At 37.6% G+C, this 72,089-nt stretch overlaps 1 protein-coding gene across 3 annotated transcripts; it reads left to right on the forward strand.

Annotated features, from left to right (window-relative positions):
- Positions 1-20,326: 20,326 nt before the first annotated feature.
- SNX16 (sorting nexin 16) lies at positions 20,327-55,756 on the forward strand. Of its 3 annotated transcripts, XM_082601747.1 has the most exons (9): positions 20,327-20,532; positions 22,263-22,510; positions 22,598-22,737; positions 28,315-28,401; positions 35,419-35,567; positions 48,170-48,239; positions 52,211-52,347; positions 52,870-52,989; positions 53,722-55,756. In XM_082601747.1, exons 2-9 carry the CDS (start codon positions 22,363-22,365, stop codon positions 53,816-53,818), a joined length of 948 nt encoding a protein of 315 aa, XP_082457873.1. In that variant the 5' UTR covers positions 20,327-20,532; positions 22,263-22,362; the 3' UTR covers positions 53,819-55,756. The 3 variants fall into 3 exon arrangements, with proteins under 3 accessions (XP_082457873.1, XP_082457871.1, XP_082457872.1); XM_082601745.1 differs by having other exon boundaries at positions 20,328-20,532; positions 22,263-22,737; XM_082601746.1 differs by lacking the exon at positions 20,327-20,532 and adding an exon at positions 20,703-20,755 and having other exon boundaries at positions 22,263-22,737.
- Positions 55,757-72,089: the final 16,333 nt, after the last annotated feature.

Raw genomic sequence — 72,089 nt, forward strand, 5'->3', positions numbered from 1 at the left:
GCCAAGAGGTGGTTCCAGTCACAGCCTTCAAGCCACCCTAGGTGTGGCTGGGTAGAGCAAAGCTGAGTTGTCTCTCCCAAGCCATGTTCCCATTGCAGAGGCATGAGCAAAATAAATGTTATTGCTTTAAGCCACTAGGTTTTGCCAAGTTTAGTCACTCATTAATAACCAGGACAGGCACTGAACCCATAAATAAGAAGACCCAGCTTCTTCCTTCAAAGAATAGTATAGTCGAGTACACAGGGACAGTATGATCTACTAAGAAAATTTATGGACTTTGGAGTCAGATAATCCAGAGTCCTAATCCTCTCTGTTTACTGCCAAACACCTCCCTAAGCTCTGCTTCTGCATCTGAAAAATCAAGGTAGTAATACCTGCCCTCAAGGATTTCTATATACCCTAGCAAATCACCTCCCTGCCTTGAGATTTGCCTCTCTATTTCTTCTGGACACCAGAGACAGAATAATCTGTCTGAAATGCAAATCTGATCCTGGGTTCTTTCCTCTGTCTTCCCATTGCCCATTCCCGAGAGGAAACTTCTATGCTCCTCAACCTTGCTTTCAAGGTCCTCTGTGACCTGGTCTTCCACCTCCTTGGCCTCATCCTGAGCCTTCCCAATTCTATGATTTGAGGTATTTGCTCTGTGGACTTCCTCTATTTCTCTTCTTGCATTTCCTTCTAAAATCCAAAGAATTCCCAGTCAATTCTCTATGTAGTGTTCCAGCCACAGAAACATGAGCTTGTCTGAAAGCTTGAAGGACAGGGTAGATCTTAAGTATGATGTTCTTAAAGAGGTGAACCAGGAGTTTCATGCAGAATTTCAAAGAAAGCTCCTAAGCATTACCTTTATACACCTTTCCTTCCCCTGAAGGTTTTCCATTCTGAGCAGCTGGCAAAAATCTTTTTCCTCACATGGCTTATAGTCAGGTAGCTCCACCCTCCATTCTATCCCACCTCCATCATGTACCACTCCTGGTCTTCAATCTTCCATCCAAGACCAATACCTAAGGTAATCCATCCTAGAATGGTTTAGAACATACTGAGAACCTAGCAGTCAGACGCCTAGACTTCTCTCATGTCCTCAGAAAGGAAGCACACATGGAACTTCCTGGGAAAGGCAATCTCAGCTATCCTCTTGCTTGCTTTACTTATATAAAAAAATCAGCCCATTACTACACTATGCAAAAGACCTAATAAGCAAGATTGACTCCTTTACTTTAAGGTCTGGGGTGCATGGAAAGTTGTACATATTCATATACTCTTCATGTTTTGCCCCTAATACACTTGACTCTACCATGCTGTTTTTCACCACCAGACCTTAGGAAATACTGTCCTGCCTGGAATGCCCCCCTCCCCACACTTCCAATCCCCATTCCCTTCACCTGTCTAACTTTTAATAATCCTTCAGATCTGAACCTAGATGTTATTTTCTCCAGGAAGTCATCACTGATTATCCACCCCACAGCCTGGGTTGGCCCACTTCCTTTGTATGAACACTCTCTACTTGACCGAGTTATGGTTCTTCCTGCTCTGCATTGTAATCATCTGTTTGTTCTGTTTCCTTTGAACTATACTGTAAATGCCATGAGGGCAATAACTAATTCTGATTTTATTACCACTGTGTCTCTTGGGTCGGAGTATGGCAACCATAAGTGTTCAATAAATATCTGTTGGTGAAAAGAATAAATGAGATAATACATGTAAAGTGACTACCACCGAACCTGACACTTAATCCCCAACTCCAATTAAAACTGCCTCTCTCTTCTTTATGTTGATCAGGTACCCTGTTGAGAGATCCATCCTAGTGTCTAGAACACATTCATATTTATTGATTTAAGTGCCTATCTCTACTTAACTGCTAATTGAAGTTGTTAAGTATAAAGTGTTTATCTTTAAATAACCAGCACTTGGAAGTATGCTTCACACACACAAGGTACTCAGCAAACGTGGGTTGACTGAATGAAGGGGGAGACAAATATGAAAACAATTTCAACACAGTGTGATAAAGGCCAAAGTTTACACTAAGGACAAACAGGAGCACAGAGGAAGAAATGCCAAGTAAGCTTGGGAAATGTATGGAAAAACACATGAAGGGTTTAAAATGTAAGCTTTATGAATGGACTCTTTCAAAGGAGAGAGAAGCGGCAGCATGGACCAAGGAGAGGAGGCATTTCACATTTACAACAAGTGCTTCATCCAGTATAGAGGCTAATAAGAGAGAAAAAGAAAACCAGGAATGAGGCTATTAGAGTGGTAGGCAAGGGCCAGATCATAAAGTCCTTTCTGCCAGGTGCCAGGCTAAAGAGTTTTGTGTTTTATCTCATAAATGATGCTTAATAATAAAGGATTATGATGCATGTAGATCTATGTTTCAGAATTCTCACTCTAGTAGCAAAAGTGGAGAATGAAAGTCTGGTGTCAAGGATACCAGTGTGGAGCCAATTGAATTGGTCCAGGGCAATATATTGGATGCCCAAAGGAATGTATTTGTAGTGATAAATGAAGAGAAAACAGTTTTGAAAGGTATGTTAAAAAACAATTGATAGAGACTGCTTCTGACAGGGTATAAGGAATGCAGAAATAAAAATCTGGGACAGGGCTTCCCTGGTGGCGCAGTGGGTGAGAGTCCGCCTGCCGATGCAGGGGACATGGGTTCGTGCCCCGGTCCGGGAAGATCCCACATACCACGGAGCGGCTGGGCCCATGAGCCATGGCCACTGAGCCTGCGTGTCCAGAGCCTGTGCTCTTCAACGGGAGAGGCCACAACAGTGAGAGGCCCGCATACCACAAAAAAAAAAAAAAAAAAAAAAATCTGGGACAATTCTTAAGTTTTCTGCTTCAGGTGATCTAGTAGGTAGGAATATTGTCACCAACCAAAGTAGAGAGGGGAGGGGAACATCAAGGTAGAGAGGAGGGAGACAATGAAGAAATAATGACTTTAAAGTACTGATGGGTCATTCAAGTAGGAATGTTCAACCAGCTTTTGGGACTAGGCCTAAGTGGAATGCTCCTTCCTTTTCTGTTCTCTTCACTTCTGGAAAAGGAAAAACTGGGATTGGGGGGTCAACTTTACCATTTTTCCAGCTGGACTGTTGCTGACAGGCAAACACTTCTCATCACTCAGCAGCCACAATGAAGTGGGTGCTTCTCCCTCCCTGTGGATCGCTAGAAGGGAAGATATGTGACCTCAATCTGTACTAGACACCACCTAACCTGACTTTCCATAAATCAGTAGAGATCCAGTGGAAGTATAAGGTGATCTTTTTTTTTTTTTTTTTTTAATTTTATTTTATTTTATTTTTTTGCTTTATAACAAATTTAATCAGTTATACATATACATATGTTTCCATATACCCTCCCTTTTGCGTCTCCCTCCCACCCTCCCTATCCCACCCCTCCAGGCGGTCACAAAGTACCAAGCTGATCTCCCTGTGCTATGCGGCTGCTTCCCACTAGCTATTTACCTCACGTTTGGTAGTGTATATATGTCCATGCCGCTCTTTCACTTTGTCACAGCTTACCCTTCCCCCTCCCCATATCCTCAAGTCCATTCTCTAGTAGGTCTGTGTCTTTATTCCTGTCTTACCCCTATGTTCTTCATGACATTTTTTTTTCTTAAATTCCATATATATGTGTTAGCATACAGTATTTGTCTTTCTCTTTCTGACTTACTTCACTCTGTATGACAGACTCTAGGTCTATCCACCTCATTACAAATAGCTCAATTTCATTTCTTTTTATGGCTGAGTAATATTCCATTGTATATATGTGCCACATCTTCTTTATCCATTCATCCGATGATGGACACTTAGGTTGTTTCCATCTCCGGGCTATTGTAAATAGGGCTGCTATGAACATTTTGGTACATGTCTCTTTTTGAATTATGGTTTTCTCAGGGTATATGCCCAGTAGTGGGATTGCTGGGTCATATGGTAGTTCTATTTGTAGTTTTTTAAGGAACCTCCATACCGTTCTCCATAGCGGCTGTACCAATTCACATTCCCACCAGCAGTGCAAGAGTGTTCCCTTTTTTCCACACCCTCTCCAGCATTTATTGTTTCTAGATTTTTTGATGATGGCCATTCTGACTGGTGTGAGATGATATCTCATGGTAGTTTCGATTTGCATTTCTCTAATGAGTAAAGATGTTGAGCATCCTTTCATGTGTTTGTTGGCAGTCTGTATATCTTCTGTGGAGAAATGTCTATTTAGGTCTTCTGCCCATTTTTGGATTGGGTTGTTTGTTTTTTTGTTATTGAGCTGCATGAGCTGCTTATAAATTTTGGAGATTAATCCTTTGTCAGTTGCTTCATTGGCAAATATTTTCTCCCATTCTGAGGGTTGTCTTTTGGTCTTGTTTATGATTTCCTTTGCTGTGCAAAAGCTTTTAAGTTTCATTAGGTCCCATGTGTTTATTTTTGTCTTTATTTCCATTTCTCTAGGAGGTGGGTCAAAAAGGATTTTGCTGTGATTTATGTCATAGAATGTTCTGCCTATGTTTTCCTCTAAGAGTTTGATAGTGTCTGGCCTTACATTTAGGTCTTTAATCCATTTTGAGCTTATTTTTGTGTATGGTGTTAGGGAATGATCTAATCTCATAGTTTTACATGTCCCTATCCAGTTTTCCCAGCACCACTTATTGAAGAGACTGTCCTTTCTCCACTGTACATTCCTGCCTCCTTTATCAAAGATAAGGTGACCATATGTCCGTGGGTTTAACTCTGGGCTTTCTATCCTGTTCCATTGATCTATCTTTCTGTTTTTGTGCCAGTACCATACTGTCTTGATTACTGTAGCTTTGTAGTATAGTCTGAAGTCAGGGAGCCTGATTCCTCCAGCTGCATTTTTCGTTCTCAAGATTGCTTTGGCTATTCGGGATCTTTTGTGTTTCCATACAAATTGTGAAATTTTTTGCTGTAGTTCTGTGAAAAATGCCAGTGGTAGTTTGATAGGGATTGCATTGAATCTGTAGATTGCTTTGGGTAGTAGAGTCATTTTCACAATGTTGATTCTTCCAATCCAAGAACATGGTACATCTCTCCATCTATTTGTATCATCTTTAATTTCTTTCATCAGTGTCTTATAATTTTCTGCATACAGGTCTTTTGTCTCCTTAGGTAGGTTTATTCCTAGATATTTTATTCTTTTTGTTGCAATGGTAAATGGGAGTGTTTCCTTGATTTCTCTTTCAGATTTTTCATCATCAGTATATAGGAATGCCAGAGATTTCTGTGCATTAATTTTGTATCCTGCAACTTTACCAAATTCATTGATTAACTCTAGTAGTTTTCTGGTAGCATCTTTAGGATTCTCTATGTATAGTATCATGTCATCTGCAAACAGTGACAGCTTTACTTCTTCTTTTCCAATTTGGATTCCTTTTATTTCCTTTTCTTCTCTGATTGCTGTGGCTAAAACTTCCAAAACTAGGTTGAATAAGAGTGGTGAAAGTGGGCAACCTTGTCTAGTTCCTGATCTTAGTGGAAATGGTTTCAGTTTTTCACCATTGAGGACGATGCTGGCTGTGGGTTTGTCATATATGGCCTTTATTATGTTGAGGAGAGTTCCCTCTATGCCTACTTTCTGCAGGGTTTTTATCATAAATGGGTGTTGAATTTTGTCGAAAGCTTTCTCTGCATCTATTGAGATGATCATATGGTTTTTCTCCTTCAGTTTGTTAATATGGTGTATCACGTTGATTGATTTGCGTATATTGAAGAATCCTTGCATTCCTGGAATAAACCCCACTTGATCATGGTGTATGATCCTTTTAATGTGCTGTTGGATTCTGTTTGCTAGGATTTTGTTGAGGATTTTTGCATCTATGTTCATCAGTGATATTGGCCTGTAGTTTTCTTTCTTTGTGACATCCTTGCCTGGTTTTGGTATCAAGGTGATGGTGGCCTCGTAGAATGAGTTTGGGAGTGTTCCTCCCTCTGCTATATTTTGGAAGAGTTTCAGAAGGACAGGTGTTAGCTCTTCTCTAAATGCTTGATAGAATTCGCCTGTGAAGCCATCTGGTCCTGGGCTTTTGTTTGTTGGAAGATTTTTTATCACAGTTTCAATTTCAGTGCTTGTGATTGGTCTGTTCATATTTTCTATTTCTTCCTGATTCAGTCTCGGCAGGTTGTGCATTTCTAAGAATTTGTCCATTTCTTCCAGGTTGTGCATTTTATTGGCATAGAGTTGCTTATAGTAATCTCTCATGATCTTTTTTATTTCTGTAGTGTCAGTTGTTACTTCTCCTTTTTCATTTCTAATTCTATTGATTTGAGTCTTCTCCCTTTTTTTCTTGATGAGTCTGGCTAATGGTTTATCAATTTTGTTTATCTTCTCAAAGAACCAGCTTTTAGTTTTATTGATCTTTGCTATCGTTTCCTTCATTTCTTTTTCATTTATTTCTGATCTGATTTTTATGATTTCTTTCCTTCTGCTAACTTTGGGATGTTTTTGTTCTTCTTTCTCTAATTGCTTTAGGTGCAAGGTTAGGTTGTTTATTCGAGATGTTTCCTGTTTCTTAAGGTGGGATTGTATTGCTATAAACTTCCCTCTTAGCACTGCTTTTGCTGCATCCCATAGGTTTTGGGTCGTCGTGTCTCCATTGTCATTTGTTTCTAGGTATTTTTTAATTTCCTCTTTGATTTCTTCAGTGATCACTTCGTTATTAAGTAGTGTATTGTTTAGCCTCCATGTGTTTGTATTTTTTACAGCTCTTTTCCTGTAATTGATATCTAGTCTCATAGCATTGTGGTCGGAAAAGATACTTGATACAATTTCAATTTTCTTAAATTTACCAAGGCTTGATTTGTGACCCAAGATATGATCTATCCTGGAGAATGTTCCATGAGCACTTGAGAAAAATGTGTATTCTCTTGTTTTTGGATGGAATGTCCTATAAATGTCAATTAAGTCCATCTTGTTTAATGTATCATTTAAAGCTTGTGTTTCCTTATTTATTTTCATTTTGGATGATCTGTCCATTGGTGAAAGTGGGGTGTTAAAGTCCCCTACTATGAGTGTGTTACTGTCGATTTCTCCTTTTATGGCTGTTAGTATTTGCCTTATGTATTGAGGTGCTCCTATGTTGGGTGCATAAATATTTACAATTGTTATATCTTCTTCTTGGATCGATCCCTTGATCATTAGGTAGTGTCCTTCTTTGTCTCTTCTAGTAGTCCTTATTTTAAAGTCTATTTTGTCTGATATGAGAATTGCTACTCCAGCTTTCTTTTGGTTTCCATTTGCATGGAATATCTTTTTCCATCCCCTTACTTTCAGTCTGTATGTGTCTCTAGGTCTGAAGTGGGTCTCTTGTAGACAGCATATAGATGGGTCTTGTTTTTGTATCCATTCAGCCACTCTGTGTCTTTTGGTGGGAGCATTTAGTCCATTTACATTTAAGGTAATTATCGATATGTATGTTCCTATTCCCATTTTCTTAATTGTTTTGGGTTCATTATTGTAGGTCTTTTCCTTCTGTTGTGTTTCTTGCCTAGAGAAGTTCCTTTAGCATTTGTTGTAAAGCTGGTTTGGTGGTGCTGAACTCTCTCAGCTTTTGCTTGTCTGTAAACGTTTTAATTTCTCCATCAAATCTGAATGAGATCCTTGCTGGGTAGAGTAATCTTGGTTGCAGGTTTTTCTCCTTCATCACTTTAAGTATGTCCTGCCACTCCCTTCTGGCTTGTAGAGTTTCTGCTGAGAGATCAGCTGTTATCCTGATGGGGATTCCCTTGTGTGTTATTTGTTGTTTTTGCCTTGCTGCTTTTAATAGGATTTCTTTGTGTTTAATTTTTGACAGTTTGATTAATATGTGTCTTGGCGTATTTCTCCTTGGATTTATTCTGTATGGGACTCTCTGTGCCTCCTGGACTTGATTAACTATTTCCTTTCCCATATTAGGGAAGTTTTCAACTATAATCTCTTCAAATATTTTCTCAGTCCCTTTCTTTTTCTCTTCTTCTTCTGGAACCCCTATAATTCGAATGTTGGTGCGTTTAATGTTGTCCCAGAGGTCTCTGAGACTGTCCTCTGTTCTTTTCATTCTTTTTTCTTTATTTTGCTCTGCAGCAGTTATTTCCACTATTTTATCTTCCACCTCACTTATCCGTTCTTCTGCCTCAGTTATTCTGCTATTGATCCCATCTAGAGTATTTTTTATTTCATGTATTGTGTTTTTAATCGATGCTTGATTCATCTTTAGTTCTTCTAGGTCCTTGTTAACTGTTTCTTGCATTTTGTCTATTCTATTTCCAAGATTTTGTATCTGGGAAATAGAATCTTGGATCATCTTTACCATCATTATTCTGAATTCTTTTTCAGGTAGAGTGCCTATTACCTCTTCATTTGTTAGGTCTGGTGGGTTTTTATCTTGCTCCTTCTCCTGCTGTGTGTTTTTCTGTCTTCTCATTTTGCTTATGTTACTGTGTTTGGGGTCTCCTTTTTGCAGGCTGCAGGTTCGTAGTTCCTGTTGTTTTTGGTGTCTGTCCCCAGTGGCTAAGGTTGGTTTAGTGGGTTGTGTAGGCTTCCTGGTGGAGGGGACTAGTGCCTGTGTTCTGGTGGATGAGGCTGGATCTTGTCTTTCTGGTGGGCAGGTCCACGTCTGGTGGTGTGTTTTGGGGTGTCTGTGGACTTTTTATGATTTTAGGCCACCTCTCTGCTAATGGGTGGCGTTGTGTTCCTGTCTTGCTAGTTGTTTGGCTTAGGGTGTCCAGCACTGTAGCCTGCTGGTCGTTGAGTGAAGCTGGGTGCTGGTGTTGAGATGGAGATCTCTGGAAGATTTTCGCCGTTTGATATTATGTGGTGCTGGGAGGTCTCTTGTGGACCAGTGTCCTGAAGTTGGCTCTCCCACCTCAGAGGCACAGCACTGACTCCGGGCTCCTCAATTTGGGATGATGTGTTGTCTATTCATGTATTCCACAGATGCAGGGTACATCAAGTTGATTGTGGAGCTTTAATCCGCTGCTTCTGAGGCTGCTGGGAGAGGTTTCCCTTTCTCTTCTTAGTTCTCACAGCTCCTAGGTCTCAGCTTTGGATTTGGCCCCGCCTCTGCGTGTAGGTCGCCGGAGGGCGTCTGTTCTTCGCTCAGATAGGACAGGGTTAAAGGAGCAGCCTCTTCGGGGACTCTGGCTCACTCAGGCCAGGAGGGAGGGAGGGGCACGGAGTGCGGGGCGAGCCTGCAGCGGCAGAGGTCGGCGTGACGTTGCACCAGCCCGAGGCGCGCCGTGCGTTCTCCCAGGGAAGCCGCCCCTGGATCCCGGGACTCCGGCAGTGGCGGGCTGCACAGGCTCCCGGAAGGGCGGTGTGGGCAGTGACCTGCGCTCGCACACAGGCTTCTTGGCGGCGGCAGCAGCAGCCCCAGCGTCCCACGCCTGTCACTGGGCTCCGCGCTTTCAGTCGCGACTCATGCCCGTCCGTGGAGCCCCTTTAAGCAGCGCTCTTAATCCCCTCTCCTCGCGCACCAGGAAACCAAGAGGGAAGAAAAAGTCTCTTGCCTCTTCGGCAGCTCTAGAGTTTTCCCGGACTCCCTCCCGGCTAGCTGTGGCACATTAGCCCCCTTCAGGCTGAGTTCTCGCCGCCAGCCCCAGTCCTCTCCCTGCGCTCTGACCGAAGCCCGAGCCTCAGCTTCCAGCACTGCGTGCCCCGGCGGGCGAGCAGACAAGCCTCTCGGGCTGGTGAGTGCCGCTCGGCACCGATCCTCTGTGCGGGAATCTCTCCGCTTTGCCCTACCCAGGTATGTGGGGAGTTTCTTGCCTTTGGGGAGGTCTGGGGTCTTCTGCCAGCGTTCAGTAGGTGTTCTGTAGGAGTTGTTCCACGTGTAGCTGTATTTCTGGTGTATCCGTGGGGAGGAAGGTGATCTCCGCGTCTTACTCTTCCGCCATCTTACCCGGAAGTCCCAGGTGATCTTTATTGAGGAAGAATCCTTGAAAACCATCCCAACCTTTCTCTAAAGCTATACATCTTTACCCATTAATTGGGACACCATCCAAGTTCTTCTGCCTCTTATTTAGGATTTACACATATCCTCATCATTGATCACCTCTCATTATGTCATTAACTGCCCTCATAGAGAACATTTTTGATTGTTTTTCAGCATCCATGTTCCATCCTCCCCTCCCAACAGCATCCAGATTGTTACGCTGACATACACCCCCTCCCCCATGCAACCCATGTTCTTTGCATAAAGCTTATTCAAAGTCACCTACTTCAGGGCTGGACCTTGGTTGATTTAAGCCAACAAACATGTTCTATTCCCCTGGCCACAGTCACTGCTGCATTGTTGGGCATCTGACTTAAACTGTCCAATCAGGATAAATCTCAGGAATCTGCTTGGAATATTCAGATGGAAGTTATTTTTCCCACAAGAATTAACGAGGAGACATATATAGTTCATTACTACTGGCAGCCATCCTACATCGTGAGGCTTTTTAGCCTAACCCTACAGAAAACAGAACCATTAAGTCATCAGATCACCCAACTTAAAATCCATCTTACCTCTATATTTTCAGGTAATTGTGTCAATACATTTGATTATTAACGTTTCAGCAAGTGTGAGCCGTATTTTCTATTACTTATACCCCCAAGTCATACCAACCAATTTAGAACCTGGTATTAAAACGTGAAATGAGCTGAATGAGAGAAGCATGGTCCAGGCTGAGGAACTGGCCATCCTGATAATAAGGTTGAAAAATTATTGGTTAAACTGTTACCTGTTGTGATGGAAAAGAAACACTGTATTCACAAACACTGAATTCTCCAGGGCACCTCATCCTCTCTCTTCAGGCCTTCTCAAATATTACCTGGGTGATGTTGGTGGCACACCTCAATAATTCTCTGAACTAGCAGCCCTCAATAAGAATTTTGGAGAAGTTTGCTGGCTCCACCTACCTGTGTACTGCATCCTTAGAACATGGAGTACTTAGCAACTTATATCCTCATCTTTGGTACTTAGCTGCCATAGGTGATAAAACTCATATATCAGCCAGTTGCATATCTTTATGTCTGTCTATATCTACACCCATACCTATAACTATATTTATATACATGCTTATGTGTATATCTATAAAGCATATATATACATACATATATATATATATATACACACACACATATGTCTAAGCCTATATATCCAGCTGCATACATAACAGTACGTTGTTGTAACATTAGGGTGTTTATAGCAATTAAAGGAGCTCAGTGGGTATTTGTTGAATGAATAAAAAATGCCTGCAACATTTTGCATTCTCAGTAAAGGCTAGGCATTATTATCTGTATTTATTGTATAGCAGTAAAGGTAGTAACAACAGAAAATCCCAAGTTAAGCTTGCTTATCAATAAGGAAATGTATTACCTCAGATAATTTCAAGACCAGAAGCAGAGCAGACTCTAGGCACAGTAAAATCAAAGGCACCATCATGTCATCAAGATGCTTACCCCCTTCACTCTGCCATCCTCATACCAGCTCCATCCCAAAGTGATTCCCTTGCAGTTGCAAGATGACGACCAATGGCAGGACTCTTTGTGCTTCCTTATTCATAGCCAATTGTGGAGAAGAAGAGAGTATTTCCCCCCAAGAACAGAAATTAAACCCTTCCCTTTTCTTGCCCTTTCTCTTGACCCTTCTCTTCACTTGCCTATGTGGCAAGCAGCCCTAAGGTGGCTCTGTCCAATTGAAGATAAAAGAAAAATTTTAAAGATATTGACTAGCCCACAGAACCTCTAGGAAACTTGGGGACAATGCCGCCAGGAATAAAGCCTAAAATCAAACCATAAAACAAGTCTTGTGAGGATGCTTCTGTCACTGAGCTTTAGACGTTGTACCTCAGATGACCAACACAGCCGGCATGGGAAAGGATTCATCTGATTGGTAATGCTGAGGGCATGTTCTGTACCCTAGCTGCAGTGGAGGCTGAGAAAGCAAGTATACAGCAATTTAGAATTTTATAGGGGTAAATGGGCTCTGACCTCTCACCCAGATTCATAAGACTGGAATTCCCCAGACTCAGAAAGACACTCAGAGAGTTGGCATCCAATAAGGTCTGCTGCAGAACTGTTACAGGAGCTTCTGTCAACTCAGCCACCCACATGGTATGGTGCTCCCTGGGGAAAAGAGGACTAGGGGAACAAAACTCAAAAGGCTTGCTTGTCAAACTGTGTAACAATTCACTATTCAAGCAAAAGTGAAAGAAAGTTCTCCGTTTCAATTGGCAGCAGGCTGCCGTCCTGTGGGTCTCCAGTCCAGCAGGGGCAGGTAGCATTACTGGAAGATCTCCAGCTTGCATCCGTGGTGTAAGAGTTTCACTCAAGTGACACTGAATGTCTCAGTTCTGTTAGTGGAAAGGCTAGTGCAGAGCTGTCAATGCAAGCATGACTCCATCAGTGGCAAAAGCAGTGACAGCAGCTCATCCAGCAATGGTGACAGGGAGCAATGACCAAAACAGATTCCCTGGAGCACAGAAGATATCTCTTGGGGAGTTTAAGGGTATGCAGAAAAGGAAAAATTTACAAGAGACTAGAACTCCTTAAAATGAAGTGGGAGCTTGAAACTAGCAAGATTTGGGCATTCATGTTAACATCCAATGTCTCAGAGACTTATGGATCACATATACAATTGGAGAAACAGCTGGCTTCTTACTTCCTGGAGTTAGAGTGAGTTCTTGAAAAGGAAAAGGGAATGCTTTTGCTAACTGGTTTCCTTTTTCCTCCTACAGAACATATGAAGCAGCTTTCCTAGAATGCTCTGCCCCACCATGTCTACAAAGTTGTTTTCTTCTAGACATTCACATTCTCAGAGAGGTCCGATTTGATGCCTCAGTGGATAATTGCTGCACGTCCTGCTACCCCAGCCACTCTGATCATATTACTCTATTTTATTGTCTTCAAAGAATATAAACCTAGATGAATTCTTAAAACTTATTTCTTGTTATGTCTATTGTCTGTCCCCACGTTAACATTTACCAAATGTGAACTCCATGAGAAGAGTGGCTTTGCATACGTTCTTGCTGATAAATTCCTGGAGGCTTAGAACAATAACTGGAACATATGGTAGGCAGGCAACAAATATTTGTTGAATGAAGAGGAAGATCTGGCTCCTCACAGAGTTGAGGCTATTTGACACCACATAAAAACTAAAACTGTCTGCAAGTTTTTATTTCAATTCAGACAACTTTGTCTCTCATCATTAAGCAATCTCTACATAAAATCCTCTATACCTTTTCTGCCTAGGATACTCCTTTTCCCAACTATACCCCTCGCTTCCCATCCAGACACATCCTTCACCTGGTTAATTCCTTCCCAATCCTTCTGGTCCATCCAGTCTTTCAATAAGGAAGATGAGAGAAGTGAGAACTCAGAACCAATATCAAAGAGCAAACCAGAATAACAATAAAGCATCTGAGGACAGAACAGGCACAGGAGAACATCAGTGTATCAAGACAAATTATTTTAGGAGCCAAACCTAGGACGCATGAATTATACTAGAGCTAGGTAAGAGTCAAAGAGAAAAAAGAAATGAAATCATCTGAGCCAGCTATCATACTGTTAGATGAAGTGAGGACCCCAGGAGTTCCTGGAACTAAGTCCAAAGACTTTGTTTTCAATCTGTCTTGCCAAGTATGGTCCTCTGAGGGTCTAGGTTCTACCCCCTGCAATGACAGAGAAGGAATGGCAGAGGAGAAATCTGAGCTTGGGCTTCAGAAACAGACAGAACTGGGCTTGAGTCCTAACCTTTCTAAACAAGATAACTTCTCAGAGAATAACTTTTCATATATAAAGGACAAGCTATTTGGCCTTTCAGAGACTCAATCTGTAAAGGATCAATTAGTACCTGACTCGTGGGATTATTTTGAGGGTTAAATAATTTAATGTACATAAAATCGATAGTGCAGTTCTCTGCTCATAGTTCATTCATTCATTCAACAAGTATCTACATACATTACTATTAATATTGTCTATCTTCTTAAAGTAGTTGACCTACCGAGTTGACTCAAGATAATAATAATCGCTATTGTTCATTTTGCCAGGCACTGTACTAAGCACTTACCAAGCAAGATTATGTTTTATTTTTCACAACAACCCTTTGATGAAGAACTATTATTGTCGCATATTACAGATGAAAAAAGTTGGAAGTAATCCAAACAAAAGACCACAGGAAACCCAGATGATTTAAGCCCTCCCTGAAGAGGCTGATATCCCACATAGGAGATGAGCAGGAATCCTGGTATTGATGGATCAGAGACTTGCTACTTCTTCCAAGGCTATACTTTTTCCCCTGAAAACGTTTTTTTTTTTTCCTTTTTTGAAAGGATCTCTTGCACACTGGGATGTTGAAACCTGGCACTGGGACCTCAGAAACCAGAATTCCTTCTCTATGTTTATCCCAGAAGTTGCAGCATATCTCAAACTTTATTAAGACAAAGACTTAAATGTACACTAAAACCTAATCCATTGGTCTGTTTAATTTTGGTAGTTTAGCTTTTTTTGGCTTTCATTTTATTTTTGCTCTGCATAATGCCTTTTATAGATCTTAACCAGGTTGTGATACTTGTTTGGTTATCTCCTTAAGGTTTCAAACGATACATATAAACTCATAAAGCATTAGATCTGAAGTGGACCTTAGACATCATCTATCTAGTCCAGTGATTTACAAATTACTCTGAGCAAATGAAGGAATTCTTTCTCTTTAAGCAGAGTTGTTTCACTTTGTTTCACAGAGCAAATTTCCCTTTAAGTCTCTTTGAAACCAGATTCCACTGAGAATGTTTGTATGTGTGTCTGTTTCTCTTAAACCACCAAGCTGATCCAATAAGAAAACTTTAGTCACTCATTTTCATTCATTTATTCAGTCTAGCCCCAACATACGCCAGAGGTTCTGTGAGCCAGTGGAGAAGAAAAAGACATGTCCTCTGCCTTAAGGAGCACATGTTCTAGTCAGGAAGGCAGTCATGTAGGGATAACCACACCCAGTGGGGGCAAGACCACAGCAGGAGCTTGTAGAGAGGACCATGGAAACAGTGAAGAGGGATTCAGACAAGCCTTTGAAGAGCAGGTCACCTACAGCTGAGCCTCAGAAATGGGACGAGAGGAGTAGAATTCCAGGCAAAAGCTACAAGCAATATTAGCAAGAGAAAAAAATGAAAAGCTTAGACTGGGAAATAATTGATACAGCTGGACTTTGAGATTCATTGCATGTGATAGGTACTCAATAAATAGCTGGTTAATTAATTTACTAATTAATTAATCTGGAGGAAATAGACCATAAAGGAGAAAAAAGTCATTACATGAAGGGGCTCATGGGCCTACTCAAAAATTTTGGATTTTATTCTCTAAACTAGGAATTGAAAATGCAAAAGTCTAGAGGGATATTATAGGAAATGTGAATAAGTAAGATGGGCCAGGTATTAAAAAAACAGTTATTATGGAGACTTTACATGAAGTACCTGCCTTATTCAGGTATCATATAAAATGCTGTCAACACATGGATGTCCAATATATAATCCTGGCCCTTAGGCTGCACACATAACAAAGTACTCAAAAATAATGTGATGATTGTCTCCATTCATGTACCAAATACAAATACAATGGGCTCATAGAGGTGGTGCTTACTTAATTCCATCCGAGGAAATCGGGAAGGTATTACTCATGAGTTTATATTGGAGATGGACTTGAGGGATGAGTAGGAGCTCATATCTCTATTTCCAGCTACATCCAAAGACCCTACAATCCAATCAGGTTGGTCTCCTCAGTGTCCCACAGCATCCCACATTGTTATGCCCTTTCTCAAGTTTTTGACTTTGCCTAGGGTGCGCTGCCTGCTTCCTTTACTTATTCAATTCCTAGCAATCCTTAAAGCCCCAATGCAGGCCTTCCTCATGCATAAAATCCATGAAGACTTCCCAGGTATCAAATGTTAACTGAGAATGTACCAGGGGCAAGACACTGTTGGAAGGGTGAAAGATATTTAGGACACAACGAGTGCAAAAGTGCTCAGGAAAGGGCGTCTTACTATGCATGGTAAGAAGTTTACCAGTTTGGGAGTTAACAGTACACTGGCTCTGGGATTGATTACAGGCAGAACTTTTAGCTTCTGTTTTCCTCAGTAGTCTTAGCTCTAAAATGGAGGCTTATCTTCATGACCATTATGGTCCCTTTCAGTTCTAAGACTGTAACTGTGATTTGGTGAAGGAATTTGGTCTCTTTGTTGTATTTCCAGTAGGATTTCCACACATGCTTTCAAAATCTTCCTTATGTAATATGACGAGTGGAAAATCCTAATCAATGGTAGTAGTATTGAATTCTCTCCTTTGTCCCATTATAAATGTCATGTAATTCCTACCTTGGATTTAGGAAATTGCATAGGTCACAGATTCATTGTAATAAAGTTGGCTATCATGCTGCCCTGTTACAATTTTGGTCACCTCCTGTTACTCTAAGAACAGATCACTTGTGGTTCTTTTTCTGAATTCTTACAATTTCATGGCAGGGAGAAAATAAAGGGCAGGTGGAGTACAGATCCTGAATATTAAGATTACAGAAACACTGCCTATGGGAAACAACATACATGAATTAGGGAATCCATGAATATATCAAAGTAATAATTGAAAAAGTGTCATTTTATGTTTTTTAGTTATTATAAATCATTGAGAAGGACTTGCTTGCATTTTATCAGCTTTTACTTTGCACCTTCAGTTTGCTTCATTCCAACTTGCTGTATTAGTTGCACTCTTGGTTATAAGCAAAATAACCAACTCTGGCTAGATTTAAGTAAAAAGCAAATCTATTGGAAGAACACTAAGTTACTCATGAACTCTAAGGAAAAGTGGAGAACGGGGAAGAACCAGATCAACTCCAGGGATCTCAGCCGTGGGACTTCATGGACCACAGAATTTCCCTTAGTCTGACTTTAGCTTCTGTGACTTCCAGCCTGTATCCACACCACCCGCCCTCAAAAAATTCCTAGAAGAGAGCATCATTTGGACACAACTTGGGTCAAATATCCTCTTCAGATACAATCAACTCTGACAAAAAACTTTTGTTATAAAAGTATCATATTACAAACATGGCCACGAGGGCCCCAGTCTTGTAGAAGGGGGAAATGTTGGGATCTAGGAAGCTACCTCAAGAGATGTCTGCCTATTGCACATACTTTTTCTGTTGTGTTTTTTTTCTACCTTTCCTCTCCCCTGTCCCTTAAACCCACTACCACCAAGTATCACTATCTATATATCATTGTATAAAATAGTATCTTGAGTGGGCTCAATACATCCTGCTAGGTATATATCTTTTATATAAAATTACAATACTGAAAGGGCAGAAAAATGGTCTTCACAAATTAAAGACCTGTTACTTTACACATTAAAATGTATGCAATTCAGTTTGATTGTGTGCACTGTATAGAGGCATCCAAGCTTAACTATCAATAAAATATTCCATGCATAGAGATTAGCCATTAGATGTTGTCTGTGATAATACAACTTTTACTCTGACAACCACAGGATATCCTTTCTTAATTATTAAGGATGTTCCAGAGGCCAGAAATAAACCCAGGCACATGTGGTCAATTAATTTTGACAAAGGGGCCAAGAATATATTATACAATGAGGAAAAGACAGTTTCTTCAATATATGGTGTTGAGAAAACTGTACAGCCACATGCAAAAGAATGAAACTAAACTACTATCTTACACCATACACAAAATCAACTCAAAATGGATTAAAGACTTGACTGTAAGACCTGAAACCATAAAACTCCTAGAAGAACACATGAGCAGTAAGCTCCCTGATGTCAGTCTTGGCGATGATTTTTTGGATCTGACTCCAAAAGCAAAGGCAACAAAAGCAAAAATAAACTAGTAAGAACTACATAAAACTAAAAAGCTTCTATACAGCAAAAGAAACCATCAAGAAAATGAATGGGAGAAAATATTTGCAAATAATATATCTGATAAGGGGTTAATATCCAAAATATATAAAGAACTCATACAACTCAATAGCAAAAAAGCAAACAACCCAATTAAGAATGGGTAGAGGATCTAAACAGACATTTTTCCAAAGGAGACATACAGATGGCCAACAGGCACATGAAAAGATGCTCAATATCACTAATCCCCAGGGAAATGCAAATCAAAAGCACAATGAGATATCACCTCACACCTGTTAGAATGACTATTATCAAAAAGACAAGAAATAACAAGTGTTGGTAAGGATGTGGAGAAAAGGGAACCCTCTTGCACTGTTGGTGGGAATGTAAATTGGTGCAGCCACTATGGAAGACAGTATGGAGGTTCCTTAAAAACTTAAAAATAGAACTATCATATGATCCAGCAATTCCATTTCTGCATATTTATCCAACGAAAACAAAATACTAATTCAGAAAAATACAAGGCACTCCCAAGTTCATTGCAGCATTATTTACAATAGTTATTATATGGAAACAACCTAAGTGTCCATCTATAAATGAATGGATAAAGATTTGATACACACACACACACACACACACACACACACAATGGAACACTACACAGCCATAAAAAATGAAACCTTCCCATTTGGGACAATATGGATGGACCTTGAAGGCATTATGCTAAGTGAAATAAGTCAGACAGGGAAAAACAAAACCAATACCATGTAATATCACTTATATGTAGAATTTAAAACGAAACAAAACACCAAGCTCATCAATACAGAGAACAGACGGGGTTGCCAGAGGTGGGAGGTGTGGGTGAAATGAGTAAAGGGGGTCACAAGGTACAAACTTCCAGTTATAAAATAAATCAGCCATGGGGATGTAATGTACAGCATGGTAACTATAGTGAATGAAACTATATTGCACATTTAAAAGTTGGTAAGAGAGTAAGTCTTAAAAGTCTTCATCACATGAGAAAAAAATTGTAACTATCACATTAGAAAAAAATCATAGTTGTATGGTGACAGATATTAACTAGACTTACTGTGATGATCACTTCAGAACATATACAAATATTGAATCATTACACTGTACACTTGAAACTAATATAATGTTATATGTCAATTATATCTCTTTAAAAATATTTTTAAGAAATATTCAGTTCATTTTCTAAAAGTAAAATCTAGACATTAATCTATACCAGATATTCTGGAAGGTAAAAGTTACATATAGTATGTATATCCTGTATGCTCCTTTCAATAATTAGTGAAGGAAGTTCCTTTTGGACAATTCCAATGATTTTTCCTAGATCTTTTTTCTCCTCCTAACTGGGATATCTCTATGCCTTTACTTCTTAAAAGTTTAATATTCCTCAGCTTCCTTGATATTAAGATTATCAGATTTCCCACACGGACATCAAAAGTATCTTTTGCTACCACCTGCAGTCCTGACCACAAGTGAGGAAAATATTGCAAAGCTCCTTTTTCTTTTCTTTCTATACCTTTATTAACTTACAGAAATCATAGATATAACTGCCACCTCACAGCCAAGACTCCCAAGTCTGTCCTGAAAACTACCTCATGTTTTAGTCTACTGTTTCTACAGAATTCTCTTTTAATGTCTCATTCACACTGGAAGAGCAATATTATCAACCCCAAACCATTATTATGCCACAAACCAGATTACCTTCCTATGTGCATTTTGAAATTACGACTATCAATTTTTCCGAGTCTTCGTAATATTCCAAAGCCTTAGAAATCATGGAATGATTTTTATATCAAATTGCTCAATTCTAATGATAAACAGACCTGCAGACTGGTCTGAATTTCAGTATTTGACTATCAAAGAACGACTTTCCTGATCATCTTCAGCTCTTTAAATGTGCACGTCTAACAAGCCTAATACCATATTATTTGAGATAAAATTGCTCTTGAGATAGTAAAAACAAAACAAAACAAAAAACCCACCACTAACACACTGAAGAATTTCAGCAGTTCTCTGCCACTGAGGAGTTCTGAATCATGTAGGACGAATAGGCTGCAGCGGAGCATTCTATCTTCTCACTCAGAATCAACTGTCATCCCTTGAAGCGCTGTTAACTCTGTAACTAATCTGTAACCTAGTAGAACCAGCCCAAACTGGTGATGACTACAAGTCCCATGATGCAGAGCAGAAAGCCCCGTCCAATGTTGGCCGCAGTGCCTCCCGGGAATTGCAGTCTTCTCATCACCTGTTGGGCAAACTAGGTACCGTAGTCTCCATTTCTCAAAAGTTAACTTATAAAAATAAAGCTGTGGAAAAGAAGGTGAAATTCTTACCACAAAAGTAGTTTCAACCTAGGTGCCAGAGACCCCTAGCCCCGCAACTCCGGCTTGTGCCTCTGGGGGCCGGCGCCCTTGGCGTGACGTCACTTCCTGGAGCGGCGGCCCCGCCCGGCCCCGCCCTCCACCTCGCCGGGATCCTGGGCCCTGTGGCCCGGGCGGAGGCGGGCAGAGGCAGGGAGCGGCTGTTTTCTGGAAGGGGGGTCACGTGAGGCCTCTCGGTGTGGTGGGTGGAGACGGAAAGCTGCGGTTAAGGAGGGTCGGATTTAACCGTCCCAGGGAAGCGCGCCCGAGCTGGATCGCGGAACGGGCTAAGGTAGGGACTGGGCAGCGGGCGCTGTCCTGGGCGCTCGTGCAGTGACACCTGCGCTGCGGTTGGCTGGCGGCGGGCCGGCTCCCCAGGAGGGTGGGCGTACGCGGCAGGAGCTCCAGGCCAACCTCAGGCCACCGCCAACTCCGCCGGGCGTCTGGGAGGCGCTGGCTGCGCACCGGGCGGCGGAGGCGGGACCGTCTTGGGGCCCCAAGGAGACCCGGGAGCGGTGAGTCTTGCCATCCACCAAGCCGAAGACCCTTGGCCTGATCAGACACCGACCAGACACTCCTGGGGTCGAGCTGAGCCCGGGCTTCTGCACTTTGCTCTCGCCACCGACTTCTCTCGCCCACCGTGTTGCTCAGGCTCGGGACACTTCACCTGCCCTTGGTTTTTCAGAGTAGCACTGAGATGTCCGTCCTCAGAGCATGTCGATGCCAAGGCAAAAGTGGAGACACTCTTAATGAGCCCAGTACGTTTTTCTAACGTTTGGGTAGCGCTCACGTTTTTGCAAGGTCAATGACTGTATTTGTCTGAGCGCCCCCCGCGCCAGCCCTGCGGCCTCAGGTATTCATTCGAATGACTGGAGGCGGGGCGACCTTACAGGAGGTGAGGAGGTTGAGATTTCAGACTTTTATTTACTTCTTTTGGGGGAGGCCATCTGGCGGAACCGAGGAGCGGTGAATCAGCAGCTCAAGTTTCCTGAATCTTTGATGATGGGGAAGGTAGCCCAGAGCCACGTGCTGGGTTAAAATTTTTATTTCAGCATCTGTCAGTCTGAGCGGCTTGTTTCCTACCTTTCTCACCAGTAGGGTTGCGTAGATGTAATTGGATAGACAGACCTCTTGTTATGTGCCATTTCCCTGGTCTGTAGTTATCGCCATTTCTTAGTTTATTCGTTAACAACTTAGTGGTAAAGCTTTTTTCTTTGTATTATTACAAAATTATTCTGAGGCAAGATAAACTCGTCCTTTTGACAACAGAGCTTACCGAGTATAGTTTTGAAGATTGGTTACATACCTGCACTTTATGGCGTAGCAGAATTAGTGATGATCTAGAAACTGAAGAATATTTAAACTTTTATTCATTTAATCTTTTTGGATATATGTTTAATGTTCTTTGGGGTTTATTTGATTAATGTAATTTGACTAAGTTTTTTTTTTTAATCCATTTGATCCTGGGTTTAATAAACCGTTGCTTTAAGAACTGTTATTATTTATCTTACAAGGTGTCTAAGCTTCTGGCTCACTATCATTACTCAGGGTAATTGTTCAGTTTCACTAATTAAATCAGAAGGAAATATGAATAATTCTTTTCCCTTTCTTTCCTTCCCTTTACCCTTCCCTTCCTGTACTGTATTTAGTAGTGTCAGGATCATAAGCAGAGAATAAAGTTTCCGGACGGTCTTTATCACTTTTCCTCTTTGCAACTCATATAGATGAGATCAGGTTACAATGGACGTTATAGAAATCCATCACGAAGAAATAAAGTGGGTAAAAAAAGGATCAAGGTCAAGAAAAAGGGTGTGAATATTTCTGCTCTCCTTACCTTAAAAATGGGAGTTCTTAGAGATGACATTTTGGGATTAAAGGAAGAGGTTTGGGACATGTTTTCATTCCAAATAAAGTAATAGAGTGTCACGAAATTAAAAGAAATGGATATGAGCATTTTGGGTTTTTTTTGGATAATGCTCCCGATTAAAGACTAATCTTTCAATATGTTCTTCTCATTTTTAGGTAGTGAATTCCTAAGAAGAAAATAATGGATTGCATATTACTTGTTCTCTAATTGTTTGAACTCAGAAGTGTGCAGGTTTGTTGCAAAAGCCAAAAGAAGATGGCAACTCCTTATGTCCCAGTTCCCATGCCAATAGGGAACTCTGCTTCCAGTTTTGCAACCAACAGAAACCAAAGAAGTTCTTCTTTTGGGAGTATCTCAACAAGCTCAAACTCTTCCAAAGGCCAGTTAGAAGACTCAAATATGGGTAATTTTAAACAGACAAGTGTACCTGATCAAATGGAAAGCACTTCATCTGTCTGTAGCAGTCCCCTCATTAGGACTAAATTTACAGGTGCAGATTCTTCCATTGAGTATTCTGCTAGACCAAGAGAAAGTGAAGAACAAAATCCTGAAACAGTGAATTTGGAAGATAGACCTTCTACACCTATTATCCTGGGTTATGAGGTGATGGAAGAAAGAGCTAAATTTACTGTGAGTATTGACTTCTGCTGTACATCAGTAGAAGATGAAAAATTGATTAACCTGTGTTCTAAATTTGTGTTAAGTGATGTTAGCCTATACTTGTAACTTCTTGAACATAAAATTCCAATGGTTTATAACCCTTAAGTTGTCATGCCGTAGTGAACTTTTGCTTTACTTGAACGAATTTTCACAAACCAGTCACAGCTGTGAAACTAGCACACAAATCAAGAACAGACCATTACAACAGCCTAAAAGCCTCACCCCATGCTCTCTTTCAGTCAATGCCCACTCTCCTATTAGCCTAGATTAATTTTGCCTATTTTTGTACTTTATGTAAGTGGAATTTATGGAGTATGTACTCTTGGGTATGGTCTCTTCAGCATTATGTTTGTAAGATTCATCCTTGATTTTGCATGTAATTGTAGGCAGCTCATTTTTATTACTGATGTTCTTCCTTTATGTGAATATACTACAGTTTATCCATTCTACTGTTAAGGAGCATTTAGATAATTTCCAGTTTGGGACTCTTACAAATACTACTGCTGTGAACCTTTTAGTACTTATCACTCAGTAAACACATGTACTCATTTCTTTTTGATAGCTCCCTAGGAGTAAAATTGCTGGATCATCTGCCCAGCTTTAGAAGATACTGATGAACAATGTACCAGAGTGGTTGTACTAAGTTATACTCCTTTAAGTAGTGTATGAGAGTTCCAGTTACTCCACATCTTCCCAACATGTGGTATTTTTCTGTCTTTTACATTTTAGCTATTCTAGTGGGTAGAGTGATACCATATTGTGGTTTTAATTTGCATTTAATACTTTTTTTTGGCCATTTGGGTATTGTCTTCTGAAGTGTCTGTTCAAGACCTTTGTTCATTTTTCTTTTGGAAAGCCTTTTCCACTTTGATTTGTAGTTTTCTATGCATTTTGGGCATAAGTCCTTTTTGAGAACGTGTATTGTGACTATCATCTCTCACTCTGTGGTTTGCCTTTGTTAATGGTGCATTTGATAATCAAGAATTCTTAGTTTTAATATAGTCCAGTATATTAAATTTCTTTTATGGTTAGCACTTTTTAAATTCTGCCTCAGGCTTCCCTGGTGGCTCAGTGATTAAAAAAACGCCTGCCAATGCCGGGGACACGGGTTCGAGCCCTGGTCCGGGAAGATCCCACATGCAGCGGAACAGCTAAATCCGTGCACCACAACTACTGAGCCTGCGCTCTAAAGCCCACATGCCACAACTACTGAGCCTGCAAGCCACAACTACTGAAGCCCGTGCACCTAGAGCCCGTGCTCCGCAAAAAGAGAAGCCACCGCAATGAGAAGCCCACACACCGCAACGAAGAGTAGTCCCCACTCGCCACAACTAGGGAAAGCCCACACACTAGCAGCGAAGACCCAACACAGCCAAAAATAAATGAATAAAATAAATAAATTTATTAATAAAATAAAATCTGCCTCCTCTTGGGTTAAAAATATGTTGTCCTATGTTTTCTTCTAAAAGCTTTATTGTTGGACCTTTGACAGATCTGTAAACCATCTGGAATTGCTTTTTGTCCGTGGTGTGAGGTCAGGGTCAAGACACATTTTTTTTCTCCCTAAAGTCAAATTTTTATTGAAAAGACAACTCTTTCTCCTCTGCATTTACTCTGTTGCCTACGTCATAAGTCAGGTGACCATAAATGTATGGGTCTGATTCTGTGTTCCATTTTTCCCTGCTTTACCAATTCCACACTGTCTTGATTACTAAAGCCTGATGATAGTCTTGACATCTGGTAACTTAATTACTCTAACTTTGCTGTTCCTCTTCAGGATTGTCTTGGCCCTTTGCATTGGGATTGTATTGAATCTATGTAGGGAGAACTGACATATTTACTGTACTAGGTCTTTGAATCTATGAACCTAACCCATTTATTTAAGTCTTTAACTTCTTTTAATAATATTCTGTAGTTTTCAGGGAAGACGTCATACATATTTTGGTAAGATTTATTTCTGGGTATGGATGTCGTTTGAGGTTCTAGACATAATGTTTTCTATTTGTTCTTTGCGAGTTTATATATTTTGGTCTCATATGTTATTATATATTTATGCATCCAGTGACCTTGCTAAATTAAATTCATTTATAAACTTGTTCTTTCAAACTGTTTTTTCTCTTGGATTTTCTTGAAGTAATGATTTCCTATTTATTTCAACATTTCATGCTGTAAATTTATGATAGTATGGAAGGACCACCAAGAAACAAAATATCGAAATAATTTATGAAGAGGCAGTCTTTAGAGTTCAAATATTGTAAGACTGATGATATGATGGGAAATCTGCATGGACCTGGCTTTTTTGCGAGTGATTTTTGGAAGTTATAATAAATTGGTGGCTCATTTCCTTACATTGACCTACTTTCCATACGAAGGAATGAGCATTCATTGAGGTGACATGTGTGAAAAGTTCATAGGCAGATTTAAGGCAGTGATATATAAACTCTTTCAAGACAATACAGAGGAAGAAATAAGTGGCAAATATGAAATTAGTCATAGTCACTTATTTATTAATTTGACATTTTTGGAGTACCTGTTATGTGCCAGGCCCTCTTCCAGGTAATGTTGGGACAGCAACTCAACTGAGTGAATGAAAGATAGAAAAGTATTTTTTTTTTAATGCTAGTATGTCACATGGTGATAAGTGTTATAGGGAGGAAGAAAAGAGGGTAAGGAAATAGACAGGTTCTTGAAACTAGAGTTGCAATTTAAATAGTGTTGTCAGTCATGGCCTCACAGAAGAGATGTTAGCACTAAGATGTTAGCATGGGATATCTGGGGGGGAAAGCTTTCCAGACAGGTGGCATAACTGCCAAGACCCTTGTGGCTGACAGGAGAATAAGCAATGGGAAGAGATGTACGAACTGAGGTAACAGGTAAAGGCGGGCGAGTGTGACACCCAGATCAAGTAGAGTACATAGCCTTTATAAGGCCTTTAGATTTTACTCTGCATGAGATGGGAATCTTGAAAATGTTTTAAAAGGAAAAGTCAGATGATCTGACTTAGTTTTTTGAAAGGCTCATTCTGGCTGCTGAATTGAGATTAGATTTTTGTGGGGGAAGAATAGAGGCAGGAGGCAGTTAGGTTTCTACAGTAATCCGTGGGAGACATGATGGTGGCATGGACCAGGTGGTGGAAGAGGTCCTAAGAAGTGATCAGATTCTGGATATATTTTGAAGGTAGAGCCTTGGGATGTGGTAGATGGAGAAATCAAAGGTGATCCCGAAGTTTTTGGTCTAAACAATGTGAAGAACAGAGTTGCCATTTAACGAGATGGCAAATTTTGAGGGGAAGATCAAGAATTGTTTTGGGAAGTGCTAGGTTTGAGATGTTTGTTAGACATCAAAATGGGGATGTCAGGTATGTGTATGTGCATGTGAGTGTGTACACACATATATGTATTTTATATTTCTATATTCGGTATTGTGTTTAGGGTAGAAGTCTAAGCTGGAGTTACAAGCTTGGGAGTCTTAGGTTTGTAAAATAATTTTACCTTGGTATATTTCTTTAAATTGATCTATTAACTGAAGAAAGTATTAGGACAAACTGGCAAGATCTTATATAGAGAGTGTCAAGACTTTGAAAAGTGTTTAAAAACAAAAAGTGACTAGGAGGGGTGGTGAGTAGGATCGGAAAGAGTCATGAGGTGGACTTCTTTGGTAATGTTTTGTTTCTTGCTTTTAGTACTAGTTACATGGTGTGTTTACTCTGAAAATTCATTAAGTTATATACTTAAGATTTTTGCACTTTTCTGTATGTATCTTATGATTAGTGTATGCATCTACATTTGTTGTTGTTTACTTAAAACAGGGAGTACATAACAAGTTAGACAGTACAAAGTAGTATATACTAAGTTTCAAATAAAGAGTAGAGACAATAACTGCTATTAGAACATAGAGGAGGCAATGATCAATACTGTCCATAAAGTTTTCATTGAAAGCACTACTTAAACAAGTAGAAAAGAGAGCTTTCTAGAAAAGATAAAATGAAAACCTCTTTGTTTTTCCTAGAGAAACAGGAATGTTTAGGGACCACTGTAAAGAGTGACTTAGTTAGAAAAGGGCTCATTTTTTAAAACAGGAAAATAAAGCTGGTATGTATTACATATAGATAAACCTAATTATCATATGAAGTTGACTTGTATCACGCATCAGTTATTCATAGTCAAAAGTTTTGAAGTCAATTTAAATTAGTAACTCCTAAAAAGAATGTTTTCTTTGTATCCCCTTCGTGACTATTTTACATCAGGGCTGTCTGGAGACTTCACAGGGTATCCAGATAATTTTCTTCCTCACCTTTAAATGTAATAAAGATAAAGTACTTATGATTTACTTCAAAACAAAGGGATTCATCCTAACCCTTGCTGACTCCCTTCAAAGCTGAAAAAGAAGTCTGTAAGGGAGAAAAATCAAATGGTAAGGATGATCTACAGTCCCTAAATAATGAATTGTCTCTAGATCATCCAATAGGATTATGATATGAGTCATATTTGTAATTTAAATTCTCCTAGTAGCCATGTTAAGAAAATGTAAAAAGAAACTGGTGAAATTATATTTAGTAATGTATTTTGTTTAACCTAATATACTTAAAATATAATTTCAACATGCAGCCAGTATATAATCATTTGAATGACATATTTTTACATCTTTTTTCATACTAAGTCTTTGAAATCTGGTCTGTATTACACTCACAGTACGTGTCAATTTGGACTAGTCACATTTTGAGTGTTCTATAGCCACCTGTGGTTAGAGTGCAGCTCTAGAGCTACAATTGAAAGTTATTGCACAGCAGACTTTAAGAAAAAAAGTTACTCTTTTTAAGAGAGTTTCACTCATGTGATAGATAGTTACTGAGTACTTTTCATATGTCATGTATATAGTTTAGCTCAAAACACTGTACCAAAAACTACCAGGAGATGTTTCTCTGAGATTCTGTTATAAATAGTACTTCCAAAATTATACTTATGAAAAATAGGATCTAGCTTTTTCTTATATGCTTCTTAAAATATTGACTTGCTTCAACCAAGTTTTTCTATTCAATAGCCTAGATGATTGTATGTAATTATATAAATGTAAACTTTTATCTAATATGGGTATTTTTTACCTTGTATTTCAGCCTTGAAGATTAAAACATCATCAAATTTATTTGAAAACTTTGCTTGGCAGTTACTGAATTTAAAAACTAAGTCAACTATATAAGACAAGATTTTTCAAAGTTTTTTCAAGCATGATTGATTCTTTTATTAATTTTAGAATATATTAGCATAAAATATATTTTGAAGGCTGATAAGTTTATTTATTATTAGTGTTCAGCAAAAAAGCATTTTGCCTCAAATATGTCAGTCATGTTTCTTAAGAAAAAATCTTGCTTTTGGTACCTACATTTGATTATTTGAACATTTGATGGTCTTAATTTCTGATATTTTTTATATATTAATTGTTATGATCTGGGTTGTCAAATAAAAGTTTCTAAATTATTTGGTTTGAATTTTTAAATATTTTTACATAAATATATTTTAAAACTCTCTGTTTCTCGCTCTCTCTGCATAGGTATATAAAATACTAGTAAAGAAGAGTCCAGAAGAAAGCTGGGTAGTTTTTAGAAGATACACTGACTTCTCTAGACTTAATGATAAAGTAAGTACTTTAATAAATCTAAAACTGACTTATCAGTTTTGAATTATTATCTGTTCCTGGAGTTCTGTTATATTTGTGTTTTTTCTTCCTTGTTAATTATTTGAGCGAAGTCAAGTCTTTGCTATTTCCAAACAAAATTAACTTTCATTTAACTTTAATAGTTCGAAGTCTCATCTCTATGCATAACTTCCTTTTATTGGAAACAAAAAATTATTTTTAATATTAAAAACGTGAGAACCTTAAAATTGGCAACAGAGATATAAGTGATTATTTATATAATCTTGTGAGTTTGAAAAGACGTATATGTATAATAAGACCCCCTAAATCATATGACTACAAAAGAATGAACAAGAAAGAAAAATTTAGCACGTTGTGTTAGTTTTCTATTGGTGTATAACAAATTATCACAAGCTGTGACTTAAAACTTACCTGTTCATTATGTAGAGATTTGGAGTGTTCAGCTGGGTTTGCTGCTTAAGATCAAACAAGGTCAAAATCAAGCTGTTGGCTTGACTGGCCTCTTACCTGGAGGGTCTGAAAAAGAATCAGCTTCCAGTGTCATTCTGGTTGTTGGCAGAGTTTGGTTTCTTGTGGTTGTGAGACCAAAGTCCCTGTTTCCTTGCTAGTTGTCAGCCAAGTTATTCTTGGCTCATAAAGACTGTTCTTCAGCCCTTGTTCATGGCCCTTCCATCTTCAAAGTCAGGAAGAGACGGTCAAGTCCTTCTTGTGCTTTGAATATCTCTGACTTTCTCTTCTGTCACCAGCCAGGAAGAAACCTTTACCCTTACAGAGCTCATGTGATAAGATTAGGCTTACCTAGATAATTTTCCTATCTTAAGGTCAACTGAATAGTAACCCTAATTGTGTCTACAGAATCTCTTTTCCTGTGTAAAAACAAAACACAGAGGCAACACCAGGGGCAAAGGTCCTAGGGCCTTCTAGAATTCTGCCCACTGCACGTGTGAAATAGACAAAGACAATAATAATAAACCTCAGTATATTAAGTACCCTTAAAAATAAGTTAAAAAAATAGAAAATTCAGCAAATGATATGAATGGGGTAATCCACAGAAAAAATATAAATGACCAATAAATTACTATCATAAGTACTCCAAGAAAAGAAAATTAAACAATTTTTCACCTGTCAAGTTGACAGGCTTTAAATGGTATTATCCATTGTTGGAAACATGAGTCTTCCTAGAGGACACCCTAAAGCTGAGCATAATTTTGACACAATCACATTTCTGGGATTTATCCTATATAATAAATTATGGATATGAGCAAGATTTAGCCCTAAGGATACTTATCATGATGCTTTATGTATTGTTGTTTTCTTTGTTCATGTTTTATTTTGTTTTTAATAGTTAAAAAATTAGAACCAACCTAAATTTCCAACACTAGGGAATTCATTGAGTTAATTGCAGTAAGAGTTAGTAGAAAAACAGCAGCTGGGGCATTCACAGAGCTGGAGAGAAATCATGAGGGGCAGGTGGGGGTAATTGGTATTTAAGAAACCAAGAGAAAGAGCATTTTTCCAAAAGAAGCAAGTGATTTATGATACTTCTGAGAGGCCAAGTAAGCTGAACTTGGACCACATATTATTCCCTAATTTTGACATATGTTTAGTAGAGAAAACTTTACTGGTCCTATTCTTTCCCATCTGCCACCTCCCCCCACCTTCTTCCTGGATACTCAGAACTTCTCAAGTTGGTATATTCTTAAAATGTTTGGTGGTGGGAAACTCCATTTATGTGACTTTGCAACTGTCCAGATGCCAAAAAGTTTCTACCATTTCTGAAAACCTCAGTTTGAATGAAAAGGTAAAATATAAAATGCTGAACTATTTTATCCTTAATTAAGGTATTGTTAAGATGACTTTTTGCAACATGTCAAAATACTTAAAAGTATTATTTCTAATATATTTCTACCATTATATGTAAATTTTATTTTCTGTTTCTGAGTTCTTTTTGTATTCACAATTTAAAAACCTGTAATTCTTTACTTCTGTTTATTTTTTTTTAATGATTAAACAAACAAGAAGGCCAAAGTAATTCGTGAAGTTACCAGATACTAAAGTGGAATTCTTAGCTTTCTTATGAAATTGTTATAATTTTTGTTCATACAGTATCTAATAGTTTCAATTTTGAGCTATTTCATCCTTTATGACTTCTTATTTTTCTTTTCAGGACTCAACTATTATTTAGTGTTTATGTCCCTTGGTCTCTCTAGATTCATCTTTATTGCCAAAATATTTATCTTAGGTAAGCTGAGATTTAGATAGCTCTTAAGCTTTTGAAGAAAGATGTTAGTAGAAGTTTAATTTAAATCTAGTAAATATCTCCTTGATACTCTGAGTTGGACACTTAAAATTGATAAGTGTCTGTGTCAGTCTTCTAGGTACCAGAAAGAGCTCCACCCATCACCTGATTTTACTGGCAAGAATCAAAAATGTGTGTCAAGCACCAGCAGCCACACAGTTTAAATGGTAGTTATTATTTCTGTAATTGTTAAAAATAAAGTAAAATCTTAGGATCTTTATTTTATAAAACCAATCATGAAGTATTTGTGAAGTGAGTAGTTTGAGTTCAGCACTGTGCTAGGAATTTGGTATTATATAGAAACTATATAGATCTGATTCTAATGTTGAAGAGTTTATGTTTTCCATTTATCTATACTAGGAGGAAAAAAATAGTAAATTGATAATATTAAAAAAATTATTTAACATAGTTAAAATAACACTATTTAGAAAGAAAATTTTCTATAGAATGCTAGTGTTTTTTTTATCCCTCTTTTTTTAATCTCCTGGGTTATAATCTGGCTTCAGCTTCTCTAGGAGTTTTTAAGAGCCTCCTCTGGGAAAGTCAGAGGGCAAAGTCATGAGCAAGATCTGGAACACATAGAGCTTTTCAGAGTTGAGGCATCTGGCAGGGTTGTAGGGCAGGCTGGTGATGAATAATTTGCAGAAATATGGTCATGAGAGTAGGGTTTTCTCTATATTCTACTTAAAAGCTCGCAATTTTCTACTCCCAGGTTGCAGACTAGGTCAAAGCTGAGTATTTCTGTGAGGTAAAATGATTATTCTCAGTTGGTTCCACACAGCAGAGCATAGGGAGGGAGCAGAACCATTATCAGCTCACTGTCAAGACAAGCCAAGCTCATATGAAAATCTGGGCTAAGCTCAACCAAGCATTTGATCCTCTCATTAAAAAGAAATTCAGTGGTAATCCTCAACATGTCTGTCTCTTGGGTCACACTGTCCTGAACTGTCCTGAACTGATTGACATCAGGCAGTTCATAAGTAGTGTCCTAAGTTTGCCTTTTACTGTCTTTCTGGGGATTTTTTTCACTTTTTTCCTTTGTTGGATTTTATTTCCTTTATCTCATGTCTTCTTTCTTGAATTAATCTTTCCTTTTAGTAGAACTAATCCCCTAGTAGCTTCTTGAGGAAGATTACATGGGAAGTGATGTCTTTCAGACCCCACATGTCTAAAAATATTCTCATGCAGTTTTCGTATTTGATTGAAATGTGGGCTAGGTATAGAATCATAGATTGGAAGTATTTTTTTCAGAATTTTGAAGACATTAAGCTATTTTCATCTCGCTTTTAGTGTTGAGTATTACCCTTGAGAAGCCCAAAGCTATTCTTGCTCCTAATCATTTGTATGTCAGCTGTTTTTTTCTTCTTTAGAAGTCTGTTGAATCTTCTCTGTCATTAATCTGAAATTTCACACTGACTTTTTGTAAAGTTATTTTCTTCTATTATCTTGTACACTCTGTGAGCAACCTATGTGGTTCAGATCAGAAAAATGTTTTTGAACTGCTTTATTAATGAATTCCTCCCTTCTGTGTTGGCGGTTCCCTCTTTCTGTAACCTTTCTTGTAAAACAGACATTTGGGCTGGTTCCAGATCTTTTCCTCCCCTTTCTTTACTACCTTTTCTTTTTTGCTATTTCGAAGGAGATTTCCTTATTTCTTTCTAAAACCACCTTTTTATTCCCTGAATGTCCCTGTTTTTGGTCATTTTATTCTTATTTCTTGAATGTAGTATCTTAATCCATTGAGTGTATTAGTGATTGTTTTTATTTGTATTTTTATTATTTTATGGTTTTTTCTCCTTGTATTGTCTGTGTTCTCTGAGTTACTTTTTTCTGTTTGTCTTTGTCTTCCATGTTAAGTAATAGTGTGTAGTAATTCTCTCTGGTTGTCTAGTCATGATTAAAAGTTGGGTACTAAAAGCTAATTGGAATCTCTTACTCCATGGGTGAGGCTTATGTTGACTTTAAGATTCACTGTATAATGGGGAAGGAGGGCTGTGTTGGAGAACTTCTGATGTCAGGATCTTAAGATCTTTCCTATTGGATTGATCAGACTCTCCAGAGAAGTGTTTTCCAATCTCCTGCCTTGTGCTGCCACTTTGTAAGCAATTTGAGGTCTCTGTAAGTATAAACCTGGTATAAATTTTTCTGCAGTTTGGGTTTTCTTCACTCTCCTGAGTCAATTGCTACTCTCTTCTCTACTTTTTGGTTTCCAGTATGTTGTTTTATGTTTTTTTTTTCTCTTCACTGTAGTTTTAGCAGGGCTGCAGAAAGAGAGAATTAGATGAGTGTACTCAGTTCTCCAGCTTAATCCAAAACTTATGTGCATTACTTTTTTAAAGGCTTTTTATGGAAACATCAAATGCCTATTATGATGTCATTTCACAGGAAATCTATTAATGTTTAATTTAATGAAATATAAAAACTAGCCTTTACTAAAGTTATTTCAAGCTAATGTATAGTTCTCAAATTGTCCTTTGTTCAAAATAAAGTTATTGAGTAAGCACTCATAATATAAACACTTGGTGAGGGCTCAAATGTGGAGCAACTCACTCTTCTCTGAGGATTATTTTTTTAGGGGAAAAAAATCTAACCATGCATGTGGACATATGTGACATTTAAATTTTAAAGCTTGAAATTAATAAAAATACTATTTTTATTTTCTCCTTATGGCTTTTATTACTTGCATTGCATACACAGTAAACAACCAGACACCAAGGCCAAAATTATCTGTTTACATCTTGAAATCAAATCAGGGTTTTCAGGATAGAAATATAGACAGAATTTATGTTTTATATTTTTACTTAGCAATTTACCCTGTGAATTTTCTCTTTTGCTAGTCTTTTTTCTTACATTGTGATATTTTGTCTTATATTTAAGTATAGAAATTTGAACAGTACATGATTTCATTTCATTCATTTATTGAACGTAAATTGTTGGCTGCTTGTAATGTAGCAGGCATTATGCTAGACATTGGGGGTGCAACTATGAATAAGACAATCATTGCAACGTAGAATGATTCTAAGACTTAGCTGTACTTTGGGCTTCCCTGGAAAACTTTTTAAAATTACAATGCCCAGGCCATATCCCAACTAATTAAATGCAAATATATCAGAGATAGGACACAGTCATTAATACAAGATCCTCATTAATTATCCTCAGAAAAGAGGGAGCTGTTCTACAATAGAGCCCTCACAAAGTGTCTGTATTATGAGTTCTTACTCAAAGTTCCTTGGGTGATTCCAATGTGCAACCAAGGTTTAGAAGACTGGTCTGGTAGAAGAGTCCAAAATTAAATAAACGTTACTTAATTTACATCGTGATAAATGTCATTTAAAAAATAATGATTTGAGAATGTGTGGCAGATTGTCTTTTCTAAAAATGTATGCAGCAATATTCTCAGTCCCATATGCTCTTCCAGAATCTTGCCACTGACTATCAAGAAGTAGAATCTGTTTCCTCTCCCCCTTGAACGTGGGTGAGCTTGTGACTGATCTAACCAATAGAGGACAGTGGAACTGATGCTGTGGGATGATGAGGCTAGATCATAAGAAGCATACAGCTTCATCCTGGCTTTCTCTCTTGGGATGCTCCCCTTTGAAACCCAGACTTTATGCTGTGAGGAAGTCCAAGATACATGGAGAGGCCATGTTAGGCTTGTGACTGACAGCCCCAGCTAATGTCTCAGCCAACAAGCAGCATGATCCAGTATAAATATGTGGGAATGAACTTCAGTGGCTTCCAGCTCCCAACTTCAAGTTTCCAGCTGAGGTTCTAATTCATTGTGACAAAACAATGCATCCTCACCATTCCCTGTACAAATTACCAGCCCACAGAGTCCATGGCCTAATAAGTGGTTATTTTACACCACTGAGTTTTGAGATAACTTGTTATCCAGTTATAGTCACTTGACCAGAGTGTATAAAGGGAAATCTAACCTAGCTTAAAAGTTGGAAGAGTCTTTCCTAAGAATGTAAAATTTAAGCCAAATATGCAAAATTTATCGTAAGCCAAAATGTAAAAGCTAAGACTATAAACATCTTATGAAAAAACGTGAAAGAAAATTTTTGTAACCTTGGAGTGAGTAACGATTTCTTAGATAGTATCTAAAAAAGCATAAACCATAAAAGAAAAAAATGGATGAATTAGGTTACATTAAAATTTTTTAAGTGTGCTCTGTTAAGACGGTTAACATGAAAAATCAAGCCACAGTCTGAGAGAATATATTTGTCATACATATATCTGACAGAGGCCTTCTATCTAGAATATATAAAGAACTCTGACAACTTAAAAGACAAGTAACCCAGTTTTTTTAAAGCAGAGGGTTCAGAAGATTTAAATAGATAATTCGCCAAAGAAGATACGCAGATCCAAGCGCATGAGAAGATATTTAACACCATTCAAGAGAGGAATGTAAATTAAAGCCACAGTGAAATACTACTACACACCCACTGGAATGGCTGACATTAAAAAGACAGGCAGTGCCACGTGTTAGCAGGGACAGGGAGCAACTGTAACTCCTATGCATACACAACTGGTAGAAATCAAGAAATAAAACAACCAAGGCAGAAAAAGCATAGCTGAATTTAATTCTTCTATTGTAAGCTTGTTATGTGAATAGTTTCACATAGTCAACAGGATAGATTTTATAGAATTCATATAATTGAGTTGAACATTGTATCTTCTTTTTTCTTCTTTTTCAGTTAAAAGAGATGTTTCCAGGCTTTCGATTAGCACTTCCACCAAAACGCTGGTTTAAAGATAATTACAATGCCGACTTTTTAGAAGATAGACAATTAGGATTACAAGCGTTTCTTCAAAATTTAGTAGCTCACAAGGACATTGCTAACTGGTATGTAACAAATTGAATAACAGGTTATAAATGCATTCCAATAATTGGTTTAAATTAAAGAATAAATCTAGGACCATATATACTCAAGCACAAAAATATAAGGTAGCCGTGTTTATCTCTAATAAAGCACTAACTGTAATTTTCTTGCCATTTTTCAGCAAGGACTTTATTTGGTGTTTGATTTATAGTAACACCTCCAAAAAGTCAGCAAAGTTGAAAATTCAGTGTCCCATATATTCAAACCACCCAGCTATAAACTTGATTTTAGAATTTTAGTAATAATTTAAACAGAGTGGCTCACATACTGGTAGATTTTTAGTTAAATAACACTATATAATTTTGATGATAATATTTATATGTCTCCAAAGTAATGCAAAAATTTGAAAATTGTGAAGTCAGGTTAATTTATGCAGAGCTTAAAGTGAAAATACCAGAAATATTAAAAAGGGAAAGAAAGGACCTATATGGGGTTTTTGTATCTGAATATATTTACAAGAAAATTGCTATATGATTTAATATCATCTGGGTATTTAATTTTGAAACTTACATTATCAGATAAATTAGAAGCATTTTGAAAAAAATTACAGAGCATTTATAATGAAGCAATAGTATATTCTATGGACACCGTGTCTGTAACTATCTTTAGCAATTTTTCACATAAGAATGGAAAACAAATAAGAAAAGTGCCCTTACTTTTTTCTTAGTCTTTCTCTTATGTATATTACACATGTACTATGCATATACATCTTGCTTCTTTTTTTTTGAATTTTTAATTTTTTTATACAGTAGATTCTTATTAGTTACCCATTTTATACCTATTAGTGTATACATGTCAATCCCAATCTCCCAATTCATCCCGTCACCACCACCCACCCCCCGCCACTTTCCCCCCTTGGTGTCCCTACGTTTGTTCTCTACATCTGTGTCTATTTCTGCCCTGCAAACCGGTTCATCTGTACCATTTTTCTAGGTTCCACATATAAGTGTTAATATACGATATTTGTTTTTCTCTTTCTGACTTATTTCACTCTGTATGACAGTCTCTGGATCCATCCACATCTCTACAAATGACCCAATTTCGTTCCTTTTTATGGCAAGTAATATTCCATTGTATATATGTACCACATCTTCTTTATCCATTCATCTGTTGATGGTCATTTAGGTTGCTTCCATGTCCTGGCTATTGTAAATAGTGCTGCAGTGAACATTGGGGTGCATGTGTCTTTTTGAATTATGGTTTTCTCTGGGTATATGTCCAGCAGTGGGATTGCTGGGTCACATGGTAATTCTATTTTTAGATTTTTAAGGAACCCCCATACTGTTCTCCATAGTGTCTGTATCAGTTTACATTCCCACCAACAGTGCAGGAGGGTTCCCTTTTCTCCACACCCTCTCCAGCATTTGTTTTTTGTAGATTTTCTGATGATGCCCATTCTAACTGGTGTGAGGTGATACCTCATTGTAGTTTTGATTTGCATTTCTCTAATAATTAGTGCTGATGAGCAGCTTTTCATGTGCCTCTTGGCCATCTGTATGTCTTCTTTGGAGAAATGTCTGTTTAGGTCTTCTGCCCATTTTTTGATTGGATTGTTTGGTTTTTTTTAATATTGAGCTGCATGAGCTGTTTATATATTTGAAGATTAATCCTTTGTCCGTTGATTCATTTGCAAATATTTTCTCCCATTCTGCGGGTTGTTTTTTCGTCTTGTTTATAGTTTCCTTGGCTGTGCAAAAGCTTTGAAGTTTCATTAGGTCCCATTTGTTTATTTTTGTTTTTATTTCCATTACTCTAGGAGGTGGATCAAGAACGATCTTGCTGTGATTTATGTCCAAGAGTGTTCTTCCTATGTTTTCCTCTAAGAGTTTGATAGTGTCTGGTCTTATATTTAGGTCTCTAATCCATTTTGAGTTTATTTTTGTGTATGGTGTTAGGGAGTGTTCTAATTTCATTCTCTTGCATGTAGCTGTCCAGTTTTCCCAGCACCACTTTTTATTTATTTGTTTGTTTGTTTGTTTGTTTGTTTTTGTTGTACGCGGACCTCTCACTGTTGTGGCTTCTCCTGTTGCGGGGCACAGGCTCTGGACGCGCAGGCTCAGCGGCCATGGCTCATGGGCCCAGCCGCTCCGCGGCATGTGGGATCTTCCCGGACCGGGGCATGAACCTGCATCCCCTGCATCAGCAGGCGGACTCTCACCCACTGTGCCACCAGGGAAGCCCCCAGCACCACTTTTTGAAGAGACTTTCTTTTCTCCATTGTATATCCTTGACTCCTTTGTCATAGATTAGTTGATCATAGGTGCGTGGGTTTATATCTGGGCTTTCTATCCTGTTCCATTGATCTGTATTTCTGTTTTTGTGCCAGTACCATATTGTCTTGATTACTGTAGCTTTGTAATATAGTCTGAAGTCAGGAAGTCTGATTCCTCCAGCTCCGTTTTTTTCCCTCAAGACTGCTTTGGCTGTTTGGGGTCTTTTGTGACTCCATACAAATTTTAAGATTTTTTGTTCTAGTTCTGTAAAAAATGCCAGTGGTAATTTGATAGGGATTGCACTGAGTCTGTAGATTGCTTTGGGTAGTATAGTCATTTTCACAATATTGATTCTTCCAATCCAAGAACATGGTATATCTCTCTATCTGTTTGTATCATCTTTAATTTCTTTTAGCAGTGTCTTATAATTTTCTGCATACAGGTCTTTTGTCTCCCTAGGTAGGTTTATTCTTAGGTATTTTATTCTTTTTGTTGCAATGGTAAATGGGAGTGTTTCCATAATTTCTTTCAGATTTTTCATCATTAGTGTATAGAAATGCAAAAGATTTCTGTGCATTAATTTTGTATCCTGCAACTTTACCACATTCATTGATTAGCTCTAGTAGTTTTCTGGTAGCATCTTTAGGATTCTCTATGTATAGTATCATGTCATCTGCAAACAGTGACAGTTTTACTTCTTCTTTTCCAATTTGCTTTTACATCTTCTTAATGTGTGCTAAGCTCAGTGACTGCTTAAGATCTCTGCCCATCCCCCCTCACTTTCCTCTAATAAAGGAGCTATAAGCCAGACCCCTTTTCTCATCTCCAGATTCACATTTGCAGTTGCCTCCTTGACATCTCCTTCAGACAAACCTCAAACCTAGGAAAGACTTCAGTGACTTTTCCCCCAATATTCAGCATCATCCTCTACCTAAAACCCACACGTCATCTGGACACATCCCTGCCTTTATACTTTAAACACTACTCGAATCTGTCTACTTTTCTCCATTCCTGCCATCGCCACCTAGTCTAGCAGTTTTCTCTCACTTTAATTACTCCTTTCCCATCACTCATCTTCCTCATCCACTCTTATTTCTATAGCCCATTGGAGCCACAGTCATCTTTTGTAATGCAGTTTAAGTCATCCTTTCTGGTCCCTGACCCTGCTTGTCTTTCCAACTTCATGTTTTGTTATTCCTCCCTTGCCCCCATTCTCTGTACATCAGCCATATTGGTCTTGTAATTTTTTGAAGTCGCCTGCTCCTTTGTCCCTTAGGACCTTTCAATATGCTATTCCCTAGAAAGGCAACGTTTCACACTACTACCCTTGCTCCCCCAACCCTGGCCTAGATAACTCTTTCACGTTTCAACACAGACTTTTAGGTAACTGGCTCCCTGGACCAACCCATCACCTACCACCACCACCAAAAACTAGGTCAGGTCTTTCTCATAGTATCTTCTCTACTGGTTCTGAAAGTCAGCTCCTAATGCCCTAAGACACCCATTGCATGTAATGAATTAACTTCTCATTACGTACTTCTAGGATGCTACTAGCTATGTACCATTCTTAAGAGAATGAGAAAATAGTCACTCACATCATTGTCAGCAGGGTTTAATCCTGTCATGGAATCCCAGCTGAGAAAGGCTGCTTGGTACTTTACTTTCACAACATCTCAGTTTGTAACTATTTCTGTGATTATTTCATTGTGTTCTCCTATCAGGCTGTAAGGTGCATACATAGTAGTAGGTCATGTGGCTGGTTTACCCACCATTCAGTGTGCAGTGCTTAGCACAATGCAACAGAGAGTCCATGCTCGATAAGTACTTGTTGAATGAATGGCAGAACTGTTGATATTTGCTGTTGTACTATTTATAAGAAAAAGAGACTGAAACAAATATGACAAAACTTAGCAGCTGTGTGTTCCAGCCTAGGTGGTGGGAAGATGGATGCTCCCTACTTTTCTATAATTTTTTACATCTCTCCAAAGAAAAAAGAAAAAACAAAGGTTAGTGTTAATTCAGATACACAAAGCAGGAATAGAAACCAACAGTCTAAAATCATAGAGAAAGCCTTTGAAGAAAATATATTTTATACCATACCATAAAAGAAGACTTTTACAGCTAAGAAGTCAAAACATCATATCCCCTTTCTCTTATTCCTTATTCAGTAAACTCTTACGTCTCTGTATTGCAAATATGGTAAGTTAAAATCAAATTTATTCTATAAATGACTATACTCTTTCTATTTAATGAAATATTAAATAGTATGAACCACGTTGATGAACTCATCTTGTGATTTCTTGATTTTTTTAAACATTAAAAGTGTATCTTGGGCTTCCCTGGTGGCGCAGTGGTTGAGAATCCGCCTGCCGATGCAGGGGACATGGGTTCGTGCCCTGGTCCAGGATGATCCCACATGCTACGGAGCGGCTAGGCCCGTGAGCCATGGCCACTGAGCCTGCGTGTCCGGAGCCTGTGCTCCACAACGGGAGAGGCCACAACAGTGAGAGGCCTGCGTACCGCAAAAAAAGAGATATATCTTTTTTTTTTTTAATTATTGTTAATAGATCTGTATCTGTATGGTAAACATTCAAGATCCTGTTTCTAAAACTGCAGTCCTTAGAACAGTGATAATCATATTCAATTTATAGATAGGTGTTTCAGGGACAGAAAGATTTCTTGGTCAAGTAAGTTGGGGAAAGGTTTCATTTGCCATACCTAGAATATTAAAAGTTCTAAAAAGTGTTGCATGAAAACCTCTATTGTGCCTCACATTTATTGCTTACTTATTTTTGTCATATATCTCAGACATTTAAGGAATACAAGTAAGATAACTTAAATAGAACTCTAAATAAGGTTTGTATACCTTGTTTGTTCTAGGGTACTATATTTTTTGCGAGTGATGAATAACATTTTTTATTTCACAGTTTAAGCAGTTTCTTAATAAATTACTGTTTAAAACATGACTTGGCAGAGGGAAAAGTTATTAACCTGTATCCCAAGCATTTGCCCTTTGTCATACTAAGAAGGGTAAAAAGGAAGCTGAGGATATACTTACTGAACTTAATTCATTTGAAGAAATTAAGCTTCTGTTTGAACAAAATAATGGAGTTTATGAAGTCCTACTTGGCCTGATACAGATTATAAAAGTAAAGGGAATTTAGAGAAGGGGAAGATCAGTCCTGTTTGCAGTGAATCAAACAATACTGAAGCAGGGAGTGGGGTTTGAGAATCTTCAACAATAGATTAACATTATGTGTGGGAGGACAAATAATTAGAAAATATCCAGAAAATCTGAGGTTGTCAAACAGCCATTTATGAATTCTTATAAGGGAGCAAAGGATAAAGACAAAATCCCAATACTTCTTTATAAAAACATGAAACTACATATTTAAGAATCACTACTTATAATATCAGTGAGTTTACCTTACCCTTTGGTATACCTGTTAGCATCCTGTTACAGTTGGAACGGCAGCATAGAAAATTAAAATTACTATCTTTATTTGGCCAAATAATTATCTGATATTAATTCTTTATACAGTTCTTTCACTTTCCGTTTTGATTCCTTAGCACCTCATGACACAGTTATTTGTTAACCTTCATGTTGGCTAAGAGCTTGCCAGTACACAACTGGCAACTCTTAATATTACAACTTCTCTAACTATAACAAAACAGAAGTGAAATAAGAACTGAAGGGATGTTAAGAATTGTTGGTTTAGATGTTTTAAGAGAATGTTATTTTCAGATGCATTTGGAGAATACAAAGTAAGAAAAAATAAAAATGTTAATATTTTTATGATAAAGGATTTATTGTTGGTTTTTGTTTGTTTGATAAATGTTTATTTAGGTCTTACTATATATAAGGTATTACAGCTACACAAAGGTGCATTAGATACTAATCCTTTATTCAAGAAAACTGAATAGGAAGAAGACACACCCAAAAGAACTATAATGAATAGAGCTCGATGTCTTTCAGAAGAGGAGGAGAGGGAACTTTTGACTGAGAGAATTAGAGGAGGCTTCCTAGAGGATGATATTTGAGCTGGATTTTAAAGAATTAATGCTATTTGAACCGATAAAGAGAAAGTAAAGAAGGACTTTCCAAATGAGAGGGAATATTATATCAAAATGCAGAAGCAAGCAGGCAAAGTCCTATACCTGAAACAGCATGTAACTCAGCTTGTCAAGGTGAAGGATGTGTAAAGATGGATAGAGGGGGATGTTCTCATATTGCATAATCTGTTATAGTTAAAATTTAGCTATTTATTGTTTTATTCTGGTTTGTGCTACTTTGAAATAATTACATCATTTAATCAGCACACCAAATATCTTACTATTCTCTGTTTTCAGAATTACTACACATATATCCTGATTTACCACATTTTTCTTCTTAATTCTTTAAGATACAAGGGTTAAAATTACATATTTTTCCTTATATTACCATTCATCTAAAAGGAGTTCCATGCCAAAATTCAGTGTTTTAAATTCTACATCTGTTAAAAGAAAAAAGTGCAGATAGATCTGGATTAACAGCAGTTCATGGTTTAAAAAATATATATTATAGTATATAGTATCCAAACATGAGGAAACAATTGAAAGAAATGAGAATTTACCCTTTGAAAACAAAAAGTACTTGGAAGGACATGATAACCATCTTCGCGTATTTGAAAGATTGTGATGGGGAAAAGAATTAATCAAATGATATTTAGCTTTAAAGCGGTGCTTCTCCAGCTATAAGTGTGCATCTTGTTCAAATGCACGTTCTGAATTAACAAGGTCTGGAGTGGAGATTCTGCATTTCTAACAGGTTTCTAGGTGATGCTGATGCTGCCGGCCTAGGGACCTCATTTTGAATAGCAAGACTAATGTGTAGAACTAGGAATAAGTGAACAATTAGAGGAAGCCCCCATCAGCTCAGAGAAAAAAGAGCTACATGTCATTTCAAGCTGTCTGGTATAAAAATGTATCTGGTATAAAAATTCTGCCTTTTGAGAAAGTAAGTTTACCTTAAGCATCAATATTTGAAGAGACTAGGCTAGATAACTATCAGTGGTATTAAAGAGGGAATTATTTACATGGGATATATTGGATTACATGACTTCTTAGGTCTCTTCTAGTTGTAAAATTCAATAAATCTATAATTTTTGAACGAGACTATGTAAAGAAACTATTTTTTATACATTTTCACACCTCGCAGGAAATTTTATGTGTAAGTTGTTTTTATATGTGAAGATACTGTCAAGAGAGGTTGAGTTAGTATTTTTATAAAAGAATTCAGTTATATATGCAATAGTTTATATAATGACAGCTCATGAGAATGAACACATTATTGCTAAGGTTGGTTGGATGATTTTTACCACAAAATATTAGTTTGGTGGACCTTCAGTTATGGACAGTTCTTTTAATGTAATAAAGCTAAATATTTTGTATTCAGATACACGTAAACTCTTAACTTATTAAATTAGGTCTCAAAGACCTTATGCAAAATTCAGTTTTCTGGGCTTAGTAGTGAAATAATTTTAGGCAATTACTTAACTGATTTTTTTAAACATATGCATTTATTTTTTATATATTAATTTATTTATTTTATTTATTTACTTTTGGCTTCGTTGCTGCGTGCGGGCTTTCTCTAGCTGCGGTGAGCAGAGACTACTCTTCGTTGCGGTGCATGGGCTTCTCATTGCTGTGGCTTGTCTTGTTGTGGAGCATGGGCTCTAAGTGCCCCGACTTCAGTAGCTGTGGCTTGCAGGTCTAGAACGCAGGCTCAGTAGTTGTGGTGCATGGGCTTAGTTGCTCCGTGGCATGTGGGATCTTCCCGGACCAGGGCTCGAACCCATGTCCCCTGCATTAGCAGGCAGATTCTTAACCACTGTGCCACCAGGGAAGCCCTACTTAACTGATTTTAATTAGTATTTCCAATTAGAAAATGAAATAATTGGACTAAATGTTCTCTAAAAATCCGCTTTCAGCTCTAAGTTTCTCATATGCTATTCCTTTCATTGTGCTTCTTTATAAATCTTGAATGCATACCATCAGAAACATCCAGATTCTAACCTTCTTTTAACTCTTAAGGCTCTTGGTCTTACCTGTTGCTGTCCTAAGCTTACTCCCTCGTCAAAGTAGGCATATCTATTAAAAACTAAATTCCATCTCAAATTTGAGAGTTGTTCTGTATTATTTATCTACAATAGTGGATAGAAATTTGTTCTGATGCTCTTAATAGTTTCATTATTTTTTAAGAGCAATTAGCATATCTCTTACAAATAAATTCATTAATTTTTGAATACTTATTCTGTGCTATGCTACTTTATTCAGATTCTGTACATCCGTGGAACTTGTCATCTACTTTTTGTTGAAGCAGACTGCTTGGTAAGCAGAAAATACTAATAATACACTGTAGTAAGTCCTATGAAAGGGATCTCTTCAAGGTGGTGTAGTAATGCATATAAGAGTACTGAACCGAGTAGAGTATAGGGGAGGGGGATTTAGTCAGAGAAGGTTCTATGAGGAGATAATAGATGAGCTAAGTCATGAATATGAAGTCTGAGTTAGCCAGCTGAAGGTGGGAAGGATGTGCCAGGATGATAGCAGCAATCATGAAACAACATGATAGGCATGAGGAAGTACTATTGCTGAAGTGTCAAATAAGAAAGGCAGTAAAAGCTTGAATGTACACAGGTGCTTTATGCCAACGCCAAGACCTTGGCTTTGTTCCCTCTTGTTAGAGGAGGCATAGATGGGTTTTAAGCTGGGTTTGACATAAAACGTTTGCTTTTGAAGTATTTTTGTATTAGAAGAAATAAAACTGAATGTAGGGACACAAGTGGACTAAAAGTAACTAGGTGAGAGATAATCAAGATATAAACTAGGCCCACAGCCTTGCCTGCATATCCGGTACAGGAGGGTAAACGTGAGCCCTTCAGCTTCACACCCAGCAACCCATCTCCCTCACCGTGACCCTCACTGTCACCAGCCTTGATCCCTGAGTCCCTATCCTCAGGGTTGTATTTAATGTCAAATTTTTACTTTCTTTTTACTGGTAGAGAATACTGAAGAGAAATAGTAACTGATAAAACATTTCTATCTGAAATCCCTCAATATTTTCATGCAGTGACTTTTTATGCTTAATTTGGTTTTGACAGAAGAAGTATCTAGTATTTTTAGTACTTTTTTAACTTAGTTCTTTATAGACCTTTTAATGAATTGTAGGCATTAGTTTTAGCTTTTTTTTAATATAAATTTTGAGATAAAGAGCTCATTTAGCTATTAAATTACTGGTCTTTTAAATTGTGGAATGTAAACAAATACATACCCACGAAAGAAATAAAGGAAGGTATATTATGAAATAAAAGGTGAAGATTCACTGGATGAAATAGTTTTTTAAGAAGTTTGAAAATTACAGTAAAACTCTTTTAAAGGAAACTTTTTCAAGAGACTCAAAGGAAGAGTTTAAGCTATAGGGCAAATTTGCTCTGATAAAAACAATGCTGAAGGGTACCATCTCTGGTTCCCTTATATTCAGGCAAGTTAAGTCAACAACTGATCACGATTTTAAAATAGAGATTTCCCAACCACACTAAGAAGTTACTCTACGTGATAAACAGAAAGATAGTCTTTCCATACCTTTCAATTCCAGATTGTTGGATTTTCTCTTAGATAGGTTTCTCTCCTAATTCTGATGTTTTTCTTACCTTCATTATCATGGTCAAATGGAAACAAAAGTATTAAAGACCAAATACAGAAGAGAGATTAGGGGGTTGTATTGAACCTATCAGTGAAGAAGTAAATAAATAATAATTTTTTTAAATTGACTTCTATTTAATCCATAGACCATTTAATAATACAGATTCTTTGGTACTTATACTTTATTTGAATTTACTTGATTTGTTTATAAATTATACACTGATAATATATAAGAAATCACTGAACAGAGCCATGGCACACATAGGCAGTCAAATATTTATCAAATCTAAATAAGTTCTCTAGTCAGTGATTCTCAAGAAGGGGTAATGGCTTCCTTTTCTAGGGGGGTGAAAAGGTACCCGAATTTTTCTTTTTTTTTTTTTTTTTTTTTTTTGCGGTATGCGGTCCTCTCACCTCTGTGGCCTCTCCCATTGTGGAGCACAGGCTCCGGACGCGCAGGCTCAGCGGCCATGGCTCATGGGCCCAGCTTCTCTGCGGCATGTGGGATCTTCCCGGACCAGGGCACGAACCCATGTCCCCTGCATCGGCAGGCGGACTCTCAACCACGGTGCCACCAGGGAAGCCCCCATCCAAACTTTTGACCTGTCAATCCCAAGATCAGTTTATTTCCTGTGCCTCATTCTGCCTAATAGTTGGTTTTCCGATATACATAGTGGGTGGATAGAAAGTATAATATCTAAACCAAAAGAATGTGTGGTGGTCCTGTTCTTCTCTATACTATTAGACCAACTGCAGTATTCTAGAGACTTTGATTAAAGAAAGATACAGAGAAATTGAAAGTGGTCAGAAAGAAGTGATCAGCAAGGGGAAAGAATACAAATGAACCAAAACATAAGAGAAAAGAGTTGAAAGGTAGAAAAAAGGCACATATTTATACTCAGAAGACAGATTTAAGGTCTAGCTCTACCACTTGCACTAATGACCTTGGGTGGGTCATTTTACCTCTCTGAACTTTATTATCACTTGTAAAATGGAGGTATAATGCCTATCCTCACCTCACATGATTGTTGTGGAAATTGAATAAGGTAGAGTATGTGAAAACCCTGTGTGTGTAATGTACTTTGAAAATGTTAGAAATGGTAACCATGTGACGTGATAGATATGTTAATTAGTTTGATTGTACTTCATATTTCATAATGTATGTATATATCGAGTCAAGTTATATACCTTAAATATATATAATTTTTGTCAATTATATTTCAGTAAAACTGGAAAAAAATGTTGGCTCCATGAATGCAGAAGACCATATAGGCTTTAAATACTCACTAAATTTTGTTACATGAAAAAAGAAAATGAAATGTTAGTGTGTTGGTATTGCTTGCTAGAGGTATAAGGTTAGAGTAAACAGAACATTCTTGACATATTTTTAGGGTTATCATGTGAAAGAAGACTTAGACTTACCTGGAAGGGCCCCAGAAAACCAAACTAAGACTCATGAATAGATGCTTCAGGGAGAAAAATCCAGCTCAGTGAAGAAATAATTTTCTAGTTTTCTGTGTTATTCAAACTTAGGATGGTTTATTTTAAGAGATGGTTATAGTCCCTATTTCTGGAGGTGTTTAGACATATTCTTGGCTGAACATATAAAAGGGAGAATATAAGCAGCATACTATGGATAGTTCAACTAGATCACATTTACGAGCCCTTCCATCTCTATTATTTCATGATTATGAGTACTCAAGTTTTATCTCAGTTTCTCTGAGTGTATGTTTTTTTATTATCTATATTATGAAGATTTTATAATCTAGAAACTTCCTCCTCTTTTTTCTATTTTTGGGTTCTTTTGGATTACTTTCTTAACATCACTTCTCTATATTCATTTTTTCCTTTGGAAAGATTTTACTAAAGATCCCATTTATCTCTTTATCACCACCCCCTTCATCATCATCCTTTAAGTCTCCACATTTTTGTTTTAACATACATATAGAGCTGTCTCTCAATCCAAGATTACTTTTTAGAAAGAGGAGTATTTTGTAACAAGGAAGTTCAGGTTTCTACCTTCTTAACCTGTTTCTGGTAATTGAAAAATATAAGTATAACAATATCATATTATTTCTTTATTTTGAACTTTATGGTAATTCAGAAATGGGATGATCAGAATTCTTTCTCTTGAATACTCTAGGGAAAATATTTAAGTAAATTAATATAATAAACATGATTGCAAGAAAAATCTTTAACTTGTTTCACAGTAAATACTTCAGTTACTTTAGAATCATCTGAAGAAGAAACAAATGAAGTATAAATTAGAAATTGTATTTCATAAAAAGATAATGACTTTTTTAGACTAGTTCAAATTAATATTTCTTTGAAAATAATACTATCTTTTCACCATTTACATTGGTTTCCTGTACCATTTCTGATTTATGTTTTATGTCATGTAGTTTTTATGTAACATAAATTCACAATCTATTTATGTTCATAAGATCATAGAAATAACCTAAAATCTTTGTATCTTCTATAGATTTTATATTTGTATTTTGTTACTTGTGTGAAAACACATACGCCATCTTGTTTATTTTCATTTATCAGCAGAACCAACTTGCTTAAAACACTTTAGCTAGCTTCAGAGTAACTTCTGCTTTCTGCTATCTCGCTATCTTTTTTAAACTTATTTGTACCCCAGCTAATTTTTTTTTTTCCTTTGAAAGCCTTGCAGTGAGAGAATTTCTTTGTCTGGATGATCCACCAGGTCCATTTGATAGCCTAGAAGAAAGCAGGGTAAGTGCTGTATTATATATCACATGAAAAGAGGAACAAATAATACCATACAATAACTACATTGTTTTTTGAATGGAACAGCGAACAGCAAAGTTATAATTTTGGACCATGGTAGTTTTGCACAGAAAGCTTTTAATGTTTGAGTCAAAGCTTTCTTTCATTGAAATACATGAACATAATTCAGTGAAAAAATAAAAATTTGTACATGTCCTATAGTCTATGAAGCCCTAAAATTAAATTCTACATTTATTCTCTTTATTTATACCATTTCAGAAAAAAAGAAGATTACTTGGAAATTTATTTTATATTTAAAAGTAACATTTGCATGCTGAGTTTTCTTCCATCTAAGTATCAAAGTAAAGAACCTACAGTTAAAATCAAATTAAAAAACTAATCTTCAGAAGTAGAAGTTATTGTCTTGTTACCAATTCAGCTCAAGCTTAAGGCTACTCAAATTACACTACTTGACGTGTTAAAGTAGCCTACTTCTTGAAGCAATTGGCTAGATTCACAAATAGATTTGGTAATAATAGGTTAGCTAGGATTTATGCAAGTTTTCTTCCAAATGTTTAATAGTGTTTAAATGGAACAGATTTAATTCGTAGATTTGTAATGTTTTCAATTAAACTGAGTCAGTTCTTTGTGTTAGAGGAATGCCACAGCTTTTTTTTAAACAGCTTTATTGAAGTAAAACTTTCATCCATAAAATTTGCTATTTGCTATTTCATTGTAAATGTACAATTTAATAACTTTTAGTAAATTTGTAGAGTTGTGTCTCCATTACCATAATCCAGTTTTAGAAAATTCCATCGCCTCCAAAAAAAATTCTACAAGCCATTTTGTAGCCATTCCACACTCCCAGCCCCAGACAACTACTGATCTGCTCTCAGTCTCTGCAAATGTGTCTTTTCTGGATATTTCATATAAGTATAATCATACTGTGTGTGTGTATATATATATATATGTGCATATAAGTGTATATGTGTACCTATATATATACAATCTCATATACAATATGCATAATATTGTATATGCATAATATATACAATATGCAATAGTATACAGTATATATAATCTTTGCATCTAGTTTCGTTCACTTAACATAATGTTTTTGAGCATTATCCATGTTATAGTCTCTCTCAGTATTTCATTACTTTTATGATTGAATGGTTTTCTGTTGTGCACATATACCACATTTTGTTTATCCAGTCACCAGCTGAGGGATATTTAGATTGTTTCCAGTTTTGTGTTATTATGAATAATGCTGCTATGAACAATTTCAGAGAAGGCTTTTTGTGGATATACGTTTTCATCTCTCTTGGGTTGATCCCTAAGAGTAGAATGTTTAGTTATATGGTAAATTATGTTTAACTTTTTTAAGAGACTTTCAAAGAGTTTTCCCAAGTGGCTATGCCATTTTACATTCCCACGAGTAGTGTATGAGAGTTCCAGTTTCTCCATGTCCTCACAAACACTTGATATTATCTGTCTGTTGGATTATGACCATTCTTGTAGGTGTGAAATGGTATTTCATTATAGTTTTAATTTGTATATCCATAATGATTTTTATGTTAATCACTTTTTCATGTGCTTTTATGCCATTTGTATGTTTTCTTTGATGAATTGTCTCTTTGAGCCTTTGGCTTATTTTTTTAATTGAGTTGTTTGTCTTATTGAGTTGTAAGAATTCATTATTTTGGAGACAGGTCCTTTATCAAATATATGATTTGCAAATATTTTCTCATAGGCTGTATGTGTCTTTTTATCTTCTTAATGGTATCTTTTGAAGTTCTGTTTTTAATTATAATGAAGGTCACTTTATCACATCCTTTATGGCTTATGCTTTTGGTATTGTATCATAAGAACTCTTTGCCTAACACAGGGCCACCAGGATTTTCTCCTATTTGTTTTTCTAGAAGTTTTATAGTTTTAACTCTAACATCCATACTGAGCTAATTTTGTATAAGGTGTGAAGTGAGGATCTTAAGTTTCTATAGATATTAAAATGTGTCAGTACCCTGTGTTGAATTGTATTGGCACCTTTTATCAAAAGTCAAATGAACATGAAAGGAAGGGTTTGCTTCTGCATTCTTCTCTTTCACTGATCGCATTACCTAGCCTTATTGCCAATACTGCACAGTAGAAATGAGTATAGAGAGTAGATGAGTATAGTGGGATGTTGATGAGACAATGGGGGAGGAGGAGAAGGGGAAAGTGGAAAAGACTGGGTTACCTGGGGCATAGAAAGTAGCGAAATGCAGTGATCTAAGATGTTTGCCTGGTGGCTTTGATGATGAGGTGGTAGAGCAGATGTTCCGTTGGGAGTGCATTTTGACTTACCATCGGTACATACAATTGAAGGGGACCAATAGGCATATGAATGATATCTGTGTACTCAGGAAAGGTCTGGGCTGGAGATGAACAGAAAAAAAAAATTGGAAGTCGATAGCAAATAGTATAGGTTATAGTTGAAGTGATAACAGTAATTGCCCAAGGATGAAATATAGAGCAAGAGAATATATAATCAAGGACAAAACTCTGATGAATGCCCACATGCAAAGAACAAGTAGAAATCTAAGAAGTAACTGTAAAATTAGGGGAACCAGGAGGTTTCACAGAGGACAATAAAAGAGGATTCCATTAATTTTTTTTTTTTTTTTTTTTACTTTTTAAGTCAGTAGTGACATGCTATGAAGTTGAGAAAAACAGTACTTTGGATTTGACAGTTAGAAGTCATTGTTAGCATTTACCTGGGTATAATTAGTAGAGAAAAGAAAGTAAAACTCCTGATTTTAGCCATGAATGGGGAGGCTAAATTTGGATGATAAAAACTTTTTTCCTGGAAATCTTTTTTTATTTTGAAAAGAACAAGATGAGTTAGTAGCTAGAGAGACTCCTATCAAGGGAGTGGTGGATATGACTTTGTTTTTATGTGGAGAGATTTTTAGGGTTTGCTTAATCAACTTCAGTCAACTTGATTAAATAAGCCTAAGGGCCAAAAGAGAGGGAAAGGTTGAAAATTTAAGAGAGAGTGTATGGGATAGGGCAGGCTTCCAAAGGAGATTGGGCTTAACTTGAAGAGGCACATATTCTTGAGGACAAGAACGGAATGCAAATGTGGTTAGGATTCTGGGAGAGTAACTTTTTTTTTCTGGTATAGGAATAAAGATCATCTGCTGGGCTTGGGCTCACCAGTAGTAACATATTGTAGGGGATTTGCCAGGGGTGAAGGTTTAACGTAGTCACAAAGGAGACAGGGAATGATAGATAACTAGGAACAATTAAAAGAATTGATCAGCAACAGTGAAAGCCTCATCAAGGTAAGTGACCCAAATTTTTTTCATGACATCATTCTTCATGGCAGTATGATTTTGTTTTTTGTTTTAATCTATTTCAATAGTGTTTAGCGTCCAGGGTATAAAGGATAGAATGTCTTTGAGTGAATATAGTAAAAGGAGAAGCAAGGGAAAATAATATTGAAGGCACTATGAAGGAAATCGTTATTATAGGCTGTGTCTTCTGAGCTAATACAAATGGAATCAATAGCCATAGTTTTCTTTTTTATTTTTTTTCTTTAAAGTATCATCTAGGACTGGGCAAAAACAGGCTAAGGAGAATAGAAGCTAAAACAGTGGTTATTAGTAATTTTTTTTCCCAGTTATACACTAGAGAGATATCACATATTCATTTCAGGCACCCTAGCTTACTACTTAATAATTCTCAAGAAAAGGGACTTGTATTTATTTATAAGTTCCCCAGTATTTATTTATAAGTTCCCCAGTAGGTACTAAGGTAGCAGAGACCTAAAAAGATGAGGGTGGAGAACAAATCATCTGGGTTGTATACACATTATTTTGGTTACCTATGTTCTTTGACTCTTCAGTTATGCCCTTGAGAAAGGTGCTGCATAAGTAATTAATGTTATTCTTTTTCTGCATGTGTTTTTTATTTGCTGTTTGTTTGTTTTTAAGGCTTTCTGTGAAACTTTAGAAGAGACAAACTACCGTTTTCAAAAAGAACTACTTGAAAAACAAAAAGAGTTGGAATCACTGAAGAAACTGCTCTGTGAAAAGCAACTTCTTATAGACACTCTAGAAAACAGAATCAGGTGTGTTGTGATGTTTGCATTTTCAGTCTAATTCAGCTCGATACTCTGGGCTAAATGCCCTTTGTATGTTACAATTTAGGAAATTTCTGACTCCAAAAGTCTTAGACTCATGGTGTACATTCTTGTAGATTTGGAAATTGTCTGTTGTTTGATTATTTATTTAGAAGCCTGAAAATTTGAAGGACGGGAAATATCAGGAAAATAAAACTCTAGCTGTTCACCAAGACAAACATTATTTTAACCTATTTAAATAGTATCTTTGTTCCTAGGCATTTATGCCAGCTTTTCACATATGAAAGTTCTAGTTTGCCTTCTTGTCAGCATATATCGAATTGATGTTAAAATCATTTTAAATTAATCATAAGTACTGATTTCACTGTTGATACCCAGAGTCAAGTGTTTAATAGGTATATGACTACACTTAGAACAGCTGAAGGCTACTAACGCTACATGCATTCAGAACAATAAAAATATACCTATTTTATTCATAGAAAATAACTTGTTGCTGTACTTTACCTTCAGGAACCTATGTTTGGAACCTGAAGAATCACTGCTCGTGTCAGGAACAGAAGGTGGACAGATCCCAAAGGTGGAGTCCTCTGCACTTGAGGTTGATCAAGATGTCTTAGATGAAGAATCTAGGTATATAATGTTTGGTTTATTATAGCCTAATCATCTGAATAATTGGAGAGGAACAGTCATAATACTCTGTAGAGTATGTTTTTATGAACTCAGTGTTATTATATCATGAATCTGATGAGCAGACAGAGGAAGACTATAGATATTCTAGGCTGTCCCTAAAAATGAATCTTTGTCATCCAGCCTATAAATTTCGGTACTTATTTTGAAGATATGTCTGAATTAACTGGGCTGTGACTCAGTTAATTCATTAATTTTGTAACCTTGACAAATTAATCTCTCTCAGTGTCAGTCTTTTCCATGCAAAAAGTGGGACACTAATAGCAAACACCCTGTCTACCTAATAGGAATGATGGAAAAATGGTATATTTGAACACACATAGAATTTTTATTACATATAAATCCAAGGTCACCATTAATACATTAGTGATAGTGGTTAAGCTATAATTATGAGAACAAATTTTCTGTTGGTTAAAGGTCATTACAAACTAGATTTTTATTGAAAAGTGGTAGTTCAGAGAGCTGAAAGGGTTAAAAATGTATCTCCAAAGGTGTTATCTGACAATGACAACTTTAAAATATTAAATTTCTGATTGAATATTTAAATGTTCTTTTTCATTAAATATTTTTCCATTAAATATTTATTCTTTACATGACTTAAAAAATTTTTAAGGTAATAGTGAAGTGAAATAGCATGCATCCGGTCTCTTCATTGTGTTTCTCTTTTTTTTGCAGAGCTGATAATAAGCAATGCTCAAGTTTTAGTGAACCTGAAAATTCCACATCAGACATAGAAGTAGCAGAAGTGGCATATAATGCAGAAGACGACTAATGCATCTCAGGTGGTTCCTTCCATTTTTACGTTCCTGCAAATTTAGAATAGAGTAGCAGATATTTAAAAAGAAAAAAAGAGACTGAAGCATTTACAGAAAACAGCAAGATTGCACATATATAAAGTTTACATAAAGAAAAATTTAAGTTATTGGTATAGGAAATATATTCACTGTTGCTTTACATTGTCTTTTAGCCAAACTTTGTATGTAACACACTAAAAAAAATCTGAAGTTCTGTCATCAAGGCCCACATCCTTAAATACTGTGCATAAATTATTTTGTTGTTTTGCCAATATATTGCTCCAGACTAACGTGGGTGTGCACACTTTGTGTGTGTGTGTGTGTGTGCGTGTGTGTGTTTAAATCACCAGTAACATTAGTTAAGTGGACATAAATTGCATGTTGCTGTCTGTTGGTTATATACTTCCTTGTGTCTCAGACATGATATATTTTCATTAATGGTTTAAATAAGTGGTAAAGATGGATTGAGTTTTAAATGTTGACATGTTTATCATCTCTAAATAAAAGTTGCTTATTTGGAATGTTACTATTTAAAAGAAAACTTTCTAGTACCAAAGGAAAACTCTTTGAAAGAGCTGTAATAACATAGCTAAAGTGATAAAATAGTCTTGATTTTAAAAGCAAATTCACTAATATCAAAATACTATAATAAATGTTGTACCAGTGTATTATATGTTATACTTGTACATTTTCCACATAATTCTTATCTTAAATCTCTACCTATAGAATCAGTGGGTTTGCCTTTGTCAGAACACTACCTCTTTTTGCTAATCAAGGCATACTCTTTTGAAAATATAGATTGTAAGCAAATAGGCAGTTATACAAAAAAAATAAAAGAGGAAAAGCCATATATCCTGCAAAGTTCCTATGTCAACTCCTGGCATTGCATTTTTATTTCTGTATATGTGAATATGTTGCTATAATGTATTGATGCTGATTTTCTTCTTAATATATTTAGCCAAGTGATGCACTTTATGACAATTAAACTCTTTTGTGCCAAGTTTAATTGGTGAATTTCTTTAGTAAGTGGAGTTAGGAAAAAGAATTATGTGCCTTCACTATTTCACTCTTTACAGAAGTCTTCTAGAGTCTTTGAGTCCACGTTATGAAAAAAATGTTTATCTCAGCTTTGCATATAGTTGTTGAAAGTGCCTTGTTTCATTTTTATAGTATAAAATTATTTATTTTATATTTCTATTTTTCATATTGCTGTTAATAAGCACTGTAATCATGCTGGCATTTTGAAATCCCAGTTGGTATATTGAACTGCGTATGCTTTCTAAAAACTGAAGGAAACTTATTGGGGAAAGAATAACAGTCTCCATTTTTTTCTTTCACTAGCTAAAAGCTTATCAGTATCTTTATGTACATATTAAGATGTGGTTGTTTAAAATTCTACGGACGTAGATTAATAGATACAATGGCTGTTGTCAACCTTTGATCTAAAAAGGAGACTGCTTTTTACCAAAGTACCAAAATTTTTTAAAGTCTTCATCAAAATGGACAGGTATGCTCTATCTCAATATTTTCCACAAACTGTATTAGAAATGTGTGTGCTGTCCAGGGAGACAGAAAGAGTAAAATAAAATGGTCTACTTGTTCATTTCAAAATATTATTCTAGGCTTTAAAAAGGTTTAAAAAGAACAATCATTTAAATTAATCAATATCATTCTTAGTCTAATAAAACAAGATGATAAATTCCAGATATTATAGTGCTACATACATGTCTGTCTTAAAGTGAACAATACACTTTCAAAATCTGGCCTTTCAGAAGATTGTATTTAAAACTTTGAATGGGTGAAGGAAAACTCTTGTTAATTAGGAAAACCACTGTTGTTTATATTTAGAATTTACTTTTATAATGCATCTTATTCCCAGTATTATACTCATTTAATAAATTATTTTTTCAGTACAACAGTAGCTGTGTTGTTCAGATCTTGAATACTATTTTTCTCCTCCAGTTTCTATGTTCTTCTTCCTATCCCTTACGATTATTGTAAATTTAACTACAGTTAACTGCTGCAATTCACAGATGTGGAATGAGTCTGTGATTTTCTTTTTAAGTTTACACTTTATATCACTGATCATTTTAAGTCTTTGTAAATAGGTGCAGTGCACTTCAAATGTAACCAGTATTGATTAAAAATTTGAACATAACTGAAACAGAATTTTGTAGATAATCTTTTAACTTAACCTTTTGAAAATTAAGTCCATGTATAAGAAGTACAACCATAAAATTCAGCATTTTAGAATATGATCTATCAACTATACTTAGATTAGCCATTTAAAGCACATTTATTTAGAAAACCATGGTCCTCAGATAAATCATGTAGTCTGCTTCACCTCTCTGTGAGATTAGCAGGGAACAGTGGCCTTAGGTCTAAGAATAATTAGTCTGGTTTTGAAATGGATTTGTGTTACTTATAGGAATAGAGGAAGTTTTAGATGTTGTTAAAACAAGTTTGTATTCCCAACTAGAAAGAGAAAGGAATCTAAGTTTTATATTCTGGGAGATTTTCAAAGAGCTACGTATTTGATCCACATTTTGATTCTTCATAGAATTAGCTTTACTCCATTGCAATTTGCTTCTATGCTGTTGGCTTCTACTAGCAAAAACAATCATCAAAACTTGTATTTTCAATACATGTGTTTTTAAAGCTGATGCATTCTCTATCACATTGTGTACCATTTATGAGAACTCATGGGAGAAAATTCTCGTAGGTCTCAGTTCCAGTAAAACCTGTGTGTCTCCTAAACAATTGATTTGTTTTTATCTTAAAGACTGTATTACTGTCATTCTCTTTTTTGTTTTGTTCTCTGGGGAGCTCTAAGCCAAATTGTGGTTCACCTGTAGCTACTGTATAGAACCTTATGAGTTATCCTTTTGTATAGTAAAGATGACCTTATTTTTCCCTCTTATTTTCTTTTAACTCCAATTTTCTTCCCTATTTAAGTTATTCAATTAGAACAGATGTATTTTTGTTCTGGTAAAGTCTCAGATTTTAATGATATTTTAGACTACATTAGGTAAGGACTTGTCATAGCCTGTACTAAAACAATTACTGCATCATTAAGTGATGCCAGTAATTATAAAAATTATTTGAAAAGATGCCTTTAAATAAAATCAGTGAACATGAATGCAAATTTAGAAATGCTGGCTAGTGGTAAGCTATTGGTAGGTTCTTGGCCAGAACACAATAAACTCAAATTATGGCTTTAACCATTGCCTCAAATTAGAGCAAACCCTACTTGCCACTTTCTTATATTTATCATTGATGGGAAAGTAGAACAGAGTTAATGTCTCCACACAAAGCAAACAACAACAACAACAACAAAAATACAGCCAATGTATACTCAATAGATGAAAGGTAGTGTTTTAGATACAGGGAAGACTAGGTACAGACTTCAAATACCCTAGTGTAATGTTTGCAGCCCAGCTAATTGTAATCAAAGAGGTATTAGTGTTAGTCAGATGGTGGCTAAAGTCCTTTGCTACAGTGTGAAATATAAAGCCCACCTTGTGATGATTAATCTCATGACAGGACTCTTCTAGAATGAGCTGATCTGCCAGTCCAGTCTTCCAGTTCCCTCTATAGCACACACCATTCATTGACTAACCTGACAGATGCTTGCATTCCTCATCTCCTTTGCCACCTCCAAAATAAGAATTGGAGAAACTTAATACTTGTTTTCTCAGCATCCCTTGCAGCTAGTTTTGAGCCTGTGACACATTATGGCCAGTAACACAAGTGGAAGTCTGCTGGTAGCTTCTGGGAAATCTCTTGCTTTTCCTGTAAGAAGGTAAACATGCTACTGACCCATCCTCTCCCCCGCTTCCTCTTGTTTTGACCTCAGATGGTATCCAGAGGTACTATGAAAGCCATCTTGCAAACATGAGGTGTGACAAGCATGGGGGAAGAGTAAGAGAATCACAGAGACTAGCCACTTGTTAAACCACTCTAAATTATAGTTTTTTGTTAATTGTACCAAGATAAAAGCTATCTTAAATTTGGATTGTGGATTGTAAGCTTAAAGAGAATAAAAGGCCTTTCTTCCTGTGATGATGTTGTATATTACAAAGAAAAAAAGAGAAAAAAATTTTTTGAAAGCTAAAGGGGAGAGAAGCATCTATTAGACATATCCAAGGTCACTTTACATTTGAGGCTCCTTTTGACAAATTAAATATGAAAGAGAAAATCTAGTATTCTACATATAGGTATTAGTCTGGTCGGGCTACTATAATACCACAACCTGGATGGCTTAGACAATAAATTTACTGTCTCACAGTTCTGGAGGCTGGATGCCTAGATCAAGGTGCCAGCGGGGTTGGTATCTGCTGAAGACTCTCCCTGGTTGCAGACAGCTTGCTGTGTGCTCACGTGGCCCTTCCTCAGTGCACGTGCATGTGGAGAGCAAGCTCTCTGGTATCTCTCGTAAGGACAATAATCCCATTGGATCAGGGGCCCACCCTTGTGACCTCATTTAACCTTAATCACTCTCTTAGAGGCTCCATTTCCATATACAGCCACACTCGGGAGTTAGGGCTTAGGAATTTGGGGGCGGGGCACGAACATTCAGTCCATAACACTATGGAATGAATATGACATCATTAAATGCTTGCAAAGATTTTTCTCAGTTCAAAAGATAAAAGTAGATAACCTTAAAACTATATAGCATATTCTTTCATTTGTTCATTCAACAAACACTGAGTATCCACTGTGTGTCTGCTCTGGGTTATGAAAATTTTTGAGAGGCACATGATCCCTTCAAGGAGTTCAGAGTGATACGATTTTTTATGATCTCTGTGGTGTGGCATTGAGGTAGATGTGGTAATATTCTTGATGAATTATGGAAATGAGAGGACTGGAAAGGGGGGCAAAGACTGGCAAGCAGTAGAAGTCTAGTGTTTTAGCTGCTTCTTAAAGTGGAATGCGAAGGGCACACCAAGCCGAAGCGTCTGCTCCAGCCTATGCAAGTGACAAGTATAATTATCCATAATTCTTTTTCCCTTATCCCGTACATTAGTTATAGCTACAAAATGCAGAAGTCCACTTACCTGATGTGATAGATCAGAGACACATACTATGATACACTCCTTAAACATATTATTTTAACTTAATGCACATAAGTGTATATTCATTTATCAATGTTCTAATAGAAGTTCAAGGCTTTTCTTTGGTATAGTTTCACTAGTGAGAGTTCCTGGTTCTCTCTCTTGCTAAGCCATACCCCTAAAGCATTTTCTGAATCTTAGCTTTGGTTTCTGCAGAATGAAGACATGTATGAAGGAATCTGCGACAGGAAGCACATTTCTTACTGTTTTCTTTTTCAATCCTGTACTGCTATCTTACATACACTTTTACCAAGTATCATCTGACCTAGTTTTTCCTAGAAGTGATAATTTATTCTCTTATTTCACTGTTTTATATACTATTAATAAATTTATTTAAAATTAGTTTAAGTACAGCTGATACAATTTTGGAAAAAAAACTGATGCTTGGTAATCACACAGCCCTCTTAGGAGGGAACAGGAGTGTGCAGGTGTTCTAAGAAGGATCCAACCAGCCACGAGCATCCAGCATACCATGGGTGTCAATGAGCACATTCTCTAGAGAAGATGGAAAACTTCAGCTGGTAAATTATGTATTCTAAGTTTGGGGGTGGCGAGGAGATGGCTTACCTTATACCTTGAATTTATCCAATTCTCTTCATCTCCACTGCCATCTCCCTGGTCCAAACCACAAAAATATCTCAAGTGAACTACTGTGAGCATCGATCAACTTATCTCCCTGCTTCCATCTTTGCCCCACTATAATCTAGTCTCCCATAGTTGCCGTAGTGTCCTTTCTGAAAAATGTAAATCACATAATGTTTTTTTCTCTACTTAAAAACTTTCAAAGATTTCCTATCATGTTTAGTATTGTAACATTCAAACTCCTGTATGTGGCCTCCAAACATGGTTTTACCCTGCCAACTCCTCTCCCTAACGCCAGCCCACAAGGCCACCTTTCTGTTCCTTGAGTCTGTTAAGGTCTTCTGCCACCTAACCTTTCCATATCCCCTGTCTAGAATGCTGTATCCAGAATCCTAACTGTCTGGCTCTTCTCCAAATTTTAAGTTAAGTGTTATCTTTTTAGGCAATCTCAAATAGTTCTCAAAACAGTCACTTCAACTGCAGATTTATTACTTGCTTATTGTCTGTTTCAGAGCTTCCTCCAAAAGGAAGCTCTGAAGCTTTGTCTACTTTCTTCTAACCCTTGCCTGCCCACACCACTACCAAGCTTAGAAAGGTAAGGCACATAGTAGGTGCTCAAAAATATTTATTGAATAATTAAAGACCTAAATTAGGGAACTAGTAGAGAAAATAGAGGTATTTGAAAGGGAAATTTAAGTCTTGGGGATTGACACTCTGTGGATTGTTGTGCTACCAACTGAGGAAGAGAGTGATGCAGGGAGGGGAAGTTTTAGGGAGGGGGGCATAGATTCAGTTTGGACACACTGGGTTTGAAATACTATAGGTTATCCAAGTGGAGCTCTCCAGCAGGCACTTGGATACAATCCTCCAAAATTCAGGGGAACGGTGTGACTTGTAGAACTCAAGTCAGATTAACTATGATTAATTGTTTTTCATATCCTTTGCCCATTGTACATTAGTCTAAAACCTATCAGGGACTCATATGTTAGTACTAAAATGAAGACCAGGGGCTTCCCTGGTGGCGCAGTGGTTGAGAGTCTGCCTGCCAATGCAGGGGACACGGGTTCGGGCCCTGGTCTGGGAAGATCCCACATGCTGCAGAGCGACTGGGCCCGTGAGCCACAATTACTGAGCCTGCACGTCTGGAGCCTGTGCTCCGCAACAAGAGAGGCCACGATAGTGAGAGGCCCACGCACCGCGATGAAGAGTGGCCCCCGCTTGCCACAACTAGAGAAAGCCCTCACACAGAAACGAAGACCCAACACAGCAAAAATAAATAAATAAATAAATAAATAGATTGTTTCCTATTAAAAAAAAAAAAAAAAATGAAGACCAGAAATGCATGACTCCATGTGTACTATGGTGACAAGCATCATGGAAATATACCTAATGGGCCCAGGTGTCTCATCCAGTTAATTTGTTTTTCATCCCATAAGTAATTTGTCATCAAAGAAGATCATGTTTTTCTTCTTCCTTCAGAGGAGATACAATAATGGCACAATATCACAGTTTTGTCTTGTTTGGGGCTAATTTTAATATTTAGTATTTAAAGCAAAGGTTAAGAAAAAGAAGAAATTCAAATATACAGTAAAATGAGAAAAGTCTGACCTCACTAATCAAAAATAGTTGCTATATATATGTATATGTATATATTTTTTTAATGGTGTTTTTACTAGAGTTGGAGAAATGAAGTCTGTGTATTGATGGTGGCAGTGGGAATTGGTTTAAGAATAATATTTCTGGAGCTGATCTGACTACATACAGCAAAACTATTAAAAATGTTCATAGCTTTCAACCTAGGAATTATACTTCTATGAACTTAAACCAAGGAAATATATGTGATGTTTAAAGATCTTGCTTAAGGGATATGCATCGTATTTATCTCAAACACTTCAACCAAAATTTCCAATGCTAAGGGGATTTATTAAATATTTTATAATAGATAAAAAGGTAGACTCTTTTGTACCCAATAAAGCAAGGTTTCAGATTTAAAGTTGTACATGAAATACCACTACTTGAAGGAAGCAGATTTCAAGACAGTATGGTCTCACTTTTATAAGTAAAAAAGGTATACACTTATGCATTGGTATACAGAAAGAATAAATACATAAAATATAAGAATAAGTAAAGATTAAATAAAGAGTAAATACATAAAATCATAGCCATGGTTATCTACTTGATGGAATTACAAAGGAATTCTATTTCCTTCTTTTCATGAATCTGTATTCTCTCACTTTTCTACATTAAGCATACAGTACTTTGTAGTTTTTTAAAATTATTTTTAAACTAATGGTAACTAACATGTGTTTAACACCACCATCTACTGTGTGTTTGACTCACGGCAAATTCCTCAACCTACCTGTCTCCTGTAAAAGGAAGATAGTGTCATTCAAACTACAACACTGCTGAGGCCTAAATGGAGTGTGAAAACTCAGTCTATCACATAGTAGGCACTTATAAATGAACAGACTCTGACATCCAACCCTGTGTACCATCATTGTTGGCCATTCAGGTGTATACCCATAAACTTGAAACACAGTGGAAATCCTTCATTAAACTGATACTGGTGGACAGACCGAATGTCATTCATTAACCATGTTATTCCATCATTTACCCTATATTTTACATTTTGAAAGCTTGAATAGGCTCTGTCTGGTTTACAAATGATTTTTGTGCTAACCATACTTCCATGTGACCCATTTGGTAGGCAATGGTTTATCAAACTAAGCTTAAAATGCTTTTTTAATCTATAAGATAATGGAAATCTGTAAAATGTTTGCAATGGGGCAAAATGGTTTTCAACTGGTGATTAAACAAGAAAAATTTAACAACAAATATTTATGTGGACATACAGGGCTTGAGGGAAGCAGTTTGATTAGATATGAAAGGTACGTGTAGACTTTTTTTTATTGGAGTAACATTGCTTTACTATGTTGTGTTAGTTTCTGCTGTACAATGAAGTGAAGCAGCTGTATGTATACCTATATCCCCTCTCTCTTGGACCTCCCTCCCACTGCCCGCCCCACCATCCCACCCATCTAGGTCATCATCACAGAGCACTGAGCTCCCTGTTCTATACAGCAGGTGCCCACTAGCTATCTATTTTACACATGGTAGTGTATTTATGTCAAAACTAATCTCCCAATTCATCCCACCTTCCTCTTCCCACCACTGTGTCCACATGTCCATTCTCTATGTCTACGTCTCTATTCCATATATGTGGAATCTAGAATAATGGTACAGATGAACCTAAGTGGAGACTTTTGTAAAGAATCTAATGGGAGATTTCAAAGAGAGCCAGGCCAAACACAAAGAGATGATACAGATTTGTAGTCTGCTCAAAAATGACAAGTCTGACCACCTCAACTAAATAGACCAACAAAGCCAACAAACAGTGCAGAAGATTTACCATAAAGATACAAAAATAGCTCCCCAAATTCTCCCTGGTTTCTCATGGAGGCCAACCTCTAGTTTGGTGACTCACGCAGCACACGTGGGGCACAAGGTCACAGAAGCAAAGTAACCACTGGCTCCCTCCCTGCCTTCTGTACATTAGCTAGAATGGAGCCATGTCAGCCCTAAAGGCCCACCTACAGCCATACAAAGGAACCCCTTTCAGTGCCATAATTATCTGACAATTAATTCTGTTTTTAGTATCTTCATGCGTTCATGTTTCACAAAAGGCTATCAATCACCGGCTCTAATTTTATGCTCATTAATCAAAGTAAGGGCTGTGTTTTTGCTTAACATGGATTAATGATTTCCCTTTGATAAATGAACAGGAATTGGAAGACAGAGGAAGAAGTGAGAGATGGCCTATAGTTGAAATAATTAAAGTATGCCTGATAAAAGAAGAACAAGTTACAACAACATCTGGACTCATGCCCCGGAAATGAAGGAAAGAAGACCAGACAAATATGAATACAGTGGATAAAGCTGGACAGACAAAAGCGAGGGGCTCTCCTTCTAGGAGGCTGATAATTCACTGTGTCAGACTTCAATCCTTCAGAAACCCAATGATTTATTTAGTAGGGTCTTGGAGAAACTGTTTTTATAGTATATAACAACTTTATGTTCAAAATAAGACTTTTATTGTACGTGCTGAAAGACATAAATACATTTAGAAATGTCTTTCACTTTTTAGCTAGGTAATACATTAATTCCTTGATAAAGGTTGATATAGCTAACATGGATATATTTACAATGTCTTCCTCAAAGTATTTTGTAAAAACTTGATGGGTTTACTTTTCTGAACATTTCATATCTACAAAATGTTTCCTAATTTTCTCCAGTTCTTGAAGCCCCAGAACCTTCCAAGTTCACTTACCTCTTCATCCAATACTAGTTAAGAATATACTTTAAAATTGAACAGACTTAAGTTTGAGTTTTGGGTCTGCTTCTTACCAAGTGCAGCAAGTTACTTTGCCTCTCTGAGCCTCAGTGCTCATTTAAAATGGAGATAATGATAAAGGAGGACACGTGAAAGGGTGTGTCAAGTGTGCAGCTGTGGACCTGGCATCTCCCATGGCCTGGAAATATCACCAGAGCCCCGGGGCAGCATGGGTGTTGCAAAGGTGCTAAGCGTGGTCTTCTGTGCACAGGTAAAGCTGTCAGGCATTTCTGCCTCACCCAGTGCCCACCAAGCTGTGTTATAAAAAGGTCATAATTCAGTCACAGTCTGAAGACTTAAGAGGAGAAGAGAAAGCTACCTGCAGTCCTGGACTATCTATATTCCTACCTTTTGTAGTTTTACTTGGTGACAGTGGGATCTCTGTGTGAATAGATATTTTCATGGAAATACACGTTTAATGCACCCAAGTTGACAATCAGTTGGAGCTCACCTCTCAAGGTCATCTATCACTCTGTTTCTCATTTCCTAGTCATATTAGCCTTTTTCAGCTCCTTGAGTGTTCTAGTTTCCTACCCCCTTACCTTCACACAAAACATTATCTCCACCTTTTCTTTCAATAGAAGCATAAAGCCAAAACTTAGGATATCTCAACTTCCTGCTTCTGCTGTCTTTCCAGTAAGTTTTGTTTCATGAGTGATGCTTACAAATTGCTCTATAAACACTGAAAGTTAAAATGAATTGTCCAGTGTAAATGCATAAGGCAAATAGAGCGTATTATTTAAGGACACAAACAAATAGAGAAATGAAGGAAGTTGATCTATTTGTTGTCAGACATCAAATTCCCTCAGACTTATTCTTGGAAGCATTTTTCTTTTGGTTTAGTCTCACCTTTCAAACATGTCAGAGGAATAATATTGATTTAGTGCACTGTCAAGGCATAAAATCTGATATGGAAGTCACTTCCTAAATTTATTTTCAGGGTACAGAATGGTCATCATGACTAAACAGACTGTATGCCTTGTGCCTTGGTAGGTTCCTCATTTTAAACATAGGGCGTTTTCAACTTAAAAATGTTTGAAAATAAATATTATTTGAATAACGTTATTCCATTCTTTTTTCACAAGCTTCTGCTGGGATGAGAAGAGATGTAGTCTAAGAAATTTGTATTCTGAGATACAGAAATAGGAATTTCCTTAAATTTAACCAATTTGAGAGTCCTGCCCATGTCCATGGAATTTCTGGAAAAATGACAGCAACAAAGACACAATCTATGCTGGCCTTAGATTCTGTCTAGAGAAATACTGCAGAAACTTTTTAGACATTGCTCTCAGTTACACAACACTTTGTAATCTGTATGAGTTCAGGCATTTAATCAGCAAACAGTACTGGCCGTCTGCATGGTACAGCCTGTTCTTGACATGTGCTGCAAGGAACAAGGCCCTTCCTGACCCAGCTACTTCTCCACGCCCTCAACTCCAGACATGGTGGGCCCTCAACTCCAGACATGCTATCTTCCAGCTCTGCATGGCATATTGCCACTGGGATGCCCAGGAAGCTGAACCCCTAGCACCTTGTATATTCCTCTAGTAGAGTACTTACTGCTTTGGGCTGTACATTTAAATCCATTCCCCACGTAGACACTAATCATATGCATGCCAGAGGCTCTATGGATATTTGTTGCATGTGAAAGGATTGTGACCAATCTTGGAAATTAAAAATAATTTAAAAATAAGGTATTTGGACCTCAGTCAATTAATACTTTATCAACAACTCACAAGTAATATAGACTCAGAGGGTCTATTATAACTAGAAGTACTTTAGAAATTCGCTGGTTTAAACAGATCCTCGGGCACAAATCCCATACGTAACAAAGCTGCCTTTCCCCCAGAAGCGACTGTGATTTGGACAGCTCTCCTGCAGCGGTTGTGGCATGGAAGTTTGCAGACAGACTCTACCTCTCTAGATTCCAATCCTAGAATGTTTATGCCTGAAGGAGGCTGTCAAGTCTTCTGCTTCAAATCCCTCATCTTACAGGTAAAAAGTCAAACCAGGGCTTCCCTGGTGGCGCAGTGGTTGAGAGTCCGCCTGCCGATGCAGGGGACACGGGTTCGTGCTCCGGTCCGGGAAGAACCCACGTGCCGCGGAGCGGCTGGGCCCGTGAGCCATGGCCGCTGAGCCTGCGCGTCCGGAGCCTGTGCCCCGCAACGGAAGAGGCCACAACAGTGAGAGGCCCGCGTGCCGCAAAAAAAAGTCAAACCAGAAAGATTACCTGAATGCAGTGACTGAGTGGTAGAGCGTCATGGAAAACAATTCTTTTTGGCTTCCAGTCCAGTGCTGCTTTATTTCAGACAAACCTCTCCTGTGTTTGGTTATATCCATAAAGACGACATGGAGGATAGATCATAGCCATTATCTATGTAGTAACTTTCCCACAGTTACTGGAGGGAGAGTTCTCAATTTTGTCCCTGATTCCAGGTTCCAGTTCTACCTTTTAGGCTTATGTTGACAGAAGAGGTTGGTGAAGAAGGGTCATGTGTCCCATTTTAATACCAACAAACAGGAGTTCAACAACTTCCGGCCTAAGCCTGGCTGCACGCATCCTATCCTCCTCCCTGAAGTCTTTGAAAATCGGTGCCCATTCCAATGCCTGGAAGCTCATAGAGAAGGAGAGCTGTTTCTCCGAATTTACTGGAATGTTGAGTCCCTCAGGCGCTGCTGCAATCATGCAGTCTTGGTTCCTCTGTGCGAGTGAGCTGTGAAAATCCTGCTCCTCTGAGCTGCTTGTTAGAGAAGTTACCTCTATTATGTGCATGGCTGAGCAGGGTTGTTGGGTCTTATCAATTCCTTGAGAAGCAGTCAACCAAGGCATCTCCCAGTTAGCACAGTCCCAAGCCACCTGTACTCGGGGAAGAGAGGGCCACCACAGGCATCACTGCAAACTTGATGCTGTCCCTGGCAGCCTCACCTTACTGGTGCGCAAGATGCCCTGGAGTGTGAGATGAAGCAGGAGGGATTCCAAAGACGACTTACTTTCAGGCTCAGTTAAACCATATGTCATGCCTTGTTGCCTAGTTTATAAAGAGGCATTTATCAATTCTAAAGTTTCAATTAATAAAATGCAAACTATTAGCGATTTTCCACGAAGCGAGCTGCCTATGGCAGATTTTAGCCGGCGGCTAATCCTCGGCTTGACGATGAGCTTGGAGTGCCGCCTAGTGGGAACGATGCGTGATAGCACTTGATAGCCTCGCATTCTGCGGAGGGAAAAACTATCAGAGATGTCAGAGAGGCTACAAATTGAAGATCTGGGTGTCTGGCTGTTGTTTTACGGGTTTGTCAGACCTAAAGGAGATACATCCCAAGGAGATTTATCTTGAGAGACTATCTCATCTAAGAAAATGTACTACCCGAATGAGTGAACTCATCCCAGCTAGATCTCAAATAGCCTACAGAGGAATGTATTTCATTTACTGTAGAATTTTTGGTGAATTTTTACTTTTACCTTCATAAAGTAAGAACATAAAATGTACCTTGCCTTACCCATTTTTATATCTGAAACGCTAAAAGTCATTATCAACTATTTTTTAGTTGTAATAAACTTTGCAATGTATCCATTTCTATTAGTTTACCTATTTTTCACTTAGGTTGCCAGCTACACAATGTTGAAAGGTGCCTGTCTCTAAACATTTTTAATAATTCTACTCCCAGTATCACCTTTTTCATTTTTTCACATTCTCTTTATTCCTTTATCAAAACTTTTCTTGTGCTTTAATTCATTTTACAGCTAGTTTTCTAAAAGTGGTATGTTTGAAAACTTTTTGTCACCTTATTTTGAAAAACTAAAATTCTTCCTCTTTTCTCCATATCTTCTTTTTGAGGGAGAGGTTGATTTTTTTTTTTTTTTTTTTTTTTTTTTTTTTTGCTATACGCGGGCCTCTCACTGTTGTGGCCTCTCCTGTTGCGGAGCACAGGCTCCGGACACGCAGGCTCAGTGGCCATGGCTCACAGGCATAGCCGCTCCGAGGCATGTGGGATCTTCCCGGACTGGGGCACGAACCCGTGTCCCCTGCGTCGGCAGGCGGACTTTTAACCACTGCGCCACCAGGGAAGCCCCGAGAGGTTGATTTTTGAAGAGAAGTGGCTTTGCTCAAATAATTTAAAGATGGAAAGCTGCTTCTTGGAAATAGGAATTTTTCCATTCTGTCAAAATATGTCATAGAAGCTAAAACAACCTCCTGGGTTTTCCATGTATCCTGTTCCTTCCTCAGTTGCAATTTCCACTAACTGGCTATTAGCCAGTCCTCTTCTACTCCACCCTCTTCTCTCTATAGCTACAGTTTGCTGACTCCAAACTCTGACTCTTGTACAGATTACCCTCTTCACTCCAGTCCTGAAATCCTCAATGTGCACTAAACATCCCAGAGTTGATATCCAAAACCAAACTGATCTCCTTCCTCCCACCCAGGTCTGATCCACCTTCTGATATCCCTATTTCACAGAAAATGGCACAACCATCTGCTGAGCCTCTCAAACCAGTAATTGAGGGTATCTGTGACCCCTCATCTAAACCCCATTGCGGTGCTCTCAGTTCACACCTCTCAGTGGGTCTTTCTGTGTTCACTTCACCTGTCTCCAATCTAGTCTTTATTTTTGTGGTAGACTGGACTTTGTAAAAGTCAAGCTCATCAACACTTAAAAATCCTTTCTTGACTCCCTAGTACCTTCAGCATAAATCCAAATCCTATACTAGGATATTTGAGACTTTCATCACCTGGCTCCTATCAGCCTCATCTCTGCCCACCCTCTGTCTTACACCCAGTGTTCTGGCCATCCTAGACCCCAGCATAATCTTTCACAATGCCCTGCCTTAGCCACTGCCTACCAGCTCCTTGGACTAGACCCTTCAGTCCTCAACTCAAGCAACAGCTTGTCCGGAAGACCAGCCTAAGGCATCCAAGCAACAATGGAACACTTATCACATCGCATTGCACTGTCTTTTGATGTGTCAGCCCTCCCCCAACCAGACTTCTTAAGGGCAGGAATTGTGGTTACCCATTTCTGAAAACCTAATGCCCTAGAGAGTAGTTGTTTTACTTATTGGAGAAGTTGTGAACAAGATGACAATGGAGAATCTTTGTGACTTCTCATGTGCCAGGCACAACATGGATGTTACCTGTATGGTTATATTTAATCCTAATTTTGACCTTATAAAGATATGTTTAAATATTTATTTTACATGTGAAGAAAACAAGGGTCAACAAAGTTAAATTATCTAAGGTGACTGTGGTGGAAGCAATAATGTACCTTCCACATCCCCTTCAAGATATTACTGACTTTCTCATCTTGAAGTGTTGTCTGTGGCACTCCCACCCCAAGACTATGCCTTTTTCAAGGCAGCCACATTCAATAAATGATCACCATGGGGGATTGCCTCCACTCAGATACCACTTCTTATTGTCTCACAGGGTTAGCTAAGGCCTCCGTTTACACTGCATTGCAGCTCAGCTTCTCCTTCTATCTAATCCTTTCCTTGGGTATTGATGCCCAAAGTACCCCTTATTAAACTTCCTGTGTTCTTTTCCATCTCAGAGTCAGCTTCTCAGGGACCTGGCTGGTAATAGTCATACAGCTAGTAAATGATGGAGCCAACACCTGGACCACATCAGCAGCCTACATCAGGAGCTGTGCTCGTGATCCATTAGACTACACCACCTCCTACGATGAACAAGCCTTGCTTATCTTTGTATCCCTGGTACTAAGCATAGGTACTCAACAAATATTTGTCAATTCACCTTTTTATCTGTTTTTTTGGCTTGGTTGGTTAGGGTTATTCATTTACAGTTCTTGCCCTCAGGAACCTCACCATCTAGTCTATTGCCACAAAGGGGCGGGCAAATTATAATCTAAAATTCATGATTTTAGGATCAGGTCAATAAATGATCAATTTAATTGCTTCAAACAGTACAAAAACACTCTAATTTTAGACTTTGTTTTATTTATCAATGCTTTCAGAAACTCAAAAATTTAGCAATTATATTTCTACCCCTTAAATACAAGCCTGATCCAAGTCTTACTGACGTTGTTTTAGTAAATACGTTTAAGGCCATTAAAAAGTGAAATATTTTAAGAGCAGGAGAGAGAAGAACTCACAGGGACGTAATGACCCTTGGGTCTACCAGGAGTGTTCATGTCACACATTTAGCTCTCCTGCACTTTACAGTCTGCTCTGAGTGACTTCAAGCACTGTAGTCATCTGAAACCTTTAGCTATGGCAGAATGCTCCAGACCCTGTCAACAAACATCTTCAGGAAAGAAATCAGAGTAAAAACAACTCAAATTCCTTTGAACCTTAGTTTTTTGTTTTTTTTCCTTTTTTAAAAAACTTTTATTGGAGTATAGGTGTTTTACAATGTTGTGTTAGTTTCTGCTGTACAGCAAAGTGAATGGTACATGATGCAATAACTATAAATCTATGTTGATGGGCACATATGCCTAAAGATGTAATTTATGCAACATAAAGGGAGATGGAGATATATAGAAACAGAGTTTTTGTATACTATTGAAGTTAAGTTTGTGTTAATCTGAACTAGTTATAAATTAAGGTGTTATTTGTAATCCCCAAGGAAATCACTAAGAAAATAACTTTAAATTAAATAGTGAAAGAAGCTGCAAGGGAATTAAAATAGTACACTAGAATGTATTTATTTACCATTTATATATTAACTTTTAAAAGAAGTGAGTAATGGAGAAATTAAGGGGAAAAGACAGACATAAGACATATAGAAAACAAGCAGCAAAATGGCAAATACAGTAACTACATTAAATAGTAACACTTAAATTCTCCAATTAAAAGGCAGAGATTGGTGAATGGATAAAAACGGAATATCTAATTATATGCTGTCTACAAAAGACTAACATTAAATTCAAGCACAGATATAGATTGAGAGTAAAAAGATGGAAAAAGATATCCCATGCAAACTGTAACCAAAAGAGAGCTGGAGGACCTATAAAAACACCAGATAAAACAGACTTTAAGACAAAGATGTTGACATGGAAGAGATGGCAGGAAAACTAAAGTAAACTTCTAATTGACTAGAGCTTGGGATAGAGGTCACAGCTAGAAATATACATGATGACAGGACTGTTGTATTAAACTTTAATCCCCATGCTAGCTCAGAAGTCAGAGTATAATATTTAGTAAATATTGGTTGACTGAATGAATAAATCTATATGTGAAATCTAAGTCATTCTCATAGAAGGGTAGTTGAAGCTATAATTTAAATGATATCTATGAATAGTATAGAAGAAATAGAGGCGAAATAACTAAATTATGGAAAATCTGGGAAAGATTCACATTTATGAGTCAGGAAGAAGACTGAGTCCTCCAAAGAGAAAGAAATGCAAGAGTGGAGATTGAGGAAATGCAGGAAAGTTGTAGAGGGCAAGGAGTAGCAGACTTTCAAAAGAGTACAGGGGAGTCTGGGGAGAGCCGTGGGCTAGATAAGGTGAGAGGCAAGCAGAGGCGAGGTTGAATGCCCTTCCGGTTCTCCAAGGACGCAGTGCGGGGAGGAAAGTGAAGACTCTTCTGCGGCTCTTTTCATCCCTGCAGGGAAGGTGAGAAAACGGAGCGGCAGAGATGTTAAGAAACCTGTACCAGGTCATTCAGCTGGTCTCATGATGTCCCACAGAGACACAGTTGGCACTGCCCATTGCTGCAGACCCCAGCTTTGGACCATAGCTCCCTGAGAAGACAGAGAGGCCCCTTGTGCCTCACTGCACACAGCTTGTCGAGTCCACGCTGATATGGAAGCAAGGAAGAGAGTGAGAGAGGAAAGAAGAGAGAGAAACTAAGGAAGCATAGAGGCTCCTGGGAGAGGTAAAGGAGGTGTTTGGTGGCAGTCAGTTTCTGTGCAACTTCCGGGTAAGATGGCGGAAGAGTAAGACGCGGAGATCATCGTCCTCCCCACGGATACACCAGAAATACAGCTACACGTGGAACAACTCCTACAGAACACCTACTGAACGCTGGCAGAAGACCCCAGACCTCCCAAAAGGCAAGAAACTCCCCACATACCTGGGTAGGGCAAGGCAGAGAGATTCCCGCACAGAGGATCGGTGCCGAGCGGCACTCACCAGCCCGAGAGGCTTGTCTGCTCGCCCGGCGGCGCTGGAAGCTGAAGCTCGGGCTTCGGTCAGAGCGCA

The sequence above is a fragment of the Mesoplodon mirus genome, assembly GCF_964341445.2.
Source record: "Mesoplodon mirus genome assembly, chromosome: 16".
NCBI lineage: Eukaryota > Metazoa > Chordata > Mammalia > Artiodactyla > Ziphiidae > Mesoplodon > Mesoplodon mirus.

What these genes read in the sequence shown, in the direction of transcription:
- SNX16 (XM_082601745.1), top strand. Translation starts at nt 22,363, where the DNA reads ATGGCAACTCCTTATGTCCCAGTTCCCATGCCAATAGGGAACTCTGCT. An exon ending in ATAGCCTAGAAGAAAGCAGG is followed by an intron (nt 48,240 to 52,210) that starts GTAAGTGCTGTA and finishes TTTGTTTTTAAG; the next exon opens with GCTTTCTGTGAAACTTTAGA. An exon ending in ACTCTAGAAAACAGAATCAG is followed by an intron (nt 52,348 to 52,869) that starts GTGTGTTGTGAT and finishes CTTTACCTTCAG; the next exon opens with GAACCTATGTTTGGAACCTG.